Below are 66,655 nucleotides of genomic sequence, written 5' to 3' on the forward strand. Positions count from 1 at the left end.
AGCCGGGTGGGAAACTGTTGAGTAATCCACAGCCTTGTCTGGTGACTTAAACGTATCTGAGGTGGCTGCATGCAGGGTCAAAAGAGTTGCTTCTGCATCCTCTTTCCTAGAGGTAGGAACCCAAGGGGTGGGATGTACACAAGGGGTGGGTATGGAGACACCACGCAGCTACCAGATGAGGCATCTGCATGTCATGAGACTGGAAGGAGATGTGTTCCTCTAGTTTGTGTCCTGTGTAGTGTGGACTTTAAGGACTTCCTTGCACTAAATCCTTTTCTGGGCAATGGCATTAAAGACGTGTGTAGCCTCAGTCAAATGGGTGAGAGTCACAAGACAATTCTTGGCATTATCAAAGTCCTATGACTCTGATAGGCTTCAGTGGGAAATAGAGACCTGCCACAGTGTTTGGGATAAAGCTCTTTTTGTGTCATGTCTCTGTAGAAATACGAGGTACAGAGGTTTCTCATATCACTCTTGACACAAATCATCTAAGAACATGGGAGAAGAGGCAGCTTCAATGCAAATGGTTGAAAATTCTGTGTAAGATGTCACTGCTTCACATGATGTGGAAGTTACAAGAGTGATAATGATGGGGAGTGTGTATGTGTGAGGGTTAGAGGGGGACAGTGGATAGAGAGAGGCCCCATTCATCTCTCCACTAAACCCCTGCCTGGAACAGGAAAGATTCATGTACACAAGAGGCGTCTTCATTTCAAGCATGGCAGATTGTGACAGTTGCTTATTTGACTGATGCACAAAATCACCTGAAAGTAAAAGCTACAAGGTAGTGAAGACAAGATAATATTAGAAGAGGGGCAGATCCATATGCTTTCAGATGCCATTTGCAGGTTGGTACCCTTATAATGTGAATCCTTTGACACAAAGTGGGAAACGGCTTGCATTTGTATTTGTTCAGTGCCTGACACAATCACAGTACCTGGCAGTGTCCTTTACAGGGAACAATGGGATTTTTTATATATTTGCATCTCCTGGAGTTCATTCGGTGCAGGACTTAGCCTGGCACACAGTCTTTTGATGATTACAGTTCTCAATCCTCTCTCCCTTCAGGTAATGAGAATATATTTGGCGAGTGAACTGCAAGCACTTCCTGACAGGTGATACTTATCATCTGTGTCCTATCCCCTGCTGAAGGTATTTGCATTGAATGTCATAGGACATCTTTTGAGTCCTGCTATAGGGAGAGCAAGTGGAATGACTGGAGAAAAAGACGGTAGGTAGCAAGTTCACCAAGTACTTAGGCCAATCCCTGCCTGCATCAAGGAGTGCCTAGGAAAATGAGTGCTTTGGAGTTCATGGAACTTACACGCCTAAGTGGGGGACCGGGTTTGATCAAAGGCTGTCGGTTGGGAGTCCTGTTACCTAAAAGTAGGATGAAACTTTTTCAGCTGAAGGTTATGAAGTCTATAGTGGCAAGACACTGCTGTTTCTCATCCTTTTTTCCCTTTTTTGCCCCCAAACATGGTAGCATACCAGTCCATCTTTGCTATCACAGCTGCCAGTGTGGCCGGCCCGTACACTGTATTGGGGAATTAACCTGACCTTAAAAAAATACTTTATTTTTAAACTAGGTAATTTGTCAACCAGGTTGGTCCCCTAATGCAAGTCAAAAAGTGTGTCTGTGTGCTGTGTTTCTAGTTTGAGACTGTTAGGGCAGGAGGCAAGACAAGCATCTTGTAGAGAGAGGGAAATTTCATTTCCCTTGGGTACCTCCCAAGTTTTTGTGGTTTGATAGCACAACCTTGTATGTCCTTTAAACTCAGCCTGAATTCTCTAATCTGGGAAAAGTTGCAGCCGCAAGTGGAAATTGTGAGAAAGTTGTGGTTTCATGTGGTTTCCATCTTAGACCAGATTTTGGTTTAAAGGTTATCATCACTTGTGAAATAAATGAGGTTATGAGTGTGTTGTTTGATTTAATTGGTCGATTTCCAAGAGTAAGTTCTTGAAAACAGTAGATTTTGTTAAGAATAGGAGTGTTTAAAAGTTTGCTTTTCTATTCCCCCATGAAATACAGGAGCAAGACAAATCAAGATGATCAAAAAACCCCACCCAGCATATTGACAGCTGAGGTAAGATTAGAAGTACTTTGGTGAGTATTAATTTGAAAAAATGAATTTTAGTCATAACACCAGACTTAAAATCGATGATACTTGAATCAGTTATGATGAGAAAAGGAGGGGAGAATATATATATGAATATGTATTATATATATTCTAATATATAGGCTAATACAGATATTTTAATATTAGAATATACATACATATGAGAATATACTAATATAGTCAATATTTTCAATATATTAGAATATATATGTGTTAGTAATTATGTATATATATTATATAAATATAAAATTATGACTTTTTGAATTCTTTGAAAGATCTTTTCTTTAGAGGTCAGGTTGTGAAAAATGCCTTACAGTTTCATCCCTTGGCACACATGTTTCTTGTTACAAGTTAAATATACAATGTGATTTAAAAATACTATGAGGGTTCTCCTGTAATAGGTCTGTATACTATAAAAATAGAAATAAGTGTGTTTCACCAATAACCTAGACTGTGCTGCCGTTGAAGAATGCTTTTAAATTCATTTCCAGCTGCAATTCACAAAGCCAATAGAAATTTTGATAGATTGCTATGATAGAAAAAGAAAATAAATCCTTTGTGATAGGGCCTGCAAGCTGGTTGTTAACACATGCAGGGAACAACAGAAAGGAAGAAAAAATTAAAAATTCCCTTCCTGGGAGGGAAGGGGAGAGGGAGAGATAATGTGAGGGAAAACACTTCTAGGAAGCAAACTTGGGCTGTGGGAGTTATATTCCTACTTTCCTTGTGACGCTTTTAGTGGCTTTTTTTAAATGGGTCCACTTGTTTTATTCATTCTTTTCTTTTGTGCTTGCTTCCCTGGTTGGTTGTGTCTGTTCCTTTTTCTCCCTTTCCAGTTTCTTTGAATTGACATGGATCAGGAAGAATGCAAATTCATGTTTCTTGCAAGTTTAGGGAAGTCAGTGGAGTTGTGCTGTCTGTAAAATAGGTGTGAGTGATTGTGTTGAATGGATGTGTTGTGTTTCAGCTGCCTCTTTTATAAGGACATATAAACTGAACGATGGTCTTGTTTACTTTAAAGAGGTATATGGTGTAATTTAATTAAATAGAACTTCAAGCAAGAACAGAGGTCTGTATGCACAGATCCAATTATAGCATGAGGGCCTGGGTGCACAATAATTAGCCTATTCAGCATACAAATATGATTAGACAGACACAGTCAGTCAACGTGATCTATTCTAAACAAACTGTGTTTATCTGTTTCCAGCAGCACAGCTTTTTATTGAAAATGACTTGTTTTTGAGGTTATTCATATCAGGTTTAAAGAAACTAACACCGACCGTATTTTTCTCATTCATATCGTATTGATATTCCTATTGTCCATATTACTAATACTTTCTTACACTATGAAAAAAAAACTGGCCTATTTTTCTGTTTTGTAATTTTGTTCTGTCAAACTTACTGCACAAATCCATATTGGAATTTAGCTGATCCGTTTATCACAGAAGAAAACTTTTTATAGATTCTCAACAATGAAGACTCTTTTTTCTGATTCAGTCAGTTTTTAATGCTGGCCACAAAATCGATATGTAATCTTCAAGTCATATTGTTCCCACGTGCTGTAACCAGGAATGCAACATTCCATGCACGCTGATTCAGTACCGAAAGGAGATGTAGAACCCTCAGTTCTAAACCTCTCTGTTTCTTCACTGGGTCTGATCTGGCATGACTACCTACCATTCTGCGTTTTAGTTTACACATCCATAAGACAGAAACTGTACTTATTAAGAAAGTCAGAGAAATGACTTTGTCTGAGAATAAGTTCAGTGTTTTCAGTGAGTAATTTAGCACCACCTTTGTGCTTTCCTTGCCAGGTTAACAATTAAAAAAATATGACTTTCCATCTTTTTCCCAACATCTACTGTTAACTCATTTTAAACAATAGACATAATTACTGCAAATTGTCAGCTTTCATTATTATCTTTCAAATTGTATAGTCATCATAGTAAATCAATACTTTAGACATCTTTTTACATTTGCTTCTTATTTTTGCCATCTGGATATATCAAGTAATTGCTCTGTGTGTGCTAACTCATTGGAACAAACTCATTACCATATGGTTTTAAGAATTTTTTTTTACATTAGTTAGTAGTTGGCAGCTAAAAGGTCTTCTAAACTGCTTTTTATGTGATGGGACGATATCCTGTTCTGCATTTTATTTAGCTCCTATTTACTCAGACTACTTTGATACATTGTTGTCTTTCATGTAATTTTCCTATTAAAACTTCTTCTTCCTCTGTAAAATGTTACATGGACATAGTCATGTGTGCTATGTTTCTGGGAATACAACACAATACAACTTCTAGTAGGAACTCCTTTGTTTAGTTTCCTGGAAAAAACCCAAGAGATTTCTTACCAGGGTAGTTGTTGACTAGGTCATGCAACTTCGCTCTTACGCGACAACCTTCACTAGCAATTGTAGCTCAAGAAATAACACTCCCAATTAAACCTGACAATTCACTGCAACTTGCCAGCTCCTCAGCTGTTCTGACCCAACTACTTGTAAAGTCATTGCACAAACTGGATTTAAGAAAGTAACCTGCTCCTCCACCTTTTTGTTGGGGTCAGTCCAGTTGGACAAAGTAGGGATAGCAATCTCCAGTAGTGGGGCAGAGCAGATGTCTGGAGAGAGCAGCCATGGACTTCCATGGGCCAACCCTTATCTGACTTAACCATGAACGTCTGCCAGCCCCTGGTAGGGTATGGCCTCTCCACTAGACTGCCCACTGCACCGTGGCTTGGCAGTACAAGTTGCATCTTTGACTCTACTGGTTGCTTCTGGAGAGAAAGTGAACAAGACACTTCCTCTGACACTTCCAGAGGCAGAAGCTACTGCTCAAGTTGTGAGGACAAGTGGGACTCTCTTAGGAAGCAAAGTCTCATTTTCCATGGGATGGTCAGGTAGCAGCAAGAGGAAGGCTGCTCCCCAAGGGAAGGTAGAGGCTCTGGGAGAGGCTTGTCATGGCAACCAATTCCTTTGAATGAAGCACTTGAAGTGACAATTAGATATTGTGATTTACCATTCCCTGTCTTGCACAAAGGGGCCTAATGCATTGCAGAAACTGGGTGCAGAATCTTAGCAGAATTTTACTGACAGTGAAGAAAAGGGAAAAAAATGTTTTGCTAGGCTACTGAAAGCTGTGTTTATCAAAATGCTAATGCCAGACTGAAATCACTGTGTGGCCACAGTTCAAGAGCAGCTTTTTTTTTTTTTTTTCCCTGAAAGATAGACTTGACAAATTTCTGTTTAGCTGGTAAGTGTGAGAATGTGTTAAAATATATGTGCTATTGCAATAGTCATACATTAGGTTACTACTAAGGAATTTAGTTATAGCTCCTTCACTATAAAGTCTGAAATATCCTTACATGGGGAAAATGTTCTTGTAGTTAGGACTCGGCTACTATTCAAGGTTATGGTCCATCTCCTGATTTCAATGCAGAATCATTCTAAGACCACAGTAAACCTGAACAGCATTTCTTGACATATGGCAACAAATTAACATTTGTCTATCTCATGGAATTTCTCAGAGAACGAACTAACTAAATCATCAGTGATGGAAACAACATAGCCAACTTGTTAATTATAGCGCTAAGTGGAGTGCATCGCACTAATTTAGTCTAGCGCTGCCAAGATCTATGGATACTTGGCAGAGATCCAAGTCGCAGAAGGTGGCAAAAGATCAGGTGAAGACAGTAAAAGGCTTTGGCAGAGTTTGGATGTAAAGAGTGTTAGGGAATGGTGTGTGGTATTTAGGAATAGCAGAGATTGAAAGGTATTTTATTTGTGCCTGATGATACCAAAGTTTAATTTGTTACCAGAGCTTAAAGTAAAGTTTAAAGCAAGATCTAGCAAACTTGGGATGTAAAATTATGCTCCAAAATCAGTATTTGTGCATGTAAATATAACTGCCAGAATGTGTAAAATTGTGAATATACCGCTCCCCAGTGGGGTGAAAAAATTCTGTTTTTAAAGTAAATATTGGGCATTGGACAGTTCAGAGGAAACTCAGAATGTCACCCCAAATCCAGGTTTAAGCTCAGAGGTAGCCATTTGAATCACAGAGCAGAGGGTCAGGAGACAAAAGACAGGCACAGAGTAAGAGCAGAACTTGGCTGTTTCACTTCCCTAGGTAACCATTTTTTATTGCTGATAAGACAGTACCAAACACTTCCTGTTGTGTCTGACTGTTCTGAGACTCTCTTTATCCTGTGAGAAAAAAAATAAAATTGACTAGGGTCCATCCAGTGAGTGTGGCAGCAAAGATCTAATTCTTAGTCCTTTTCATTGCCCTTCTCCCAGGATCCATCAATATGAATCTTGGGTATGTATGTAATACATCGCTAATCTGGTGGCTCTTTTGGGGGGTGCATGTAAAATTGTGGCATGTTCTCATTCTAATTCATAATACATGCCTGGAAATAGTCAGTAAATATTATCCATTGTTTCTCATTGCATTTTTATTATGCTGAAGTGAGTTACTCACTGCCACCATTTACAAACCTATTTAAAGTTACTGGATGTGGCAGAGGGGAGAAGCATTCAAGGACTTTTATTAAGGAGGGTTTCCAGAGGCAGAAGCTACTGCTCAAGTTGTGAGGACAAGTGGGACTCTCTTAGGAAGCAAAGTCTCATTTTTCCATGGGATGGTCAGGTAGCAGCAAGAGGAGGGCTGCCCCCTCCAAGGGAAGGTAGAGGCTCTGGGAGAGGCTTGTCATGGCAACCAAGGCCTATTTGTCACCTAGGTTCCTGACATGGACTTACTGGATGTGGGCTTTCCTGTTGACTCTGTGTAGGTCAGAGGCAGAAAGAAAATGGGATATCAAGATGAAAAGAAGCCAGCAGAAAGGTGAAGAACTGATGAATGGCTGTTTGGAAGAAAGCTAATGGTCAGCTTCCTTTGAGCAGAATGTCTGTTGGAAAAGCAGACATTGCTTTTGGATGAAGAAATATTCCTACTTTTTTTTCTTCCTAGTGGGATACAGAGTGGTGTGAGCATCTTTTACTCAGAAATATCCCCCCAAGCCATCTGGATAATGATGAAACATTCTGACTCATTTAGTCCATTTTTTCCCTAGATGGAAGTGATTTGACTTCGTGATTTGCTTTGTATTTGGACAGTGCTTCCTGTCATGACGTAACTAATGAGAATATCTCGATGCTGTAATAATTCTGGTAATATTAATGAAACTCTGAATGCTGGAGATCATTTGGCTTAGGGTTTCTTAGTTGATTTGGTTGTTGACTGAAGAGAAACATTTTTTTTTTCTATCTTGCCTGTTTTGGCTATCCACTTTTCAGGACAGAGATTAATTTATTGTACTTACATCTTGACATTCAGTGACCTGGATTTCTGGTAGAGCATCTATTCAGTTCAATAAAGTTACAAACAAATTGTATGAAGATTTGTCATTCAGTGTTCAGAGAGCTGCCCTCTCTCTTTTGAGTACTCTTTTTCTCAAAGTCGTGACGTCTAGGTTTTCTCAATTTTTCTTCAACTGAGGCCACTGCTGTGCCTAATAATGGAGAAATGATCACATCTTTTCTATAGAGAAGCCTTTGTACTACAATGTGGCAACAGCGCCGCATGGGTATAATAGATTTGTTAGCACCTCCAGGTGCCTTCCTGGTACAGCTTGACATGACAGGTGTATAATAGATTTGTTAGCACCTCCAGATGCCTTTCTGTTACAGATTGACATAACAGTACCCTCTAGTGGTAAACTTTATTTATTTATAGTGTATTTGGAAGTGCCAGGGAAACAGCAGAACTTCCAAGATGGCCAATTAGCTGATAACTGTTATAGTGGCATATCATTATGACACAACACCTTTTTTCTCCATGAAAAATTTCCTTGACTTTCTCCCAATGTTATAGATGAGTTTATGGTGGTAAGTTTAATTAGTGGAGCAAATTTCCCATCAGTACATCTCTCTAGTAAATTGAAACACATCTTTATTTTACAGCTCTAGCATACTTACTCATGTTCCTTTTTTTCTTTCCAAATATTCAAAGAATCTATTTTTGGTAGGTAACCACCAATTTCACTTTTCTTAGTACAAGATTCTTTTATATCCATGTTGTGCCCTTACAGACTTTGATTAATCTTGCATAGCATCATGTTTTTGACTTATTTTACACATTTTTCAGTACTTAGTTGTTCTTTAGGATGCTCCAGTGTGATTTTAGAGTTCAGTCCCACATTATACTTTGCAAATTACTATTCCCAGCTCCACAGGATGTGTTTCAGAACAGATACATAAACACTATCTCACCTGAACTTTGTAAGTAACTAGATGTACCAACACGCATTACTGGGTGAGGAGTAATACCAGGGAAACATCTGCTATATGTTTGATTTATGGACATCTGGAATAAGGATCATTTGTAACTGCACAGTAGTGCTTGTTATTGCAATATCTATATGTATTGCTTGACTACAGTTAACAACTCTATTCCACAACTTTTTGGAATTACTTGGAACCAAACAGTTCACAGAGTTGCAGAGTTTGCACTGACATTTGCTCATGTGTCTTGATCATGTGTGGCCACAAACAGCTCCCAGTTGGCATATAGTGTTTCTGAGATTGCTCTGATGAAGACGCAGCTTTCTACTTGCATTTCTGTGGGTCTAAATAGTTTTTAGATTCTAGCCTAAGCCATCTACCCCAAAACTGGTTAGACTCCTGCATAGCACAACTTTTGGGTGTTTGTGTCTTTTATCAGGTCATGGTCTAAATGCCTAGAAAAGTGCTCAAGCACTGACACCACAACTGGTAATTTTGTGCTCAGTCTTATGCCTCTTCCATTGGAAGATCTTTTCATTACTGCTGGTAACAGTTTGTACCTTGGAGTTAAACCTAGGCTTTCTGCTGTACACCGAATTGTTCATAGGCTTTCCTGAATGACCTGTTCCCTCTGCTCAGCAAACCATCTATATTCCTGTCAGACTTACCAGGCTACATCTGCCTACATGAAGATGTAGTTCCATTCATAGTTCTTTTCTGCCTTTTTTTTTTTTTAGTAACTGTCAGGTGAACAAGAAAATTACAAAATGAACATGAGAAGTGGAGTTCTTTTGCCCAACTAGAAAATAATATGAAAAAAGTGCCCCCAGTTTTATTTAAGAAGATTGCTTCTGCCAGCTCAGATGAAGTCCAGTCTTACAAACACTTGACCTAGTAGAGCTAAAGAGAAGGTGACAGTTTGGCAGAGGATGAAGTGAGTATGGGGAGTAAGAACTGTCCAATACACATTTGGCACAGCTTTTAGGAGAATGCCTTTCCACTCTCTTTTTTTCTTAATCACTCCTTATTCCCCCGTAGTTGTAAGGAATGACAAATAAACTCTGTGTTTGACTGTGCTTCAACAAAGGTGGGAGAAGGTGCTCACTGAGGGAAGTTAGGTATCTCTGAAAATGCTATCAAAAGGTGATCACCATTTGTCAAAATCATAATCTGTAAAGCAGTTACCATTAAGCAGCCCTATTGTTAATGCCTGCATTGTTGCTCTGCTCTTTCATGTACCCACCCTCTTGCTTGCCTTCTCTTTGGGATGCCCATTCTTCAGGGCAGAGCTAGTCATGCACTCTGTGTTTGCTCAGCAACTGGCCCAGTGGGACTCAGCCTTTAGCATGTTAGAGAAGCAATATGAGCGACTAGACTAGACTAGACTATTTCAGTTGGAAGGAACCTACAACAATCATCTAGTCCAACTGCCTGACCCCTTCAGGGCTGACCAAAAGCTACAGCATGTTAAGGGCATTGTCCAAATGCTTCTTGAACACTGACAGGCATGGGGCATCGACCACCTCTCTAGGAAGCCTGTTCCAGTGTTTGACCACCCTCTCGGTAAAGAAATGCTTCCTAATGTCCAGTCTAAACCTCCCCTGGCGCAGCTTTGAACCATTCCCATGCGTCCTATCTCTGGATACCAACTACTTAAAAGACAGGCTAGTGAAACAATCTGACATTCTCCTTGAAGACATATATTTCTGCTTCTTCCAGAGAACTGTATGAAGACTGAGAAACTTTGTCAAGCAATTGCAGTAAGCAGTCTCTTTTCTATGTTTCTTGTAGCATTTCTTGGGGTTCTTTCTTACTGACAGATCAGAGTAGGAATATCAGGTGAGTATGTATTCCCCATTGTTTTCAAGTACAGATATAATTTGATTGTGGTATGAAGGCTTCACATTAGGAGGATGATCTGTACCTCATTTCAGTTATAATACATGGTGGAATACCAAGAGCCCTTTACAGTCTGAAGGAAGAAAATATGTAGTATAAAACAGTGGCTTACTGTATTATGCTATAGATAGAGCTTGAATTTATATAATGCACTGGATGGCAGTCATTTTAGTCTGACTTCTTGTAAGGGTAGTGCTTTAAGCACCAGAGCCCAGTTCTGCAAGACTTTTGCACAGAGACCCAAGGATTTAATTCAGGCTCTATAAGGTACTGGGTCAAAGTTACAAAGAGTTCATTTCTGAGCTGGGGACACTGGACTAGATCTTCAAATGTGTTTATGTACCTACTTCTGGTTTCAAACTGTATTTTCAGAGCTTGTCTAATATAAGATATGGTCAGTTGTAGCCATGATGAATTCCCCTGTTTTTGAGAAGGCTTTAAGGGGCATTGTGTCAGAACCAAGTTAATTAACCGTAAGTTCTCCTTGTATTATTGTTGTAAAAGTGGCCAAGAAATACTTGGCATGTTAGGAAAAAAAACAAAGGAAGGCTAAAGCAAAGGTAGCCTACAGTTGTAAACTAAGAGAGACAGGGACAAATGGTCACCTTAATTTCTCATGTTCAGGAGAGAACACCTGGCAGCCATACAATATTGTTTCAGCTGGTTACTTATGTCTTTGGTTCTTTGCTGTCAAGAACAGTGCCTCTGTGATGTATTAGACATGCTCATTGCTGTTAAATGGAAATGAAACATATGTGTTGAAAGCATAAATGGAAAGGAATTAAGCAGTGGTTGCTGCTACTAATAATTTTTTAAGGCATTTCATCCATTTTACTCGCTGTGCGAGTTCCCTCAAGCACACCCTGCAAAACTGCCTTCACAAATTGCATGGAAACGTGTCTTCAAATTTCACCATTCCAGTTGTTGCACAGGATAATAATATTTGTCTAAATCTAACCACACTGGGGGAAAAAAAAGGCAATTAGTGACTGTTCTAATCATTCTAAATCAACACAGAAATGCCACTTTTCAAGGGAATAATGTAAGAGAACATGCCTCTTGAAAAACTCCGGCCAGAGGTCATAAGATGAAAGAAACTATTAAAAACTTTAAAAACTATTAAAAACTTTTCTAACAGAAATACTATTTTGAAAAATATTAAATACTAATTCAGATTTTTTTGAGAGAATCCTTACTGCTGTCATTCACTCAGCTCATATTTGTGGGTATTCTAAAATTTAAATCCAGTTAGTCCACATATTCAGAAGCAGGACCTTTGTGCATGAAAGAATAGTCATAGATACAGTCAGGGCAAATCCTACAAACCTAGAGCAGATTCACTGTTTATCCAAAGTCAATTTCTTGCCACCCACCCACTCATTTAGAACCCCAGAAGAGTGATGTGCACACATGGTCACAAAAAAATCTGATCTAAAAAGTTAGTATTTTCAAGCCACACGCTCTTAGGGTAAAATACGGTTTTCCATGTATTCAAGCAGTATTACTGAACTCAGTGGGACCTCCAGCACACGATACATGCACAGAACTGAACATGTAGCTGGCCTGTTTTTTACCTATGAAATGGAATCATTTCAAGAAGATGGACTGTCACAACAGTCTGTGCTTCACCTCCCCCAAGAAGACTTCTGAGCAAAGTCAGACCTTATGTGTAGTGAGCACCCTTGTTAATTCCTACTAATATAACCTTGAGTGGGAACAAAACCCGGAGTGTGCCATCACAAATAGTTACTTGTACTGTTTTGTCTAACTCTTGCCAAGTTCCCAGAAGGGAACTGGACCAGTCTCAACAGTGCCTTGAGGCAGACCACCCTAGATAGGTGTGTCTGCCTTTGCCAGGGTTGTGTACAAAGAAATTGTTCAGGGTGTTTCCAATACTGGTACAGTTTTGGAGTTCTTTTACAGAGATTGTAAGAACACTGTGAATAAAACTCCTGGAGCTCAGTTATCTGTATGAAAAGTGAAAGGACATACAAATGTGCTGCTGCTTTTGGTAGTGGCGCTCTGCAGTGATCCTGCAGCATGATACTGAAGGGATGGTCAGGCATTCTTATCCCTATAAAAGTCACACTGGTTGAAGGGTGGAAGGCAGGGAATTTCTGCTTCTCAACTGCCATTCAGCCATCTCTCTTCCTTTCCTTTCAATATAAAGCTGAATGCCTATATCTCATGGGCAAAGAGATAATGAGAGTAGAGAGAAACTGGGGATTTATTTGGATGGCAGACCTCTGTAAGTTCAAAACCTAAGCTGGGCTCCACTGCACAAGTTTTAAACACAGTAACATTTGGGGACAGAAGTTGTTGAGGGTATCACTGCAACTCAGGGAGGATCCTTACTAAACCTTGACATGTTAAAATAAAACCTAAGCATGCGAAATATTAATTTTGTAAAGGTCTGTAGTGTATTTCACCTACTCAAGTGAAATGTATTCCATCTTTAATGCCCTGCAAAACAGTAAACCATGGACAGATATGCTGAATGACACTCCCTCCTTCTTAGATGTCAGAATTACAAGATAAAAGTTACCGAAAGTAAGTTATGAAATGGAAGAGCCTTATCCTGGTTACGGCAAAACACAGGAGGGTACACACTTTTAAGTTTCTGAAGTATTTCTCAGGTGGTTGGAGACATATTCAACCTCTAGCATGCTCCCTAACGGTGCACTGGATGTGGGCACCAATAACTGCCTAATGCATACCCTGCTGTGGCTTATTTCTGTAATCAGTTGTATGGAGCAGCAGGCACAAGACAGCAGCGGCAGACCTGCTGGCTGTTATTAATTATTAAGCATGTTTCCTTGGCGGTACATGTTATTTGAAGCTGCAAGCCTTCTTTTAAAGCTTTGGAAAACTTGGGTTTGTAATATATGGAACCTTGATTTTTTGTTTAAACTTCCTTTTTCCAAAGAGACACTATTTCTCAAACTTTAAGTTGATCATTCACTCTGTTCGAAGATTTAGGTCCTTCTCCTGGATGTATTAAAGCTGGTGTAATAGATGATCATTACTCCTTTAAAATCTTCCTACCCTTTGCTAGAAATATGGCCCATTTGCACAGATACCTTTCCTAAAACCAGTGGGGAAAGAGGTCTGTCCTGAAGAGTTCACAACATAGATAGATAGATAGATAGATAGATAGATAGATAGATAAAATAGGGTACAGGAATGTGCATAGCAATAATTGCCCAAGGTCACACAGCTGAGCTGGAACTGAAACCTCACAGTGTCCTCTCCACCTCATAGGCTGTCTTGGATGCCAACTTTGCTTAGTTTCACTGAAATGGAGGTACCCATTTGTAGCTGCTTTGAAATAGCTTTTCTGATATACCCTTAATCAAGAAATGCGTGGTTATATCACAGCCCTACTTCTCCCCACTGCTGACAGCATGACAAATGCTGAAATCTGGCCCCCTTTTCTGTACTGTTTTTTCACCCCATCTGAATGCTTCTTCTGTCTTGTTCCTTGCCCATCCTGTTGTCATAGCCACACTTATGACAACACCAACTAAATGGAACTTTCTGAAGAAAATGACAAGGAGAGCCACACTAGGATTCATCACAAGGTGTTTAAAGAGTGTATAATTTGTTCTGTGTAAACAGCCACCTGTAATCTCATGATTCAGACTGCATTAAAATAAGTTACAGTAATTAAGAGCCTGCACAATCCAAAGTTGTAAAGAACAATTTTTGGTAGAAGTAAGACTGCCTCATTTTTAAAGGCATTGGGAAACGGAAACAGCATGTTTTGTACTTGGCACAGGTGATCTGTCCCTGTCTGGAGTTAGCCTCAGCATATCAAATTAAGGAAGAATGTAGCAGAAGGAGTCTTTTTAATTAATCTTCATGTTTACATTGGCCCTCCAGTTCTTTGTATGCCTGTCTATGTGAATATAAAAAGGGGAGGTTGCACCTTAGTTAATATGTTATGTAGTGAGATCTTGCTTTTTTTGTCAGCATAGCTTTTATGGTATTTGTACTCACTGGTAATTTATTACAGACCTACTAAAAAGCTTCACTTACCTTCATTACAGCTTTTTGGTTTGGTTTGCTATGGGCTTGTTGGCTTTCTTAAAAACAAAAACTCTAAGATCTGCATCAGTGAGCTATCAAACAGAAATAAGAAATTACACTCGGACATTTGGCTTAGTCACACATTTTTCTAGCCATCTGCATTTAGGTGTGCTGTTACAATCAGTGTTCTCCATTTAGCATCTTATTTTGAGATATGGTACTATGAAGACTATAGGCTAGCAATTGCTTTTATCTTTTTTCCGTGGTTTTCTGTATGATACATACATATGCTGAAGTATGCAGAATCCACAAACTGAATACAATACACAGTCCTCACCACTGCTTCAATATGGAAATGTAGTTGAAATAGAAACAGCCCCATAATGAGACTGCCTGTTATTTGGGTGTGATCAACACTGAAAAAGTTTTGCTGACATGAATGATGTAGATTAAGAAGGAGCCTGGAAAGATTGCTTACCCCTATAGCTGAACATAGCTCAGTTGAACGTGGCTGTACTGGCAAAAAAATAAATCCTTTTGCCAGTGTACGAAACTAGCTAACTGAGACTAACAAAAGGATCATCATTGACATGTCTTGCTTACAAGCAGGAGAGGATGCTTGCTTTTCGCTGCGTCAGTAGAGGCCTGCATTGCTTTTACAAAGAGAGACACAGCAGACTATAAAGTACCAGTTACTTTTTAGCTGCAGTTGTAAAAATAGTAAAGCAGAGGATGGGGCGCGGGTTCACACTTTGTGTATTTGTTTAAGGGCAGCTTCCTGTCCAGCCACAGGTCAGCAATTCAGGAGGAGGCCTAAGGTGGATCTAGGAGTCTGCAGGCCGTGTGGATTTCTGACTCTGGTGGGGGCCTCCAGAGGTAGCTGTCAGGTTGCTGGTCCTGTTTCAGCTGCTTTGCCTTCTTGCTGTGATTTTACAGTAAAACTCCACAGAGTTGTTGGTGTGAGACTTGTGGTAAAGACCTGCTGACTCCTGTTCTCTATCACAAAATACGAGCTGGAAAAAAACAAGTTAACTGCTTCTGAAGAAAACTTGTTTGCTTGCAGAAAATTGTGGAAGAGGTCTGTAAGCTCCCTGTATCAATCACGGGAGGAGAAGGGAAGTGCAGAGTTATAAAAAGAAAGGAGCCAAACTATTTGTTTTCTTTGACAATTTTTAGCATCTCTGGCTGGGTGGAGAGAAGGGAATTCTGCTGCTTAGAAGAAAGGAATTCAGCTTCCAGTGAGCTGGAAAGATGCTGCACTACAAAGAAGTTTGGGGTTATTCTAATGGTTTTGGCTTTCTTTCTTGAAGTGAAAGTAACAACGTGTCTAGAAACACTAAGCAAATTGACTACCAGCTTGTTTGCCCATGTAGGCCCAAAGTGTTCTGAAGGGTTTAGGTGTGAACCTGAGGGTTTCAGTCTTCTGGGATTCTTGGAAACAGCTTGTTTCCACCAGCAGTGGGAACTGGAGAAGCTTGGACAGAGCCAAACTGTGTGGACAGACAGCTGAACTTCAGAATCCAAATCTCAAGAAAAGATTTTGTAAAAAACTAAAGGGTAGCCCAGGGAGGATGTAAAGAAACCTGAAGTCCGAGAGGTCCTGGATTAGAGCCTGGAAGGTGATACTGGCCGAGAGTTCAGGAGTGTAGTGCCTTACTAGCAAAACGGCGCATGGCTGATTCAGGGTGCTGCCAGGCGCTATGGCAGGCGGTACTTGTCAAGTCCCAGCTCACAGCTAGGTCCCTGTGGGCAGACCTTTGTGCCTGCACAGTGTCTGACTGAAATCGTTGCATAGCCTGAGGCAACTTTTTGTTATAATAGCCACTGGAGCCAATGGATACAGGCTCCCTTTGGTTTAATGAGGAGTAATATTTTATAATCCTGCAGTGTCGGCTAGGTAACAAAGAAAACTGTTTTACCAGCTTCTCCTGGGTTTGGGGGTTTGTTGTGTTTTTTTCCCTTGTTTTAGATTAGTTTTAACACCCATTTTATTACCTCTGTTTGCAGACTGATTTTTTCCATCCCAAGCATGCGCAGAAACCCCATGCTAGCATTTGAAAGCATCAGTTTTGTAACATCCTTATGTATAAGGTTTTGGTTTTATTTTAATGACAGTAATTACTAATATTTGTGTAAAGTTGTCCTGCTCAGTTCTGATCCTGTGCATCTATCAGTGCTTGTCTTTTAAATTTATTTCTCATGCTCCAATAAAAATTTCTCCATAAAGAATATTCATAAACTTAAATCGTTGCTCCAAGTATTAGCATCACAGCTTTCTTCTTTTATTGTGTTTCATTGTGACTTACTACTAACTGACTTCCTTTTCCAGAAATAAATTATTTTGGTTTATATTTAACACAGTCCTGCTGGTACTTGTGCTAGGGCTGCCCTTATGTTTATTCTAACAAACAAGGTTTCTTACTTTCCCTTGAATTTCTCTTCTTCTGAATTTCTGATTAGGTCTTCTTTCAACTTGCTTGGCTTCTATTCTTGTTTTGGAAAGCTTTATTTTGGGGGGGTTTGTTGGTTTGGGTTTTTTTGGTTTTTGTTTGTTGTTGTTTTTTTTTTTAAATAATGTTCAGATAACCATTGCAGTCAGCTTAGGACCTATTCGCACAATTTTTCTTTGACCTGTTTATTAGAATACCACATAACTCAGAAGATAGTAATTCTGATTGTTGGCACATTTCCCTTCTTTTCCCTTTGATCTATAAAATAACTGCTCTCTAAACTGACCTCTCAGGCAATTCCTTGTAAATAAAATGTGCCTTTCCCCAGAGAGGTTCCTGCACGGATCAGAAGGCTGAAGCTGTTGGCCTTGCCTTGAGGAAGTGTTCCTACCCTGAGTTTTCTCTGGAACTGTTGTTGGAAGAGGTGACAGCTATGTGGATGTGTAGCAGGAGGAAACATTTGGCTGATCAAGCAGTGTTTTGCCTACCACTTTGGAGAAGTATGTCTACTATTAACAAGATGCATCTCTTAGTTTGGAAACTCCCACTTCTGGTGACCCATTGTTCAGCTTCTGCAGGAGTGCTGCGCAGTCCTTTAATGGCTGTGGGCACTTCACACACAGCAGTGTGTCTCCCTGTGTGTGGAGGGGGGTGTTTTCCTTTGCAGTTGCTTGTTCTCACTCGCTTCTAGGAAAAAATGTAACTAGTACAGCCACTGCTTCCACTTCTCTGCCAGGTGTCTTACCATGCTAAGATGATTAGCTTTATTTGCTTCAGCTTTGCATGCTCAGAATGAAATTAGGCAAGTTATTTCAGTGACAAATGTCAGGATAAATCCTATACTGACCTGTACTTTGTTGTTTGCAGTTACTAATGGAGTCACTGGGTGATTTACACAACAATAGGACTACTTAGGATGCCTTTTCAGCATGGAGTATTGCCCCAAATTTTTACAGAATGAGTAGGAATGAAACATTTGTTGATGCATCAAAGTAAGAAAGATCTGATACTCAGAATCTGCAGGAGTGCTACAAAGAAGTGCTACCATTTGGAAAAAAAATTATGTTAAAGATTGACTAGTTTACTGATCCTGCAGCCTTTACTTGTGCCTTTATTTTTATTCTCATTCTCATGATTGGAAGACTAAGATTAATGTGTATATATATACATATAGCATGCACAGCAGCAAGCCAAAGTTTACTTTTTTCCTCCCTGAGTTTGATGGGTTGCTGAAGTCTGTGGTGAACTTTGTCCTGCAAAATTCTGATTTTCACTTTCAATAAGGGACTCTCAACAGCTTCCAGGACTGGATCTGAACAGGGCTGAACGGTTTGGAAGCTGGCAAAGAGGAGCTTTCCTTTTGCAATGTTCCCTTTGAAGCAGTATAAGCAACACTGAAACTCCAGTAATGTAATGGTTACCTGATCCCTGCTGTTGTATGCTAGAGTGATAAGGCTTTGAAAAATGGATCAGCTGAACCAAGACATGCAGAATGAAAGCCTTTGCAACAGCATCCTGAGGGAAATGGAAGAAAGAACCTGCATTTTGCTATTTGTACAGTGAGTCTGGTATTATCAGTGTAAATCAGCAGAAGTACAAGGAGACACGAGAAAGGCCAAAATGATAAAGACTGGGTAACTGTAGAAGCTAAGCCTCTAGCAACAAGTGTTCTCATTCACAGATGACTGCCTTACAGTTACTATGAACATTTGTGTTTAGAGAGTCACTCAGTATCTACTGGTAAATTGTAAACGATTGGTCTTCCTTCTGCTGCTCAAGGACTTAAGAGCTACATGGGAAACTTCCAGCCCACTTGATGCCTGTGGCAACTTGTTCAGTCACAGACTGAAGCATAATCCTTACATGTCTGTTTTCACTGGGTATTAATTCAAGTGACTGGCACACAGACAGAGACAGGCAGGAGTAGCCCGAATGCAAAGTTGCTGAACAGTGCTATATTTATCTCTGTGTATTGCTTTAACGTATGGAATCATGGTTCCCATTCATGGTTCACAGAGATGCCCAGCTGAGATGAGTCATGTATGGTATTTTCACAGTTAACTGTAGAGGCTGTTTTTGAAGGGCTGTGTCTGTCATTTAGAAAACATGGTGATAGAGTGATAGAGCAGTTCAGCCTGCAGGTCACCTGCCTGAACAAAAGACTCACTATGACTTTAAATTCCCAGTAGTGTAAGGGCCAAAAGTCACAGTGATATTCAGAAAGCAAAATGGAACATGGGCTGTGGGCAGCTCCCAAATAAGAGCTGTAGTTCAGCTGAAACATTGCATGCAGTCATTTGCATCCGTGTTGGAAGGAAGTTGTGTCAGCTAATGTGCAACCACTGCAGTAGGGAGCCCAGCATACTGAAGGTAAACTGGATGGGTTCAGCAGCTGCTAGGCAAGCAGCAAAAAGAAAGTCCCTGACCTCCTTGCAGAAAGGGTGGGGCAGGTAACTTGGAGTGGGAACCCTCTCAACCATCCAGGCAGAACTTACAGGTTGCTAGTAAATATTTGAATACATTTGAACACTGAGATCATTTAACTTATTTCCTGTCAGAGAGAAGTGATTACAAAGAAGATTTTTTAAATAAATCATCAGTGTTCGAATGCAGGTAACTGAGCACAGGTCTTGGAAGCATCCTCCTTGAGGTGATGGCTGCCTTCGCCCTCAGCAGAGTGTGTGTAGGTTGTCTTTACGTAAACTCTCATGACCTTTTTTGGTATTTCAGTGGAAACAACCCCTTGGTACACCTCTGGCAGTAGTGCGTATTCTTTGCTCTCTCTTGCCCCTTAAGGCAATTTGTTGCCTTCCTTGCTTTCTCAGTTAGGGTGTTCATGGCAGAGATCCTAGACTCTGCTGCCGTCTGAACATGTGGAGGTGCCCATGTCTCCAGCCACAAACCTGTGCTGATGTGGCAACAAAGGGAGAGAGTTCTTCCTACGCTAAGAGCAAGGTTGATGAGAGGGTGCCTGTCTGAGCTCGAGAGGTCTGTGGTTTCAGATCAGATGAAATGGACTGATTGTGAGAGACCCTTCAACCCCATTGTTGTCTTTTGCGAACACCTGCAGTAACAAATCTGCTACAGAGGAGACATCCAGTCAGTCAAGGATGGTGACCCCAATGGCAGGCATACTTGGAGAGACTGGAAAAGCAGCTCTCCTGTCCAGAGGCCTCTTAAAGGGACACTTTAGGGTCTCCCTCCTTTTCTGAAACACAGCAATGAGATTATCTGTGGGTTTTTAAAAAAAGTGTGACAGACTAATGTTTTGATTCAGTGCATGGTCTGTGTGGCAATAAATCTCTCCTAGTACCATCAATATTTTTTTCCCCAGAAGGGCAGTGTCCTGGCAGACAACAGCATGGCACATTTTCCTGTTTGTTAGTTGCCTCTTTTTAAAAAAAATCTTTCTTCTGGCCCTTAGGAACATACTTCATGGTAGTAACTGCCAAAAGAATAACAGCCTGCAAAGTGTCTTTGCTGCACTCTCTTTCGAAGTCTCTCCCTCACTGCAAACCACTCAGCATTTATTAACCCTTTCCTGCATTGAAAACCCATTAACCTCTGAATGACCTTTTCTCACCCTCACCCTTTAGCCAAGTGCACAGAGACTAATTAAGCCACACACGTTTCCTTTAGCACGCTTATCAAGGTTGAATAAACGCTACAGAAGTAGAATTCCAAAATTAAGAAGAAATGGTGCATTTTATCATGGATGGCAAAGATACTGCATTTTCATCTTCTCCACTGGGGCCAAAGATCTCTGCTGACAGAAGGTCTAGCTGGGGCTGAGCTACAAGTTTCCTTGCCGTAGCTCAGCTTTTAGCTGAAGCATTAGCTTAATTTCTGACTCTTCATATAAAGTTACCTAAGTTTCATTTCAGGGCTATAGTGAGTGCAACCAGAATGTAATTCTCAGTCAACTTTCAAAGACAGTGTAACATAGGATGTTAGTGAGACAAATATTGCATACAGTCAGAAAACACCATAAATAGTAGCATTATTGAAAGTTAGATAGTTTTAAAAGCAATTGCTAAATCCAGCAGTGTTTCTTATACCTGACATTTTACAGATTATTTGCATTGCTCCTTCTTTTCTAGTCCATGACTAAAACTGTCTGCTAACTGTAAAATCTGAATTAGTTTTCTTAAGGAGATGAGCTAAAGCTTTAAGGCAGCAATTAGGTAGGTATCTCTGGGTTTGATGCTGGAAATCCTGCACAGACAGGATTCTGATTTCAGTATCCCTGCTTAATAGCTTGTAACTTGCCACAGCATCACTGCAGAAATAAACCACCTGCTAGCAAAAGAAACTGTGGGTAACGTATAAAGTTTCTCTTTGGTTCTAGCTTTTAATCTGACTTTGTCTTATTTTAAGTAAAATAATTCATAGTATCTTCCTTTTGAAACCTTTGTGCTTCATAATACATGCTCTAATTGTGGTTCTTACCCATACTTGGGCTATATTAGCCCCATATAATGGCTAATTGATTCTGTACTCTGATACCTATCTTCTCTACTGCTGTGAAATGTACACAGTTGAATTTTTGTTGTTGTCAGTTCCTAAGAAATGAGAAGCTTTGGTTTTGGAGTTATCAAAGAGAAAACCACACATGGAAACTTTAATGAATCAAATATGTATTTGCTGCCTGTGATTAGGATGCATAGTAAGAGTCCATTATAACTTGCCTCTCTAAATTTTCACACAGAGGCCAGATAGTCTTAATCCTTTTGCCAAGGAATGAGGGAGGAAAGCGTTGTACCCCCCTCCCTGCATACCTGCCTGAAGGCCAAGGATGCAGCAACCTTGATAGCATTACACTGACAGTCCATTCGAAGATGTCAACAAAGGAGTTTTTTTAAAATAGACTCTAATTTTAAAATGTAAGCGTAATTTTTTTAAGAGAGAAAGTAGCCTTCCCTCACCCTTTCACTTCCCTCACTTGGATTTTCTCTCTGACTTACTTGACAGCTATGCTTTTGCATGAAAGCCAAGGAACAGACGAGGTAAAGTAGGAAACTGGAACTCTGTACCCAAGTATCAGCGATTTGCTGCGGCACTACACATGTAAGATTCACCTTTTTATAACAAGTATGAATGACAGAAAAGATCTGCAGCATGAACCTGAGATCAGGCTGTATATTCTGTACCTGTACCAGAGGCTCCTGGGGACAGCAGTGGGACAAGTTTTACTCTGCCTGTTTTCATGAGTAAATGGCCCTGCAGGTGATACTTGTTGCAGCAACCAGAACAAAGTCAATTGTGGTCAAGTGCCAGCTTTGTTAATGCAGTTCTTATTTCACAGAAATTTCTTGCTATACGTTTAAATCGAAACCGTTCTGCTGTGCAGCACATTTTTACAATCCATTTGCCTGATGGAACTGCAATGCTGTTATGAAATAGCCTGATGGAGTTGCATAGGAAATGGCAACTGTTAATACTTTTTCAAAATGTAACTGAAGAATATCATACCTGTGAATTCGTAAAACCTATAAGAGATATAGTTGTCAAGTTGCTAAGTTTTAAGTCTGATGGTAGTTTATCCCAGTACAATTCCTAAGAACCAAACAGTTTTGTCGTATTTGTAAAGTGTTTCTTTACTCATATCATTCAAAACCTAAACGCTTAACTTTATGAATCCTTCCAGTGTCTGTGAGATGTTTGAAAACATTGGAAGCAAAGATGTACTTAAGTGTGTGCAGGATTAGACACCATGGATGTGGTCTTCAGCAATTTGTACAACTTGGACTTTCCTTATTTACTCTTTCAAAATAGAAAATACTTATTTAAATTTTTTAATCCAAAATAGTCTTGTATTATTCTTTCCCTACAGGTTTCATGGTTTTAGTCTCTTAAAACAAGAGGCAAAATCGAAACACTTACCAGTGTATCTTGCTTAAAATTTTCTCTTGGCTTCAAACCCATCTCTAATACATGCTGAATGAATACAACAAGAGGTAACCAAAAAGAATACACATCTTACATATTCACCACTGCTTCAGTATCAAAGTCATACCCTGCAGCTCTTGAATGTAATACTCATCTCCTGGATTCAAGTTAATAATAATTAACTCTCCCACTAATTTTGAAATAATGGAAGTCTTTCCTTTATCTACTGATTAGTAAGAAACAAGGAGGAGACTTTGATGTCCTCGCCTTGGAATTGTTGTAATATTTTAGCTTAAGCCTCGTGACCTGATTTGTAAGGGTTCAAGTCAAGAAGGATTAAAATTTTCTTATAACTGAAAAACAGTTCTCTACTGCTAGCTCCTTTTGAGATTCTTCTCTTATCTCCAAGGTCAGGTAAAAACATCAAGGGATTAGAAATATGTTCTGTCTGTGAGATAGCTCAAGACGACCTTGTAGTGTTCTCCCACATAAAAAAGTTCATTTATTTCTTCTTAATTTAAGCAATGTGCTCAGGCTCAGAAGAAAACAGCACAAACAGCCTGCAGCAGCTTTAAAACTGATAGACCTTACCTAATTTTCAAGCTGTTTCAAGCTGTTTCACTTCTTTCTTTGATAAGTTTTAACAACTAATATTTTCGCAGGATGCTATTGCTCCAGCGTGGCTTTCTCTGCCTGTTACAGATTTTTTAGATTTTCATGCCTAGTGAGCTATTTGCAAGATGCACTTTCTGTTTTCCTTAAGAAATCAAGGACGATATCTTCTGCAGATTAATTCTCTGCCACTGTGGTGTTGTCATTATACTAGCTATTAAGGGAACATTTCCTTTTTGCAGCAGTACACACATGAAAGTAAGGTCTTTGGGGTGTCTTTCTGTGTATCATGGACTGGCATCCCTAAGCTAGCTCCTAATGAAATCAGGCTGTGCACTCTGTTCCTTTTGCACTGTCCTCTTTTTTTAATTTTTTTTTTTTTTTTTTAATCCAAGTGATCTCTCATCTTCCTGTCGTAGGTAAAAATCCTTTTGGTCTGACATAGTGCTTTAAGTGACTACTTTTTGAGCATGAAGTTATTATGTCCGTGCTGTTTAGAATACACGTAGAGAAATACAGTATGGTGTTTATTTCCACCGAATGCTGGGTGAAGTCCGTGGAAAAACCTTCGAAACACTTCGGCGACCGCCTCATCCTTGCTACTCACACGCACCCCCGCGTGGGCAAGTTCTGTATCGTTCCCTCCTCCTCCTCCTGGTTTTCTAGAGTAAATCACCGAGAACAGAGGCGTCTTGCTGTCCCATGGTGGCATCGTCTAAAACATGGAGAGGATCTTTGACAAAGGAAAAAAATATTTAAATAGTGTGAATCTCTCAGTACACGTGCTTCATTTCTCCAGGCTGGTGCTGAAGTTCAAAGGTTTTGTAAGTCCATGTAACTTGACTTGCACAGCATGACCAAATTAGAGAGGAATATGAGAAAAAGGGTCTTGCCTGTAAACACTACAGTCGTGCTTTAAACAGGAAAATCGGAGCAGTAGGCTTTAAAGAGACACTGATTTCAAAAGTCCCTAGAGAAGAGACAAAACTCTTTGGAAAGGTCTATTACCAACACACAGTCTCATTTGGTGAGGGAAACTATTTCATGCCAGGTCAGGCTTGTGCATTTTACTTGCGAGCATGATGGTCTTCACATACCATACCATACCATGCCATGCCATGCCATGCCATGCCATACCATACCATACCATGCCATACCACACACCACACCACACCACACCACACCACACCACACCACACCACACCACATATTCTTTGTTCACGCCATTAGGGAGAAAACTCTGGAATGATAGCAAAAGCTGTAATGAAGTTCACTGCAGTTCCCATTTTACAGCTCTTCGGTCTTCTATCAGTTTCTGAAGCTCTCATACATGGCTATGAAACTTCATTTCTCTCAGTCATCAATTTCTTTTGACAGACTCAGACTTTAGAGTATGGAATGCGTAGAAAGATATTTCCATTGTAATAAAATTATTGCAGTCCTTTTTTAAGGATTTAAAAATTGTTTATAGTTGGGAGTGAAGTATCTTGCAGTGGAAAATGTGGTCCCTAACTAGATAATGAATTCTGACAGAATTCTGTATTTCAGCTGTACTAATCCTAACTCGGGATATTTGCTATTCCACATTTTTGTTTGCACAGTAATAATCAGAGGACACCTGCAATTAAGCCAACTGTTTCTGAGGAAGAAATATCTGACCTTGATACTCATCATCCCAGTGTAACAATATGTGAGTCAGCTGTGCAATTAAGTGAGGCATCATGGGCAGTGCTGTAGGTTAGAGGTCTTCAGGACAAACATACTCAGCTGAACTGTGAATCAGAGGGAGACACTCAAGTGCAGTGGGTGGTAAGAATGTTCCTCTAGAAAGACACAGCAGATCCTACAGAGTTAAATGTTTCACCCAATAGTTTCATTCGTCCATTGGAGCCAAATCTTATATGACTAGGAAAAAGTAAGGACTTCTTTGCTGACTTCAGCTAAATCAGAACCACAAATTGAAGGAATAACTTAAAATACTGTAGCAGTGTTAGTATTAAAGGGGTGTGAATTCACAGTAAGCTCTCTGTTCTGCACAGGGATCCATGTATGACCAGCTTTACATATCCATCTTCCACTGTTTATTTCCTACTGTTATGGAACAAAATTTAACTGTGTTTCTCTACTGTTTTGGTTTTGTTTATTTGTTTAGCTTTTGTTGTGTGGGTTTTTTTCTGTGAACAAAGTTGCAGAATTCATATGGCCTAACTTTGAAGAGAAAAAGAGATAATTTTGCTGGTTGGATCTCCCATTCTGGTTCATAGCAGGACCACACAGTTTTATACCAGCACAGCTGAGCCATAGGCACCCTGCAAGACAGAGAAGAAAATGTGGGAGGGGGCTGGAACAGCTTCAGCTGGCAATGGAGAGTTTTTTCTGCTTGTAATTTGCCTGTTCACCTTAAACAAGGAAGAGACGGAGCTCAGCTAACAAAATCCCAGAGTGCAGCCCTGGCACATGAGAACATCAACCCTATCTCTACGTGCCCCGGTCTTTTGTTTCATTTGCTCTGTGTAGATCAGAGCATCCCAGATCATGTTCTCCTGGAGGATCTTCAGAACTCCACAGGTCTCTCTGAGCCCATAAATACACTTTCCATGGTGGAAAGGTCCTCATAATGCCCCGAGTACCACCACAAGAGCACCTGACAGTGGTACTTTGTGCCTTCTTCTCTAAGCCTCCTCGCATCTTCACGAGGACGCACCACAAAGAGCTGCCAAAGGCTGTGTTTGCCTGTGTGTAAAGTAGGTTACTCCACTTCATGAGAGCATTAAACTTTTGTGTTGTGGATGTGCACACAGAGCAATGGTGGTCACAGATAGTGAGGAGTAGCTGATAATGATATAAACTGGGAGTAGTTTGGCTATGCTTTGACATGCTTAATCAGACCTAAGTTAATTTAGGGGCTGGAGACACATTGTAGCTCTATGCAAAATATGCAAAGGTTCCCTTCCACACAGAAACATTAATTTTGAAAAGCCAAAACTGAAGCTGCATTAAATGAAGAAACAACTAATACAGATTTTTCATTGAGGAAGGCTGGGTGATCTTATTTGAGACACCTGATAAAATTCAACTTCAGGAAACCAGTTTCACCTGAAGTGTTTGTGGAGATATACATTACAGCTGTCTTCCCATGGACCTGATCTATGTTATTTATTATCTGCATTGTAAGAGTGCTTTGTTGTATTAGACATAAAAATGCATAATACAGTGCTCTTCCCTCTGCTCCAAAGAAACTGAGAGTCATTACGTTTTCCAGCAAATGTAATTGCATGAAGTATTCCTAACACTACTCAAAATTAATGTTTCCAAAAGAACAGCTAAACTATACGAGGAGAGCTGATGTTAATATACATTGGATTAAATCTAATCAGTGACTGTAAAGGATGCTCCCCATATAACGGAGCTTAAAACATACTTGAGCTGACAGATTTTTCCTTCCTCCTTTATTCTGAAAGAACACTTGGATCAGTCAAGGATATTCAAATACCCTGGGCTTTTCCAGGAAATGTTGGAGTATGGTGCATAGGCAACAGAGAGAGAAAGGAGAATCTTACAACGCACACAGTTGACTAATGCTGGTGCAAGATGTGAAAAAAATATAAGGCCACAAGCAAGGGAATAGAGATCAGTTATTTGAGTCATCAGTAGAGCAAGATTTCAAACATTCATTTTTAAGTAAATGCAATTGTGATTAAATAGGACCTTCATTTTAGGAGTTTCTCTAAGGTAAAACAGTCGGAAAATATGCAAATGCTTGATGTGGTAACTAGTCTCCTGCCTGTACTTATATCACTGCCCAAAAGAAAGCCTAAAAAGAAATACTAAAATGAATCTTGATAAACTCTTTGGTGATAAATTGAATGTGCTAGTAGATAACTTACTGTAACTTACTCATGAAACTGCCTTGTTTTTTCCCCTTTTGGTAACAGACATAAAACTTTACAATATGTGGTACACGTCTTTAACATTTTAGTCATTACAAGCTGAAAATGCAATCTTGCTGTATTAAACAGACTGTGTTTGTTAGGCGATGGTAGCAAATAATGCTGGCTATAGAAATAGCTGTTCCACAGAAGATGCTCCAGAGGTAGCTGCTTGGCTGTTTAAAACACTGATGGAAGAAATGTATTGCCTATTGCAAATTTCAGTTCTAAAAAAACCTGCAATCTTCTATAATACAGTTAAAAGTCCCAAGACTGAACTAACAAGAGTTGTGCGAGTCACTTGATCTCTTCGTTGTCTGCTGCTGAATCGTCTCTGCTAGAACCACTATGGAGGGGCTGGCGGCGCTTGCTGAAATGCATGTGTACCACCTCTGGAATGGCTGTTGTAGTGCTGAAGGGATTGAATACCCTTCCACATCCTCCAGAGTAGCTGGAAGCCTGTACTATACACTTGTTGTGGTTGGTGTAATGTCTCTTATACAGAGCAGAAATATTTCCAATTAAATGAGCTTATATAAGTTTACACCATTGAGGAAAACAAATCTCTTATATGGAAAAGAAATAAAGTAGCTGAAATCCTTCTTCCTTCCTGAAAACAAGTACGCTCCAGAGACAGTTGGTTCAATGGCAAGATGAGAGGAAGATTTCTCTGGGAGCAACTGTGTCCAAAATATAGCCAAAACCTACTACTCCACAAAGATGCATTCCTAAACAGTGCGAGACAATAGCAAAGAAATTTTCCCCTTAAGAGTTAACAGAACTGGGGGGGGGGGGTGAAGCATGTGGAGCTGAGCATGCGGGGACTTATGAAACACACTACTCAAATACACAGGACAGGGCCAGTGACACAGAGACTGGAAGGGCAGAAGCAGGTTTGCTGGGATGGTCAGCTGGAGGAGACACTGTTTTCAGAGCCCATCACTGGCCTGAAAGATCTTCTCACTGTCTTGAGGACACTCAGCGCCCAGCTGACATCGCTCACTAGGACCATTCTTGCCGCCTCCTTCTGAACGGCTGCATTTTCCTCATCACCTTCCTCAGGGGAAGCCAGCTCAGCCACGGGTGAAGGCTGGGGAATGAGAAACAGTTGGCAGAGCAGGGCACCAGCAGAGACAGCGGTCCACAATAGCAGGGGCAGCCAGGGAGGTCTTGCTGCAATGCCACGGCAGCGGTTGCATAAATTAAAAGGCTGATGGGCAAAACACCTGACCCCGTAAAGTTAAAGAAGTAGTTTTCGAGAGAGATGGGCGTACCACGTTCTCCTGCGAGTAGCCGTGGGGGTCAGGGGCTGGCTCTGCTCCAGGGTGAATGCTGCGCCGACGGAGGGAAGGGCAGTTTGGAGGGGGGAGCCTCCCCCACCGCAGGACCGCGGGCGCTGACGCAGGGGTGCTCCGCCCATGGTAAACCTGTGCTCCCCTGCTGCTCGTCACCTGGAGCGAGGGGGGTGAGCTGCGGGGCCAACGCGCAGGCACCAGCAAAACTGCAGAAAGCCAACGCGCGAGCCTTCCAGCTTCTGTAGCGCCCTTCCGCATGCTCTCTGCTTCTCGTGCTAAAAAGCCTCCCGGGAGGTAAACTGACCCTCCCGGTGTAGAAAAAAGCCCCATCACTCCATTTCCCCTGTTAAATGCTGGAGAGAAAAGAGCCCCCCACTTGAGGAGAAGAAGGCTGCACGTGATGCCTAGGGGCTTCTCCTGCAGGTCCTTCTGTGCATGGCTGAAACCAGCAGCTCTCTACACAGGCACCACGGCTCACTTGCACCGAGCTCACTGCAGGCATGAGGCTTACGCTCCTGGCACGGAGCTGTCGCAGCCAAGCCCTGCATCCCCCCTTACTTGGGCCGAGTGGCTGGAGAGAGGCTGAAGGAGAGTCGTGCCTGAGGAAGATCTTCTCAGCAACGCGGTTTTGCTTCCATCTGCGCAGGATGCCAACCTTTGGAAAGCAAGCGGCGTGAAAGACGTTCCAGTTGCGAAGCATTCCGACAGCCCGCGGCCCCTTCGGCTTGGTCATGCGTCGTTCCTACAGGAGTCTACAGCTCTGTGACAATGGGAACTGCAGTGACAGTAACACAACAACTGTCATTACGTCAACACACAAGGACCAGCGCATCTGCTTATGGCTTAACTTGACATCTCTTTAAGTCACTAAAAGCGTCCCTCTCAGTTCTTACAGTGGGTTCAGACCCGCCGGGTGATTTCGCCTTCCGGCATCAGCTCACTGTGAAACCCAAATCCCTCTCGGGATGTCGCACAGGATCTCTGCATGAAAGCTGAAGGGGGAAAGGCAAGCCAAAGGTGGACGCTGGTGGAAGACCTGCCAACCGCGGCGACAGGCGGGCAGCACGGCAAGGGCGGGAGGAGGTCAGAGCCTCCACCGGGCCACAGAGGGAGGAGGAGATGATGTGGGAAGAGTTATGTGCGGATGTGGCGGGGCAGGATTTGGAGGCGAGGGCCGACCTCGCAGTTACTGTGAAATAAGAGAGGGGCTAGGGGAGGAGGTGAAGGAGGGGACAGGTATGGTTGGGCGAGCAGAAGACAGACGATCCTGCCGCAGGCATTTTGATGAACTGGGGAGGCAGAAGGTGAGATGGAGGCAAAGGCTCCAGTGATCTGAGCGGGACTGGAATAGAGTTCAGTTCAAAGCGAAATTTTGCCCATCCAGCAGAGATCGGAAGGATGCTGGAAACCACTCGATTCCACTCTTTCATTCCATGTAGGTCCCTATCTAACCTCAGCTTGTCTTAAGTCCCCCGACCCAGCCACCCCTGCTCTCCTCAGCCTCGCTCGCACAGCCGGGCACCCTCCTCCCCGGCCGCCCCTGCCCAGACTCACGGGGCCGCCTCCCGCGGCCTGCAGCGCCCCTGGGGCCGCGGCTCAGCCCCCGCCTCGCCGGCAGCCGCACCCCGGCCCCGGCAGCCCCACTCCTCGCTCCTCATACGTGCCCGGGCGCGCCAGGAAGCGCGGCACCCTCGGCGCTGCCTTTCCCCTTCGCCCGACCGCTCCGCCCCTCGCCGCCGCGGCGGCTGCGCGAAGCGGGGCGGCTCCAGCGGCCTTCCCGGGCCTGCTCCCCGCCCCGGGGGCCGCTACCCGCGCCGCCATGCTGCCCAACACGGGGTAAGCCGCCCCAGACCTCCCCTCTCTTTCCGCGCCCCCCGCCGGCGCAGACACCCCCAACCCTCGCCCCAGGCCGCCGCTTCCCGCTCCTCAGGCGGCGGCAGCGGCGGACAGGGCCGCGGGGGCCGGGGCGAGGCTGAGGTAAAAGCCGCGGCTTTTCAGCCACCGCAGGCCTCTCGGGGCGGGGAGCGAGGTGCGCTTCGGCCGTGGTCCGTCGTGGTGCCGGGGTGGTTTGCTGGGCGCTCACCTCGGCGCTGGTTTGCTTTCCCCTCCGAGCGGGTTACGCACGAGAGCGCTTACAAGCCCCTGAAAGTGAGTTGTTACACCGGAGGATAGGCATGCCCCTGTAATGGTGGGCTTTTCCAGTCAGGGGTAGCGCTGCCTTGCCCCACAGGGCGCAGCCCGCCGTCCCCGCTCGTCTCTGGCGGGTTTGTGAGGGGGCTTTGCTCGCAGCGCGGGTCGCGCCGTCCTCCGGTCGCCTGCCTTGCTTGTGCAACGTGCGGTGACATCGGAGGTCCGGGTCGAGGAGTTTCTCCACGGCAGAGAGCGTGGAAGCAAGTCCAGGAGATAAGGGGGCAGGTGGGGACTGGCAGAGGTCCTGGAAATCTTCGTGAGGATCGTTAGTCACTGTCCTTGAGCGGAGCGTTTTGCAATGGAAATAGTTACTGGAGGACTTTCCTCTAAATTGGATAGTGTATCTGTAATTTTATATATATTAAACTATTTCTCTCTCTCGCTCTTATTCCAAGCCAGTACCTTCTTACCTGGCAATCAAATTTTCTTCCAGTATAGGATCTTAATTTAGAGGCATTTTCTGCCTTTCTTCAGAGCTAGCACTGCTAACAGCCAGGAAAATAAGTTGGTATTATTTGTTCCTGTATGTTATAAACAGGATTATTCATTAAATTCCTAAGGTATCTCTAAGCAAGCTGTAAAAAGTGTCCCTGATGTGGCCTGCAGGTTTCTGTAATAGCAGTCATGCCTGGTGAGAAAGGAAAAATTTCATTTTTTCAAGATCCCTAAGACTGCAGAGCACAGAGGTAAATTTGACATTTTCTGTCTTATTACCAGAATTCAACTGCAGTGGAAGCAATAAAGATGCAACCTTCACAACACAGGTCATAAGCAATTTTAGATGAGCACATGCTTTACAAGCTTGTCAACTGTTGGACTGCTAAGTGAATTAAGAAATAAATCCGAAGTCTTGCAAGCTTCTCAGCTTGCTTAGGAGAGTAAGATGCTCTAAATTCTGGGCAGTTCTTTTGGGGACGCTGAATAAATATTTTAAGAGGTTGGTGCATCTGGCTTTGTGGGTGCTGTCACACCAGCTTGCAGAGGGTAAATGAAACTTCTTAAGTGAGACCCGATTAAATGTAAAATTAAGGAAGAAGCAAGAATGTTTTAAAAAAAATACAGGGAGTGTGAGAGAAAGTATCAAGTCAGCTCAATGTTTCAGAGGGGGTGAAGTGAAAATGATTTTTTTCTGTTATTAGGGCTTTGCTTATTTTGGTGAACACTATTTCTGTGGGCTGTAGGAACAGAACTGGAGATTGTGGAGCTAGAATTGAAGGAAAGGGGCGCCAGAGAGTGAATGTACTCCGTGGTGATTGCAAGCCTAGGGAGAAAAAGGAGTTTTATGTAGGCTAGCAATGCAGTTGTGCTGAGAAAAAAGACAACTGGAAGGTGATGGCCAGTGTAGGAAAGGTTGGAGGGGAAAACTAGGGAGAGTGTAACTGGAATGAATAGAATATGTTCCCTGACATTTTGAATAGCATAATAATTTGGGGAAAGGAATTGAGTCTGCAGCTGGACTCTTCTAGATTGGATCATTGGATAATTCAGGTTGGAAGGGACCTTGAGAGGTCTCCAGTCCAACCTCTTGTGGAAAGCCAGGTCAGCTGGGAGATCAGACAGGGTTGCTTTGTCCATTTGGGTCTTGAAAACCTCCAAGGCTGGAAACAGTTCCGTCCCCTGCTCTGTTGCCTGACTGTCATCATGGGGAGGACAGTCTGAACATCTCCAGTTCGAACCTTTATTCTTTCAGTATGAAAGGGCCTGTTGTGTCTGTCCTCCTGCAGTGCACCACAGCATGTATGCTTGGCTCCATCTCATCAATCACTGCGTAGGTATTGGGGGGCTGCTGCTAGGTCCCCCCCAAAAGCTGTTCTCCAGGCTGAACTGGTCCTCTCACACGAGTGCTGAGCCTCCAGCCATCTCTATCTCCCTTCGCGAAACTTGTTCCCATTTGTCAATACATACCTTGTATTGAGGGACCCACAACTTGTCACAGGATGTAAGTGTGGTCTTATGAGTGCCAAATAAGAGGGGCATAATCCCTTCCCTCGATCTTCTGTTTATGGTGTTCTTACAGCCCAGGGTGCTGCTGGCCTCTGTTGCCAAGCACGCTGCTGGCTCATGCTCAGCTTGCTCTCTGCCAAGTCCCCCAAGGCCTTTTCAGGAGAGTGCTCCCTGGCCATTCAGTTCCCAGCCTGTGTTGTTCCAGGGACTCTTTCTTTGCAGGTGCAGGACTGTGCATCTGTCCTTGCTGAATTTCACGAGGCTTCTGTTCATTTAGCCTGTTGGGGACCCTCTGGGTAGCAGCCCTGCCCTCAAGCTTGTGAACCAGTTGTCATCCACCGCCAGGGCATTTTGTCACCTTCTTCATGTTGTTGATAAAGATATTAAACAGGACAGGTCCAGGAATAGAGGTGGTACCCCACTTGTTACCGGTCTCTGGGCAGAGTATGACTTACTAACCACCACCCTCTGAGACTGACCAGCCAACTAGTTTTTTACCTGTCAGGTTGTGCACCAATCCAGACCACAGTACCTTAAATTGGATGCAAAAGTATTGTGAGAGGTGGCATTGAAAGCCTTGCTTTCACCCACCCCATTGAGCAAAAGGCCTGCTTTTACTACCAGTGTAGCAGCAGAAGCCCCTGTGCCTTTGATGTCCTTCACAAGCCTCAGCTGCAGGTGGACTTTGGTTTTTCTAACACCACCCCGACAAACCTGGGTGATATTTCTAATTCCTCCTTCGTGGCCTGTCCTTGCTCCTGCTCCCTGTATGACACCTTTGTACGTGGGAGTTGAGTCATGAGTTCCCTGCTTAACCATGCCGGTGTCCTGATAGATCTACTTGTCTTCCTGAATGGACCACTCTTGCTCCTGAAGGGGGTTAAAGCCCTGTCAGCGTTCCTTAGCTTTGTTCTCCTTCAGAGCTGCCTCTTGCTGGGCCCCATTTACCTCTTGCCTGACTAAGGTGGAGTCTGCTGACCTCGTATTGGTTGGTTGAAGGTAGAAGCCACATTCTGGCCTTATTTGACTGAGTTTTACAGTCTGACTATGTATTGCAGAGGTGAACTTTCCTCACTATGCATGTGACTTGACTCTCAGCAGCAGTTTTTTGTGATTCACTGTGCTGTTTTGAGATTTTTGTTCCTATGCCTCTCTAGGACCCAATTTTGCAGAGGAAAGCTGTTTGAAATGGCACCTGCAGGGCTTCACTGACTTTCTGGGACCCTGCAGATGCCTAACTGTGCCACTGCAGGGGAAGATCCCTCCCCTTCCCTGCCCCATCTTAGTTTTCTGCCTTCTGAAAGCGAACACTTACCCTCCTAGAGAGTGTTTGAGAGTGGGATGTTCTCGGATTGGAGGGGAAAAACAGACCTGGAGAAAGAGGAGTAAGTCGAGTCTGGCCCAGACTGAAAGGAAAACTAATGCAAGCTTGGAGGCTGGTGTATAACATTTGTGATGCAAGTGAAAAGTGAAGGTGCTGTAGCACATAGTTTATATGCATTCTTTAACTGGGGTTGAAAACTTGGACCTCTTGGTTTTTTCCACTGAGTTACAGAAAGCAACATAAGCATTATGCAGAACACAAATGCACATTCCTTCGTGTGGAAAACCTGTGGTCCAAGAGGCTTTATTGTTGAATATACTTTAAACTGGAGTTGATCTTTTGCTTTTCAGAAATTCAGTGACATCGTTTGTGTCAGCCAGACATCTTTCTGACACTCTAAAACTTGTTAGTTTCTCCAGAGGTTTTTATTGGACCAATTTTTTGGGGGGATCCATTGGATTAAATGTAGTTAAAAACTGTTGAGTTTAGTGTAAAACCTTTAAGAGAAATAATTGCCATTTCTGATTTTAAGTTTTTTATTTGATTTTAAGTTTTTTATTTGATTTTAACGTGATTTTAAGTTTTTGGCACTTGTGTGTGGCACCCTGCATTGGCATTGTGGTTCTGGACTGGAACTTTGCATCACATTGAGACAGCAGTTTTTTGTGTTTAGAGGACTTTGACTAGTAAATTACAGAGACCTGCGTAGGTGTGTTGTTTCATTAGAAACTGGCATTTTGTTTTTACAACTTACGCCTTTTCCATTGTTGGAGAACGTAGCAGCTCTGTTGTAAACAGTGTGTTGGATTGTTTTACAAAAAGGTAGAAATGCAATTGGGTGACCTGTGTAACCTTCTTGCTTTATAGTGTTTGCAAGCTTGGAGAGGGGTCTTACCTTCAGTGGTACTGTACTTTGCTGTAGCTGTAGCCATTCCTTTTGTATTTAGGGGCTGCTTTCTTAGTAAAATGATGAAGGCGTTTGTCTGGTTGGAAGACTGCTCTAGTTACTTTTGCCCTTAAAGAGTGCTAAAAGTCAATGATTTACAGATTTTGCTTTGTTCTCCCTCTTCTTTACCCTCCACTTCCCCCTTCACCTTTAGGAAACTAGCAGGATGCACTCTCTTCATCACGGGCGCAAGCCGGGGCATTGGCAAAGCCATTGCTTTGAAAGCTGCCAAGGATGGTGCAAACATTGTGATAGCTGCCAAGACAGCTGAGCCCCATCCTACTCTTCCAGGGACTATCTACACTGCTGCAGCAGAGAGTAAGTTGTAATAAATGAGGGTGGGCTTCAGGTGCTGGGCTGGTTGTATGCCCTAGGTTAATTGTAATACCTGAGTGGAAAACTGCATAGGTTCTCTTAGCTCCAATTCACCTTTAATAAAATAAGCTTAGTGCTTCTCTTGCCTCCCAGGAATGCTGGGAGGTATCAAAATATTACTGTAATGAAGATGTATGTGTATAGATGTGAAAATGCTATGTTAATTGCTATGTGTGTACCGTACACATTCTCAGAGTTAAGATTTGGTTTTGGCTTCTCTGTTCTTTACACAACATGTAAAAAGGTCGCAATTTGAGAGTGCGATTTTCAATGCCTTCTTGAAGCATGTCATTGAATGAGAGATTCTCAGTAGGTTCATGCTATTTGTTCCATCTGAGAGGAAATTTTTAAATGTTTAATTTTTTAATTGTGCAGTTGAAGCGGCTGGAGGAAAGGCTTTGCCATGCGTCGTTAATGTGAGGGAAGAACAGCAAATTATTAAGGCTGTGGAGAAAGCTGTGAAGACTTTTGGAGGTATGTTAAGGTGTGGAGATGTTAACAGGCAGATTGTTCAAAAAAAAAAAGAGAAAAGAACAGCCTGCCTTACCCGTGCTTTTTGTCTTTAAATGCTAATGTGAAATGGCTTATTTTAAAACCAGGGATTGATATTTTGGTGAACAATGCAAGCGCCATCTCTTTGACTGGCACTTTGGAAACAGAAACGAAGAAGGTCAATCTTATGATGGATGTCAATGTACGAGGAACCTACCTTACGTAAGTGTTGAGAGAGGGAAGCAAAGTAATTGTAACAAAATGTATGATGTTACCTCAGTTTTTCTGAGAAATTGCACAGCTGTCTTGCTACCCTAGAGTTGGAGTGCAAGTATTCAACATATGCTGACAGGAAATTGCTCAGTTACTGGCCAACTGATTTGAAATTAATATTTGCAAGGATTAATTGCAAGTTGGAGTAAACAAAACCTTATTACTGTAGTCATTAAGTGTTCACAAGCCCCTTCCATGGAGGTAGGAAGCAGAAACTAGTTTATTTCAAATGGAGCTCCAGCTTGGCTTTGCTAAATGCTGTCTGCTTTTTCATTTCAAGCAAAATTACTAACTCTTTGTATACATCAAGTGCAACATCTTGTTTTTCAGCTTTCTTCTCTTAAGCTTCTTTCTCATCTTTAGAGACAGTATATTAACTTAGCATAGTTAAAAGAGAAATGTTAACGATGTAACTTCACGATCTAAAGTGTTCTCTGCCTACTTTCAGCTTATCAATTCTATCATTTATTTAAATTACCATACCAAGATTTGGTTTCACAATTCCTCTGGTCCTTATTTTGCTCATTTTTGGAAATGGATTCAGTAGGTGGGATCAATTTTATATTTACAGGCTGTCATTTAGAGTTGCTGTGTTTTAAAATGAAAACTTTGATTTTTGACGGGGTTGTGTTTAAAAAAAAAAAAACAACCAACAAACACAAACCCTTAGGATGATGCAGATTCTCTAAATTCAGTTGTTGCTTGATGTGATCAGGAGCTTTTGTATCAAAGTTTTAACTAGAATAGTGTCTGTCATTCTCCTTTGTGCAGATGAATCTGGTTATCAGATATTATGATTATATCCCTTAATGTTCTTTTGCTAAGAATCAGTGAAGGGATTTGCCATTAGAATAGTGTAAAAACACACATGAATAGCAGCTTTCTGAATTAGAGAGACACGTGCACAGCATGCAGATAGCATGGAGAGAGAAGGAGGGTGGAAGAAAGACTCTGCTTGCAGAGTGGGATTTCTGTGCTTCCACCCCGTGATGTCTGCTTTTGAAAGGCTGTAAGTGTAAGCGGTTCTGCACTCAGAAGGGAAAATTGGGTTTGGAGCTTGGCATTCTCTGGATATCCAGCGCTCTGGCTCTGTGGATGTCTCTTGCTAAATCTCTGAATGGGTTCCACTGTATTGCCAGTGGCAAGCTCTGTTTACCTCTCAGCACCCAACAGTGACAATCACTTTCGTGATGGTGCCTCGAGCTATTCCAAATTAATGGAGAATTCTTGAAGTCATCTTTCCTTTGGGTGCTACTCTGCCTTAAAAACATTAAAAAGCAGGTTCTGTGTTGCTGCAAATGGAAGAGTATATGAAAGATTAATGCATCTCAAGGGAAGTTACAAATGATCTTTGTCATTGCTTTTATAGCTGTCAATTGGGAAGACCTAGTCAAACATTTCAGCCTTTTCTTCCCCTTGCTTTGTGTGTTGCTTCTGCTTGTAATTTGTAGAGATCTGTTTGCAGTTTGATGTTGAGAAAGTTATCATAGCTAAAAAAATGGTGTCGATTTTTTGGTCTGTGTGGAGGAGGTAGGGAGGATGTGTCCCATCTTACGGCATGTTCTTGGTTCCTGTGCATGAAGAAATTGAGACATCTGTTAGTGAACCTCATACACTGCCACTGGAAAAAGTTGAGATCCCAGGACATTTAAGCAGGTGGTAAATGATTTACTTCAGTACCTTAATGATATTCCAGTTGAAGGTGTCCCTTCTGTGGCTGATAGTATGGGTGGGTCCTGTTGAAATGTGTGAATAGGTCAGTAGTGTAGTTCACTGTGGTGCTGTTCTCCCTATGAGGCTTGATTAAAAATTCTCCAGGAGAGATCAAATGCGAACATATACCCTAGTGCTAGAAGTCAAATGACAGTTTCTATAAAGTAAAAGTTGTGATTTACAGATATGTGTAAATTCTAAGTTGAATGAAATAGTGATGCTTCCAGTCAGCAGAGAATATGTTTTCAGTTTTGCTTGGAATACTTGTAATAGCCTTTCACTATACAGTATTATTGCTTTAATGTGGTTTTAAAGAAGAAATAGGTATGTGACCAGAAGAGAATATATTTATGACTAAATGATGCTCTGCACTATTAATTTCGCTTGTTGCTTCATAGTGTTTTGTTGCCCCTACCAGAACTATCACAAGGAGATTACGGCTTCTGAGCATCTGGAAAATGAGCTTTAGTAGATGCTGCTGCACTGTTTGGGGAATGTGGTCCAGTTAGCAGGAATGAATACTAGGCCTGAGATAAGTGAGCTACAACAGATTTTTTTTGTTGTTGTTCTTTATATCAGTTAAATAATTGATACAGGGACAGGGCCTCAGCTTAGTGTTGGACTTTCATGAAAATGAAAATACTGATCTGCTAGTATGGTTTTTCCTGTAATTATAGGTGTTCCATAAAAAAGAGGTGACTGATTTGTCTGAATCTATCTTTCAGATCTAAAACATGCCTTCCCCACTTGAGGAAAAGTAGGAACCCCCATATCCTGAACCTCAGCCCGCCTATGAATCTGAATCCCATGTGGTTCAAAAATCATTGTGGTGAGTAGCATTCAGTGCCTTTGTTGTTATTTTTTGAGAAAAAGGTAAATACCTGGGGAAATGTGCAGGAATGCCAGCCCAGAATGCTAGGTCTTGTATCTTTAGCGTTATAAACAGACTGGCACTAATGGTTCCCCGGAGTGTTTTGTACCTAACCTAAAATCATTTGTTTTGTGGGAAAACATAGTGCAGCTTTCATGGCCTAATACGTCCTTTATGTTTTCAAGAATGTTTTCAAGGTAAGAGTCTGTGCTTTTTCATGGGAATTCTTAAGACTACAAAATATTTTCTGTTCCAAATAGAGATTGAAACCCAAAATCTGTTTTATTACTGATTCAGCTTCACGTTTTATTTAATAGAGAGAAATTTCAATGTTGTTTTTTAAAATGGAAATTAATTTTGAGGTGGGAAAGGGACCCCATTTTGTCTTGAGGTTAATATTATTAATTTTAAAACTGTAAAAATACCTTTCATATTTGGACACTTGTCATGTTAAACTCCTCCAGCAAGTCCCAGTTCTTTCCCACAAAAAAATTCCCTTCTCAAAATAGATAAATGACAAGGATTTAGAATTCCCCTCCTCCCCCGCCCACCTTTTTGTTTTCTACAGAATACTAGTTTGGTTGTTAGCAGCTAGTATGCCTTAGGCCTCTTGAAAAAATTGAGCACTCTTGTCAGTGTGCTGTGTATAAAAAGCACAACAAAACCACCATACAGCTAGGCTTCAGTTGTCATTTTTTGTCAAAACATGCATAGCTCTCATTTGACTTGTAGTGAAAAGATGGCAGACTGCAGTTTGTGTCTGCTGGGGGTGGTGGGGAGAAGGGAGAGATTTTGACTCTAGGAAGATACTAGTTTGTCCCCAAAAACTTAATTCTCCTTATGAACAAATAATTTGATTTTTCTTCATAATTAAAGTTCTGTTGATAGAGTGTAAATTACTATCTTTTTTATACTTCTTGTCTTAGCTTATACCATTTCTAAATATGGGATGTCCATGTGTGTCTTGGGAATGGCAGAAGAATTTAGAGGAGAAGTTGCTGTCAATGCTTTATGGCCTAAAACAGGTGATCTTTTTTTTTTTTTAATGGTAGTAAAATCATGATTTCCTGTATTTTGTCTTCTACAGCTTGTTTTATTTGACTTTGATAATACTTAAAACTTCTTCAGGAATTGATTCAGGAGACTGAGCAGTTCTTTTGCATATTCTTTGTTCATCCTGCATGGCTGCTGGTTTTCATTCCTAGTTCTCACCAGACCATTGCCACTTTGATCCAAATTAATCTTCAGCTAGCTTGCAACCCATTCAACCCTGTCAGTTGGCTGAAGCATCTGTGTAGTCTTTGGCTTGTCTCTACTCTTTCTCATGCACCCAGAGTTTTGGTTTGGCCAGAATCACAAAAGTATTAGCATGCTTTCATTAGTAGGTATGAAACATCTGTGTGTGTAGTACTATTTATAATTCCTTGCTAGTTAAATTGCCAGAGTGTAGATGGAACTGACGAGATACATACCTCTGTAAATGCAGAAATTATTAAAAAAACCCCTGTTCCTAGAAGTTTTGGTGCAGTGGGCCAGCAACCATCTGCTTGCAAGTCACAGGAAATTAGAGTTCTATGGAAGAAAAACAACTTGATGCTCCCATGTTGTATTAACTTCAATTTGTTGTCTGGGTCAGTGAGGATCAGGGCTGCTGTTCGAGGTTTAGTCAGCTCTTTGCCAAAGAGGCCAGTCTCTTCATCCCAAATACATCTATGTGCAGAAATGATACTGATGTTAAAATCAGTAAAGACAGAGGGTAATCCTGCCCTTTAATGGTGTGAGCCCAGTCATTGTGTTATGAAACATCACAACAGCAGAGTTTATTCCCTTAACTAGTGGAGGGAGGGAAGAAGGAAGAGGAAATAAAAATATGAATCAAGATCCTTTTCTGGGGCTAGTGCTCCAGTGTAAGAAGCGTTTGTACCCAGACACTTTTCAACATTTTCCTGTTAGGATTTGCAGGTCCCTTTTAACTTCTAGTGTGGAAGCTCTCTTGATTTGCTTCCTCTAAAGTGAGGAATATGAGCAAAACTTAATTATTTTAGACAAAATCACCTGAGTTTCTTTGCTTAAATACTCTAGGTGGTACTCAGTTGAACCCCTGGGTTAGTATGTCTGACAGACCTGGTCCTTTTTCATTGGTCTGGGTGCTTGCATCCTAAATTCTCCCAGTAAATGGATGCCTCAGAATTCTGCTCACATGCTGAGTTTTGCCCATATAAATATTTTGGTAAGGGATTGACTTTTTGAATGATAATTATATAACCCGTGATAATTATATCATCACAAAACCTGTACTGTCTCTTTTGAAGAGGATAAGCTCTTCGTCTCTGGTGTACTGAAGGCAACTGCATGTATAACTTCAGGGTCTGGATTGCCTTCCTGGCAGTGGAGTGAAAGCCCACCTTTCAGGTTTTGGGTCTCTGTTGTATTTTTTTATTTCTGAAGGAGTTAGAAGAAACATGCACTTGTTTCCACATACTTGCTTCTTGAGTGCTCCAGGGAAACCTCAGAAAAGTTTCAGTGGAGATTTCCCAGGAGTTATCTTTGTCATCTGGAATAGAGCCATGAACCTTGGTTCCTAAAGCCTTTAGCTCCCTAGGCCGTATGCCCATCGTGCTTCGCTTGTCCCTAAAATGCACTGCTAAATGGGTTTTATATCTCCTCAGAATCCTATATGTAGGAGTAATTTAGTTTTCCACTAGCAGAGGTGACCTTTTATCTACCATTTTGTGGTTTTTGGTCACTGACTGATTAAGCAATGTAAATTGTGTATGGGAGTTAGTGACAGTGAAGGAGTTAATTCAGAGTATCTTACTCAGAGAGACGTGGCATCAAGCTGCGGACAACATTACAAATTTAACTTATTTTCTCAGGCAAAAGATGTTACAAGATTACCCGTGTCTTGTAAACGCACGTATTTACATGCTGCATAGGGACATTATGTGCACCCTCCACAGCATTCTCATTCTTCAACACCTTCTCTCTATGATTCTGGATACGCTGGAGAAAACATCCACTGCTATTGTGGAAATGAGTTGGTGGTTTTGTGGGTCGCAATGTATTGTTGAAAGCTAAAGAATTCTTCCTGCAGAGACCAGCTGGTTATACTAGGTCTTTATTTTGCAATGTAGGTGTTCCCCCCGCCCTGCATCTGAATAATTTGGCCTCCTGTTTTTCATGGCAAGGGAAAACAGAACCTGGGAGAATTTGTCCACCCACTCATGAAGAAAAATTTTTCAGAGGGATGGCTAACTTTACAGGAAGAAGTTACATTAAGTCTTATGTTGCATAGTTGAATACATTATTTCTTCCCAGTGTTTGCACATGCTGTAGCACTCCAGATGTCAGTAATAGTACCAGTGTCCCAGATACAGTCTGGTATTAAAGGATGTCTATGATGGTATTAAACTTCTACAAAATCCGACATTCTTACTGGGGGGAAACCCAAACCAAAGTAAGTAGTATCTTTCTCTTGTGCATTAGAGTGCCACTGTGACCTTGGTAACATATTTGTACCTGCTAAAATAAGTAAGAGGGTAACACTGCAGAAGCTGGCACTTGAGTGCAGCTAATATCTGTTCCCTTCAGGAACCTGCAGAACATGAGACTTGGAAGTGCAGGAGGATGCAGTTTACAAATGACAATGGTATATTCTAATAAATACTTTTTTAATAAAGATTTGTCTCTGTGAGATGCTGCAAGGTAACTTAAAAAGTAATTAAGCTTTCTATAAAATCAAAGGTATGCAGACAGAGCGTTGTATTTGCTGAATCCATTCTTGCTCATTCAGTTTAAGACTGTTAGAAACATTAGATGAGCTCTCAAAGTTTGTATAAATCAGTGATGCCTCTGTGAAAACTGATGTGCCCTCAGGTATAAAAGAGGATAATAATGTGCAAATTCTCCAGTACAAAAAATGTTCTTTCGAAAGGTTTGTTTTCCAAAAGTGAGAAGGTTAACTACTTTCATGTGGTCACTAGAGAGAGAGCGAGTTAGACTTCCATGGTATCTAAAATACAGTTGCAAAGTTCTTAATTAAAAAGCACTATAATATACAAATGTGATTAGCCTCAGTGCTAGTACGGATGCCAGTAACTGTTGATTAATCTGACTTTAAACATGTGAAAGTATACTGGTAATAAGATGCCAGGAGCTCTCCATTTATCTGAAAGTGAAAGAGGAAGCCTAACAAAAGGGCAAGGGGCAATCCCATCACTCAGAGTGCGTGTGAATAATAGAGGTATCCTGGGACAGAACTGGAAGACTCTTCGTGTGCATTAGAGGAAAACCAGCAGCACTTTATATGAAATAGGTGGAACAATGTGTGGTCAGACTTAGGAGGCAGTACCTGTTTAAAACCTTTTTGCTTCAGTCTGTGAGCATAGGCTTACTGTGCTCAGAAGAATAACAGTTGACACTAACAGGGAAGTAGCAGAATCGTGGGCCAGGAAAAGCAAACGGGTTAATGAATCCTCGGAATAGGGGAATATATTCAGGTCAACAGAACCTGGTAAATTTCATCAGAGTATGTAAATTATCAGTATTTATTTAATCAGTAAATCTCATCATTTGACAGAAATATTCTCTGAACTGTTGGTAGTTATTTAAAAAAACCTAAAAGATCTTGCAGGACAGGTCACATTCCAGAGGATCAAAGAAGGCAAATTTATTTTCTATCCTTAAAAATGAGAAAAAGACCTAGGGAGACCTAGGTGTATGGACAGTATATCTATTTGCCAGTTTTTACTTAGGTGCGTATTTATAGCAGTTCAGTTGATTTGGAAAAAAGAAGCTGAGGTTGGTCAAAGGTAAGTGAAACCTAGGGGCTAATCCTCACCACAGAAGAGTAAAATACGGGAGTCAACAAGGACATCTACCCACTTTTGCACTTTCGTAGAAAACACCTTGACAGGATCTCCCTGGCCAGCATTGAAGACTGCTGTCCTTTTTCCCAGTACCTACTTTGGAAGGTGAATGATCCAGCTCAGATAGATGTGTCCTGCACAGTGCGTAATCTTTGCTTTTTAAGGGATGTTGGGATCATTTCTGCATCAAAGCTGCTGTTGCTTTGTGTGGAATGGAAGCACTGAATGGAGGACAAAAGTGATTTAAAATCAGGTTTATCCCTCTGCTTCCAGGATCTGTCAACCCCAGGTATAGGAGAGTAGAACTGTATGAGGGGAAAACAGTGACATGGCAAATGCCAAAAGCTACAACCAAACAGCCTCTCTGTGGAACAGGATGAAAGAAAAATGGAATGGGTACCTCAGCCTGGAAGAGCAAATTACAGACTTAGACTGGAACATGCCACAATGTTAGTAGCTCCCTTGGGGGAAGCATAAAGAAGACTAATGGAATAGTGCAGAAGTTAGTAGAATTGGTTAATAAAACAACCAGAAGCTTAGGAGATCTGCATTTTATTCTTGGGTCCTACACAGCCTTTCTGTGGAATATTGAACAAGTTATTTTGAGTTTTTGCTATTTGGTTTCTCATTAACTTAGGAGAGACACTTTGGTATCTCATGGGAGTTACTACAAGACTAAAATTAAGCATCAAGATTTGCAGTGTGATAATCACCGAAGGAAATACCTCTTAGTGACTGATGTATCATATATTCACTTTGAGAAAAATAATTCTCCTGTTAGTTTTTCATGTCCTGAATAACCTGGAGGAAATTGGGGGAGGGGGGAAGACTGATAAAGGGATAGAGGGATGTGAATGTCATAAGAAGTCCTGCCCATTATTCCACTTTTGGGTTCCTTTAATAGTTTTCTGTTTTTTACTGGTGCTTGTAGAGAATTATTTGTTAGTTGGTAGTATTTCATAGCTTTGTCTTCCTACAATTTCCTTTTGCGTGAAAGGAAAACAAAGTTTGTGTACTTGCCAGAGAAATGGGAATTTCATGTTGTCAGTGTTAAAGCTTTGTTTTCTTACCGTCCAAACTTTCTAGCCATACATACAGCTGCTATGGATATGCTGGGAGGATCTGGAATAGAAAAACAGTGCAGGAAAACGGACATACTTGCAGATGCTGCGTATTGCATTTTAACAAAACCAAAAAGTTTCACTGGAAACTTCATTATTGATGAAGTTCTGCTGAGAGAAGAAGGAGTTAAGGATTTTGATGTCTATGCAATTGCACCAGGTAAAACAGATCTTTAAGGTGAGAAGTCAGTTCGGGAAGGAGGAGATGGAGGCTGTATGGAGAATACTAAAACAGTTTTGTTTCTAGGGGCTCTTAAATTAGTCTGTAAAACGTTGCTTTGCTCAGCTTTCAGAACATGCCTTCCTAGAAAGCATATACGAGTTCACTGAGATTCTAATCATCAAGTGCCTATTAAATTAAAAAAAAATACTTTAATGAAAAGACAATGTACCTGCACTGTAGATGTATGTATTACTATTTACCAGCTAGTGAGACGGATTTTTTTTTTCTTCTTCAGATGTTTTTCATTGGAACTTTAAGAGGTTTCTAGGTCAGATTTTAAATGAACCAAACTTTAAACATGTTATTTCATGCTATGTCTTTTCTTCAAATCATAGTTTATTTACTTATAAACTTGGCTGTAGATTCATATGAAGCAGATTCCTGTTTGTGCTGTCCAACTTTACGTGGACTTACTGTTACATTTTTCCTCCCTTTTAGGTCACCCCCTGATGCCTGACTTCTTCTTGGATGTTGAAACTGACATGACAGCTGTGAAACAAGAAAAATATGGTAGGGAAAGCACTGTGTAAAAGTTGATAATTTCTGACAATAACGAATGCCCTCTTGATTTCAAGTTGTTTTTTCTTTTTTCTTTTCTCTCAAGAGCTTGGACTCCACTCAAGCTATTTGGCAAAAACCCTTTTCTCATTTGGAGGGTATGATTTATGGAAGTGACTCTGTACTTAAAGCTAGGGAAAGAATGTTACCTTCTGCAGGACTTTCATGGTATAAAATCAGTGCCTTATTTTGAAGAATCCTTTTTTAACCATTGAATTGTGGTAGTATGAAGGTCACAGGTAAATATGGCTGGAAAAAGAAATTACATCACAAACAGCACATTTTGGAGGAGTGTCTCATTTGCCTGACTAAATTTATACAAAAGAATACAATGTAGAGCCTTCATTACTTCTTAGATGAAACTTGCACAGTTTAAACAATTTAAATATCTCTCAGATGAAATGCAGAAATCTTTTTTTTAGAAAAACATCGGTTTTGCTTTTTCAGAATTGTAGTGTGTCAAGTTGGAGGGCAACTAAGAACACTGAACAGGTTTCACAGGAGTGCCAACACGGGGAAAAGAGAAGGGCAGAGAAGGCAAAGTTTGAACGGTCCCTTTCCCTTGAAAATGCTATTTGAGCAATCGCACCAGGACTGTTCTGCCAGGGACGGCTGGTGTTAGTTCCCTGGGCTTCAGAACACAGGTGATTCAGGCAGGACTCGGAGAATAGTCCTAACGATTTGTTGATAGCCAAGACACCTAAGAGACTTTTGACAACATTTTTGGAGGCTGTTGAACTGGATCAGCCTTGTCAGTTGCAAATGCTGTCCCTGATTGTTAATATATTGCAGAATTACTGTTAGCGCTCTACACCTGGTCAGATTCCCAGGTGCCAAAAACATCCTTTCTCAGCATTAATACCGAAATGGGACAACATTCATTTTCCCTACTGTGAAGCTTCGGTCTTTTCAAAAGGAGTTCTCTACGCATGTTTCTACGCGCAGTTTTAAAGTGTTTTGCATCTGAAAGAGGAAAACAATCTGTGTCTTGTAGGTGCTTCCCAGGCATTCAAAGAGGAGAAGAAAGTAAGCGGATCCCAGCATGAAGGCCCAGAGGGAGCTAAAGTTAACACAGAATCTGCTCCAGCCAAGCCACTGAGTCCTGTTGCAGAAACATTCAGAGTTATTCGGGGGGCAATCAGTGAAGAGTACGTGAGAGCTACTCAGGGTGTCTTTCAGTTTGAATTATCTGGTAAGACCATCACTTGTAAAAGCGTGACATGCTCAGGCTCCTAGCAAAGGGCACTCGGTGTTGCAAAGAGAAACGCCGCCTCTTCAAGCTGATGCCGAAACAGACCCCTTTTGTTCTGTTCTGTGCGATGCTCCTTCTCGGGACCAACTTCAGCAGGCACAGGAAGCTGCTGCCACTCATGGCGTATGCGGGCAGGCTTTGTCACGGTGCTGGCCCTGCGGCACAGGGTTAGCACGACGATAGGCAGGGCTGCTTGCAGAGTCGTGTGAAAAGCGCCAGCTGCCACCAGCTCTGTCAGCAAAGTGCTGCCTTGGGGCTCTTCTGCCCGCATCCCCGACGCGGGGTGCTGCGGGGCGTCTGCCAGAGGCCGGCTCTGCCTGCACGCAGAACGTGGGGCAAGCGGTACCTTCCTGCAGAGCCCCGCCAGCATACATAGAACCGTGTAACTGCTCCAAATGGACTCGGCAGCGGCCGTCTGACAAGGAGGAACAGGGAGGGCGCAGCGCTCTTGGCTGCCTTGTCACCTGTTTTCACTGTCTGTTCAGGTGATGAAGGAGGCACTTGGTATATTGACCTGAAAACCCAGGGTGGGAGCGCTGGTTCCGGAAAGCCTCCTGTGACGGCCGATGTGGTTATGAGCATGTCGAGTGCCGACTTTGTGAAAATGTTCACAGGTGAGTGACCAAGGCATTTGCCAGGGCGGGTGCAGGTACCGGTGCCCAGAAAACTCTCTGCTGACGGGCGAACAGACAGCCGCCTCGCTTTGTGATCCTGGGATGGAGGAGCTTTTGGCTTTTGGTGGCTGAAGCGAAAGTGTAGGATAGAAGTCCTCAGGTTTTTGTCAACTCTTCTGTTCTGTGAACAGGAAGAGCACAGAAGCTCATACTGCTTTGATTAACTAGGTGTTGAAATGTTAGCAGCGCGTGTAGCTTCTGAAAGAATCCAATCTGTTGGATTTCTGTTCTGCACATCTCTAGTCTGTGTTTACTAAATGTGCACTGCTTTTACAGCAGAACTTGGTAGCAATACAGCTGCTATGTCTTGCTGTAGTGGCATCATGTTTTTCCTGTGCACAGGCTGTCTCCAGTTCTTTTTCATTTTCTGATGGTTGTGTTTCTTCTTTTTAGGTAAACTAAAGCCAACACTGGCCTTCATGTCAGGAAAATTAAAGATTAAAGGTAACATGGCACTAGCAATAAAGCTGGAGAAGATGCTGACACAGCTTAACTCTAAACTGTGAGGGGAAAGCCGTACTAGCAGAACAGTGGCCTTTTCATTTATAACTGCAATGCTGTTTTAAAATGGTAGTCCTCATTTTTCTCTGATACAATATAATAAGTATGGATAAAATGTGAGATTTTTAGAGAAGAAATAACTATCTGATTAAGACAAGAAGGTCTTTGTGATTAAACTAATTCCTTCTGGAGAATACACATATTAGGTTGCAGGTGTTTTGTTTTCTTCTGCTGCTCTGGATCAATGCAGGACACCTGAAGTGAGTTTCTTCCCTGGGATAGTTGCTTGCACACCATAAAAAAGTTGGGGGGAGCAAATTTCACCCTGCAGATCTGTTTCTGTGATAGAAGTGCCATGCAGAGATTCCTGAGCTGGCTTAGAAGTGGAAGCAATATGGTCAGTTTAGCAGGGCCCTAATTACCCCTGGTAAATAAACATCTCATTAATTTTTTTTTTTTGCTTTCCTGAGTTTATTACCTACACAGACATACCAAGCTGTACAGACATACCAAGTGATATACAAGTTTTCTTTTTGTGCAAAGGTACCCACGCACACACAAACACGCTCCCCTGCCCCTGACTGCTGCAGAGAAGGTGCTGCCTGCCACAGCACCTTCATGTGGCATTATGAGGATTAACCTACATCACTGCAGCCAGCCACTTCCCCTTCCATCCCTTTGGCTGGTAAAGATTGAAGCTCACTAGTAAAGGCACGCGTGCCCCACTCTGTAAGCGTGTAAGTGCCCACATGGTCTGCAACTTTGTGTGACAGCATCTGCAAAGCCAGATGCACCAACCTCTTAAAATGTTTATTCAGCGTCCCCAAAAGAACTGCCCAGAATTTAGAGCATCTTACTCTCCTAAGCAAGCTGAGAAGCTTGCAAGACTTCGGATTTATTTCTTAATTCACTTAGCAGTCCAATAGTTGACAAGTTTTCAAAGCACGTGCTCATCTAAAATTGCTTATGACCTGTGTTGTGAAGGTTGTATCTTTATTGCTTCCACTGCAGTTGAATTCTGGTAGTAAGACAGAAAATGTCACATTTACCTCTGTGCCCTGCAGTCTCAGGGATCTTGAAAAAAATGATGATAGGTTCCTTTCTCACCAGGCATGAGGGGCTGGGGGTGTGGAAGGAGGGAGGGAGGGAGAGGCTTACCCCATGTTGGTCAGCATGGCAGCACAGTTGGGGGCCGCCCCAGTGGAAGGGGGCAGCACTGTTGGGCTGTGTGACTGTTCCCAGTCCAGCACCCAACTGGGCTGCGCTCAGCAGCGTGCTCATCCCTGCCAGGGAGTGAGATGTGCTCGGCTGAGCCACCAGCACGGCTGTCAGCCTGGGGCTCCCTGCAATGTCCATGTGTCCGCTGTGCAGCCCCAACTGCCTTCCCCTGCCCCTGCTGCCAGTGCTGCTGGTCCCGGGGGCCCTGCCCAAAGGTTTCAGTCTCCACCGGGCAGTATCTGCTTCCCACTCCATCCTGGTGTCTGGGTTGGTAACCACCCTGTCCCTGACCGCTGACCTGCTGACTCCAGAGCAGCGTTAGTCTTCGCAGTCCGGCCGGCTGAAGGAGAGCCGGAGCACTGGCATGCACCAGGACACGGAAGCAGAAGCTGCACGTGGAATGGGGAAAGAAGATCCAGCACTGGCAACCAGAGTCCTCTGGAGGAGACCGAACGTCTGAACTGATAGTGCAGTAATGCACCCATACTACTGGGTGCTGCAATACAATGAAGAAGTGTGTATGCTCTGCCTCTCTACGAAGTAGAAACCCCTACAGAAAAAAAAAAAAAAAAAAAAAAAGAGCAAATAATTCCTCAGGACTGCTTTGGGTGTTAGATCTGGAGAAAGCAACTATCAGCTGTGGCTTGTTCTTGCCTGGATTTGAGGTAGACTCTACTGCATGGAGAGTGCTAGAGACAGAACCTTAGGGAAGCTTTGCTGTGCAAACTGGAGGGAGAATGGTACCAAATCCCACAGCTAAGAACATGGGGAAAGTGTTTCACATTAATACCTACGGGCTGATGCATACGCTGCTGCTCTCCCAGGGGGATGGACAGCAGACTGAGGCAGCCCTGTGTACAGGTGGATATGGCGGGGGAGGAGGCCACCCCAGCTGTATGAACCACAGCTGTGAGGAGAGCAGGGGTGGCCAGGTCAGGGGACATAAGCCAACTTGAGATTAGGTAAGGGCCTACAAGAAATGAAAAGAGGATTTTGCTGCTGGCCTTCCTCAGAACTGCACGTGGGGAAGCTACTAATAGGAGCGAATTTGAATGTCTTGCCCTTGAGGATCTCTCAGGGGCGTTGAGGTGTTGGACTACAACATTTTCCCAAATACGCAGCCTTTTTATCTTGAAAAACTAGGTACTAAAATAACTATCAAGAACAACACTTGCCTGCAACACAGGATGGGTTTTGTTTTCCGTTATATGGTTCAAGCCTGTTGGCCTTTGAATGTGCCTAGATGCCCATTTGTCACCTTCTGTGGAGTCGAGTGGTTTCCAGCATCCTTCCGATCTCTGCTGGATGGGCAAAATTTCGCTTTGAACTGAACTCTATTCCAGTCCCGCTCAGATCACTGGAGCCTTTGCCTCCATCTCACCTTCTGCCTCCCCAGTTCATCAAAATGCCTGCGGCAGGATCGTCTGTCTTCTGCTCGCCCAACCATACCTGTCCCCTCCTTCACCTCCTCCCCTAGCCCCTCTCTTATTTCACAGTAACTGCGAGGTCGGCCCTCGCCTCCAAATCCTGCCCCGCCACATCCGCACATAACTCTTCCCACATCATCTCCTCCTCCCTCTGTGGCCCGGTGGAGGCTCTGACCTCCTCCCGCCCTTGCCGTGCTGCCCGCCTGTCGCCGCGGTTGGCAGGTCTTCCACCAGCGTCCACCTTTGGCTTGCCTTTCCCCCTTCAGCTTTCATGCAGAGATCCTGTGCGACATCCCGAGAGGGATTTGGGTTTCACAGTGAGCTGATGCCGGAAGGCGAAATCACCCGGCGGGTCTGAACCCACTGTAAGAACTGAGAGGGACGCTTTTAGTGACTTAAAGAGATGTCAAGTTAAGCCATAAGCAGATGCGCTGGTCCTTGTGTGTTGACGTAATGACAGTTGTTGTGTTACTGTCACTGCAGTTCCCATTGTCACAGAGCTGTAGACTCCTGTAGGAACGACGCATGACCAAGCCGAAGGGGCCGCGGGCTGTCGGAATGCTTCGCAACTGGAACGTCTTTCACGCCGCTTGCTTTCCAAAGGTTGGCATCCTGCGCAGATGGAAGCAAAACCGCGTTGCTGAGAAGATCTTCCTCAGGCACGACTCTCCTTCAGCCTCTCTCCAGCCACTCGGCCCAAGTAAGGGGGGATGCAGGGCTTGGCTGCGACAGCTCCGTGCCAGGAGCGTAAGCCTCATGCCTGCAGTGAGCTCGGTGCAAGTGAGCCGTGGTGCCTGTGTAGAGAGCTGCTGGTTTCAGCCATGCACAGAAGGACCTGCAGGAGAAGCCCCTAGGCATCACGTGCAGCCTTCTTCTCCTCAAGTGGGGGGCTCTTTTCTCTCCAGCATTTAACAGGGGAAATGGAGTGATGGGGCTTTTTTCTACACCGGGAGGGTCAGTTTACCTCCCGGGAGGCTTTTTAGCACGAGAAGCAGAGAGCATGCGGAAGGGCGCTACAGAAGCTGGAAGGCTCGCGCGTTGGCTTTCTGCAGTTTTGCTGGTGCCTGCGCGTTGGCCCCGCAGCTCACCCCCCTCGCTCCAGGTGACGAGCAGCAGGGGAGCACAGGTTTACCATGGGCGGAGCACCCCTGCGTCAGCGCCCGCGGTCCTGCGGTGGGGGAGGCTCCCCCCTCCAAACTGCCCTTCCCTCCGTCGGCGCAGCATTCACCCTGGAGCAGAGCCAGCCCCTGACCCCCACGGCTACTCGCAGGAGAACGTGGTACGCCCATCTCTCTCGAAAACTACTTCTTTAACTTTACGGGGTCAGGTGTTTTGCCCATCAGCCTTTTAATTTATGCAACCGCTGCCGTGGCATTGCAGCAAGACCTCCCTGGCTGCCCCTGCTATTGTGGACCGCTGTCTCTGCTGGTGCCCTGCTCTGCCAACTGTTTCTCATTCCCCAGCCTTCACCCGTGGCTGAGCTGGCTTCCCCTGAGGAAGGTGATGAGGAAAATGCAGCCGTTCAGAAGGAGGCGGCAAGAATGGTCCTAGTGAGCGATGTCAGCTGGGCGCTGAGTGTCCTCAAGACAGTGAGAAGATCTTTCAGGCCAGTGATGGGCTCTGAAAACAGTGTCTCCTCCAGCTGACCATCCCAGCAAACCTGCTTCTGCCCTTCCCGCCTTCTCTGCATTTGAGTGGCATTTGGCATTTTATCATCACTCAAGTCTTAAGCACTGTTTTCAATGAAGGTATCTCAAAATGAATATAGAAATAGGTAGAAACATCCAAATTTTCAGGTGGAAAGTGAGGCAAAGACAGGAAAACCACTTGTCCAAGATCACCCAGCACACCAGGGGTGTAGATCACTGATATTCCTGTCCCATGGCCTGTATGGTATTTCCTCCATCTCTTCACTGTTAACAAATGTGCACCCTAATAAGCTGTTATTTCAACATATTAAGAAGATAATTTTTAGCAGAAGAATTGTTATATTTAAAATATTCCCCTTAAACACACCACTATTTGAATGGAATATTAAATAACATTTGGATACCTAACAACTAAGGCTAAGAAAATTTCTGGGTACGCTGCTGCTAGAAGCGATTCCTGAATTTGGCTCAAACTTTAAGAATTTATTAGAAATAAATAAGGAGGGTGGAGGAGAGGTGTGCAGAAGGGAGTTGAGGTGGGTTTTTCTGAGTGTTTATTTGTTTTTATTTCTTAATAACAAAATAATTACATATTTATATTAATTGATAATAAATTAAATTGGTTGCCATTTCCCCAACTCAAAACTGGTTTCTTTTGTTGCCCAGAACAATGTGTATATTACTACTTACCAGCTAATGACACGGTTTCTCATCTTCAGATTTTTCCCATTGCAACTTTAAGAGGCTTCTAGTTTTGATGGTAGCAGTAAAGATAGAAAGATGTGGTATGGAAAGCACTGTTTATACAAGTCGATCATTTCTGGTGATAGTGAATGCTCTCTGGATTTCAAGTTGGTTGTGTTTTTTTTTTTAATCCCAAGAACTTGGACTCCATTCAAGATATTTGGCAAAAACACTTCTCTCATTTGGAGAGTATGATTTATGGAAGTGGCTGTGGAACCTCGGCACTTAAAGCTGGGGAAAGAATGTTACCTTCCATAGGACTTCAAAACTTTCATGGTTTATAATCAGTGCTGTATTTTGAAGAATCCTTTTTCATCCTGAAGGTCACAGGTAAATATGGCTGGAAAAAGAAATTACATCACAAACAGCACATTTTGGAGGATTGGGATCTGTCTTGATAAATTTATACGAAAAACAGTCTCTGTTGCTTCCTAGATGAAACTTGCATGATTTACAGTCTCTTAGATGAAGTGCAGAAATCTTTTTTTTAGAAAAGCATCGGTTTTGCTTTTTCAGAATTGTAGTGTGTCAAGTTGGAGGGCAACTAAGAACACTGAACAGGTTTCACAGGAGTGCCAACACGGGGAAAAGAGAAGGGCAGAGAAGGCAAAGTTTGAACGGTCCCTTTCCCTTGAAAATGCTATTTGAGCAATCGCACCAGGACTGTTCTGCCAGGGACGGCTGGTGTTAGTTCCCTGGGCTTCAGAACGCAGGTGATTCAGGCAGGACTCGGAGAATAGTCCTAACGATTTGTTGATAGCCAAGACACCTAAGAGACTTTTGACAACATTTTTGGAGGCTGTTGAACTGGATCAGCCTTGTCAGTTGCAAATGCTGTCCCTGATTGTTAATATATTGCAGAATTACTGTTAGCGCTCTACACCTGGTCAGATTCCCAGGTGCCAAAAACATCCTTTCTCAGCATTAATACCGAAATGGGACAACATTCATTTTCCCTACTGTGAAGCTTCGGTCTTTTCAAAAGGAGTTCTCTACGCATGTTTCTACGCGCAGTTTTAAAGTGTTTTGCATCTGAAAGAGGAAAACAATCTGTGTCTTGTAGGTGCTTCCCAGGCATTCAAAGAGGAGAAGAAAGTAAGCGGATCCCAGCATGAAGGCCCAGAGGGAGCTAAAGTTAACACAGAATCTGCTCCAGCCAAGCCACTGAGTCCTGTTGCAGAAACATTCAGAGTTATTCGGGGGGCAATCAGTGAAGAGTACGTGAGAGCTACTCAGGGTGTCTTTCAGTTTGAATTATCTGGTAAGACCATCACTTGTAAAAGCGTGACATGCTCAGGCTCCTAGCAAAGGGCACTCGGTGTTGCAAAGAGAAACGCTCGCCTCTTCAAGCTGATGCCGAAACAGACCCCCTTTTGTTCTGTTCTGTGCGATGCTCCTTCTCGGGACCAACTTCAGCAGGCACAGGAAGCTGCTGCCACTCATGGCGTATGCGGGCAGGCTTTGTCACGGTGCTGGCCCTGCGGCACAGGGTTAGCACGACGATAGGCAGGGCTGCTTGCAGAGTCGTGTGAAAAGCGCCAGCTGCCACCAGCTCTGTCAGCAAAGTGCTGCCTTGGGGCTCTTCTGCCCGCATCCCCGACGCGGGGTGCTGCGGGGCGTCTGCCAGAGGCCGGCTCTGCCTGCACGCAGAACGTGGGGCAAGCGGTACCTTCCTGCAGAGCCCCGCCAGCATACATAGAACCGTGTAACTGCTCCAAATGGACTCGGCAGCGGCCGTCTGACAAGGAGGAACAGGGAGGGCGCAGCGCTCTTGGCTGCCTTGTCACCTGTTTTCACTGTCTGTTCAGGTGATGAAGGAGGCACTTGGTATATTGACCTGAAAACCCAGGGTGGGAGCGCTGGTTCCGGAAAGCCTCCTGTGACGGCCGATGTGGTTATGAGCATGTCGAGTGCCGACTTTGTGAAAATGTTCACAGGTGAGTGACCAAGGCATTTGCCAGGGCGGGTGCAGGTACCGGTGCCCAGAAAACTCTCTGCTGACGGGCGAACAGACAGCCGCCTCGCTTTGTGATCCTGGGATGGAGGAGCTTTTGGCTTTTGGTGGCTGAAGCGAAAGTGTAGGATAGAAGTCCTCAGGTTTTTGTCAACTCTTCTGTTCTGTGAACAGGAAGAGCACAGAAGCTCATACTGCTTTGATTAACTAGGTGTTGAAATGTTAGCAGCGCGTGTAGCTTCTGAAAGAATCCAATCTGTTGGATTTCTGTTCTGCACATCTCTAGTCTGTGTTTACTAAATGTGCACTGCTTTTACAGCAGAACTTGGTAGGAAAGTAACCTGGTTTGTTTCTTCTCCCCTGAGAGACCTGAGTTATATGGTCTTGTCTCAGCTAAAATCAGTCATAATCTAATAATTTCATTAAGTAACAGCATACACTATCTGATGCAATTTGGCCCTCTTACTGAGTTTTTTCTGGCTCCAGAAAAGGTTTTTACTGGTGAAGTATCTGTTGGACAAGAGGCAGTGTCACAACTTTCATAATGTTAAATTGCTGCAGTGCTTTATAAGTGTGATTTCCACATTTATCGCTATTCAAAACAGTTCTGAGCCTTCTTTAGCAAAAGTTCAAAATGGAGTTAGAAGATAATAGATTAATCATGAAAAAAAGAAGTTATCCATTAAGTAAGTTAATCATTATAATTGAGTCCTCAAAAAATACCTTTAAAAATGGACTGGAAAAGCAAATTCTGTTTCAATTAATCAGCCTCCTCCTTTTCAGCACAGTACTTCAATATTGTGAGATGTAGATAGATATAAAGCTATAGATATATGGAAATACTTTGTTAGACTGAGATATTTGAAGGGTGTGAGATTTAATCGCACAGTGTGATTTAGCATTTTTACCATGTGGATGGTAAAAGTACGAAGTATATACCAAAGAGGAATTTCTAAAGAACTCAAAGATCTTACTCTAGGGATATTACGGTTTCCTGTGAACAGCCTGTATCCAGTTCCTTTTCATTTTCTGATGATTCTGTTTCTTCTTTTTAGGTAAGCCAAAGCCAGTCATGGCTTTCATGTCAGGAAAATTAAGCATTAAAGGTGACATGGTGCTAGCAATGAGTCTGGCAAAGATGCAGCCACAGTTCATTTTAGAACTGTGAGGGGAAAGGCCTACTGGCAGAACACTGGACTTTCATATAACACTACAATGTTATTTTAAAATGCCAGTCCTTATTTTTCTTTGATGCAGTGTAAGTATCAATAAAGTTTGTAATTGTTAGAGAAGACACAACTAAGTCTAATTGTAATGCCCAACAACGAACACGTGTTTGATAACTTGCTATGATTAAAAGAAAAAATGATTTCCCCAAATTCTGATGTTTCGAGGATAAATTTTCATTTTCACTTTTTCCTCTGATAGCAAACTGTCCTCTTTTACTGTGAGATATGGACCTAATAGACCTAATAGAACTTTATTTCTTATAATGTAATCTTGTCTTTGAATTACCTGATGTCTAATGAGTTGTGAGTTCTGAGCCCAGGATGAGGGGATGCACAACATGTTTCCAGCATACGGTAAAACCTGAACTTGGCACTAACTTTTCCTCTGACTGGGACACAAACAGCATTTTTCCTCTCCTGTACTGGTTTCATGAAACTTGTAGGAACTAACCATCTCTATCAGATGTTATTAAAAAGGGCTGATGATCTCAAGCTACCAGAAAACACAATGTATGTGCTTGTGTGCAAAATATGGTCACATAAATTTTGTTTCTTTAGGGATCCACCTTAAAATACAAAATATCTTTTGAAAGCTACAGATACTAGAAAATGTTTTTCAGGTGAACATACCTATTCAAACTACCTTTCTAAACACTGTCCTGTAACACTACAAGAACTGAAGCAGACCAGAGAACCTGGGTATCGGGAGCAAGGTTGTTTAATTTCATACCTATTTCATCATCAACCCCATGCCTTTGCAGTTTTCCCTTCTGTGCAACTTTTCTGCCAAAGCATTTTGGTTTTCAGGATTGCAGGTGTGGAGGGGAAAGGCATGCAGCATCCACTTCAATACTAACTGTGTCCTGGTACCTGAAGGCTGAATGTGCTTATTTGCTTCCCTGCCTGTGTCTATAGTTAATGGGGTGTGTGTTTCTTCTGTAGTCACTGCTCTTGCACGAAATGGTTGGTAGTTGTGAATGTCCTTTGGTGAGGGACTGTGATGCTTGCATAATCGTAGAGAAAGTTGTCATCTTTAGAAGAAAATTGCTTTTGTTGGAGATGGATCCAGAGCAGCACACCCTGTCTCCAACTGGCCACTGTCTTTTTTCTCTCTCTAGTACATCAGTGGTGTTGCTTGTGTGATGGAGGAGTGAGAGCCCGCCATACTGCTCTGGGGGATAGCGATTGCTGCTGGCAGCCAGATCAGGGCTGCGCCTGACCTGATGTGGTTGTATGAATTATTGCTCACGCCAGGGAGAGAAGGACAGGAACTACCACATCCAGCACTTTGATTGGTATAAGCAGTTAAGGATTCATGCCCAACAGGACAAGCAATTCATTAGCAAGAAAAAGGAAAACCAGAAAACTTGGACCTCTGTTTTTCAATGAAATGTATTTATACTATGCTACTTGACCCAGGATGAGTGTGTGTCCCGCAGGCAGCACCATGAGCGTGTGGGTAGGTATCCCACTGCCTTCCCCTCAGAGTCCTTAGGGTAAGTGGGGTGGTGGCCGTGCCATGGGATGGGTACTGTGGGACCTGGTGATGCCGAGTCTTAGGGACATTTGATCCTTGCATTACGAACGTTTGTATTGTGCCATTCCTGGAGTTTCCGCTGTAAACAGACATGTCTGAAAAACATGCCAGTCTGCTGTGCACTGTTAGGACGAGACCTACAATGGGTGCTGTAACAGAGGAATTACTGTGGGTACTTGCATTCTGCAGAGGATTTTTACACGAGGGCAGAAATGTGTTGCTTTTTCGTCTGTTGCTCAGTTCACAGCTTTTGAGGCCCGTAAAAATGAAGTGGCTAAACAAACTGTGACTGTTCTGTTACTGTGAATAACTGGAGAAAAAGCTATGGGTTCTTTGGGTGGCAGCTCCAACTAATACATGAAGAAAACGGCTCTAAGACCTGTGTAAAACACAGTCGCTCTCCGCACGCTGCTGACGGTCATGAGCAGGACCGACGGCTCATCATACCGCGAAGGAAATGTAAGCCCATGCCTCGTGTGCCCAAGGGCTCTGTTCCGATGTCTTCTCTCCCACCTCCGGAGCACAGCCTCAGCTCCTCCGCCTGCCCGCGTCTCCCCGTTCGGAGCGGGGCTGGGAACGGCCCAGCTGCCCGGTGCCAGCAGAGGGAGCAGACGGCACACGGAGCGCGGCTGGCCGGGCGCTGTCCCCGCGAAACCCGGGGACAGCTCCGCCCCGCAGCCCCCGGGCACTGCAGACTGCTGTTGTGCTGCCAGACTTGCAGCAGACTTGCTGAAGGGCAAGGCTTGCTAACGTGCATCAATACCTTCTGCTACTCTTAGTAGGGTTCAAGGATGGGATAAGCAGGTTTGCAGCAACGGCAAAAGCCGTATCTGTGCCTTGCAACCTCTCACCTCCCTTCCCTCGCTGCTGGTAGAAAGTGCCTGCTCCAGAGCAGGCGTGAGGGTGTACTTCGCAGTGACAGAGCACCAGGACTTGTCATACTTATTTGTCCCACCAACATAATCAGTGAGAGCGTAATGCTTTGTTGTCAGGGAGAGACTTGGTTTGGAAGAACGTTAGCCTGAATGCTTAAAACTGTGACAGAAATTAAAAGCACTGAATCTCAGTCCTCATAATGGAGTGCTGCTTAATCTCAGTTCTGTGTAGCATTCTATCCTAGAATAAGATGTTGCTTTATATAGCGAAGTTAAGCGATAACTAACTAAATATAACTAACTCAAGCAATAATACATAGAGTCAGTCTTTTTTACTGGGGTGTAGCTGTTCCTCTGTAGCTCTGCTTCCCACCATTCCAACCGGGGGGGATGCTGAAGGAAGGGGAGGGGACCTTGCCAACTGTATGGGGACAGTACCTTTACACCTCTTGAGACAGGTTTACCTGCACAGAGTTTTGTCAGTGGGGTCCACACATCAACTTGAAGTTACCACAGGGGAAAAAGAATGGAAGGAGAAGGAAGGGGGAAACTGCCTAGTGGCCAGCCAAGAACCAAAGCAATGGGGCCCCCAGAAGAGTGTCCTTCCCAGTGCCAGCAAGCAGTGAGGATGAGGAAGATGATTATAACTATTCTTGTCACACTTTTTTCCCCTGTTAACTCTGTGCTTGGCATTAGGACCCAGCCAAGCTCCCTCTTGGTTGTTCCTGCACGTGATGCTGCCAGTGCTGACAGGATCACATTTAATCAGTCACTGGTGGTGCATGTGGGTCACTTTGTGCATGTTCATGGCTGGTAATGCTTGCGGGATATTTACATGACTATTATCTACTTTTCTATTTGCTAACTCTTGTTTTTCCCCTAATGTAAACTAAAGTTACAAAACAGGTAGGCAACACAGGAGGAAGAAAGGGAGATTCTCAGAACATTGTAATACTGAGATTTGCAGGTGGAAGGCTGTGAGAATAACAGCACAAAGGCAACAGCATAGGAAGGAGAAGGGAAAAAGACTGTCAGAGCAGCTCTGGTGGAAGGCTGCAGAGCTGCAAGTGAAAGGCTGGCTGCAGAAGTGCGCACTGCAGGCCCTTGGCATTGCAAAGGTGAGGGCACTTGTGCATGTGTATGTGCAGCAGTTGACATCCCTGACATTGGCTGTTCAGTGCTAAAAGAGGGTTTATACAATTAAGCTGTGATCACAAGATTGGACTCGGAGGCCCGCACATTAGAACTTCACAACCAAGGAGGCAGGAAAGTGCACGTACCGTTTCTGCACGGCATGGTTAAGCTCAAGCTCTATGGTTAAGCTCAGTCTCTATGCAAGAAAGAAAAAGTGTGTCCTGTTACATTTCTTAAATGTGAAGCTTAATTTTAAGCTTGTTTCCCTGTTCTTACTTTCTCCCATTGATAGGAACCACATGGCATGAGCATCAACTCTCAGAACATAACTCTTCATCAATGGTTAAAGTTTTAGCGGGTTGGGGGATAACTGCCATATCATTATCTTCAGTTGTAATCTTTGTCCTAATGGTGTGTGAGCATGTGTGAGATATGGTATTGGCAGAATAAACAGCATAAAGCCAGTGTACAGGGCTCTGGATTTTTTTCCTAGAAATATAATTCATACTCCATAAAAAATATTTTGTCCAGAAGGATGTTGTAACCTATTTCTTTATAAGCTAAGAGCTTGCTATTTCTTTATAAGCTCAGAGCTTACTATTTCTGCTAAACAATTAAACGTGATACAGTGGAATTTTGTGATCCAGACTTTACTGTAAAAGCAGAGTGCCTGAGGTCACATCTATTCACTGAAACTTAGGGCTCTCAAACTTCTCAGTTTACCAGGCCAAAAATGGAGGGAATAAAAGAATTAATGCAGTTGCCTTACCCAAAGCTAGGAGGAAACAAGCCCAGCTGGTTCACTTGGTTATTTTCTTTGCCAGAGGAATAAATGCTCCTGTGACGGTGACAGTTGAACATATCCTAAGTAAATAATGCCCCGTCTTCATGTTTACCACCTTGGCTGCTGTCATTTTCTTTTCTTTGAAGAAAAGGAGAGCCCCCAAAGATGTGACATATGAGACACTGTTGTCAGCCTGCTGCAGGTGGGCAACTGCACCAAAGGCTGGAAATGGCCCCAGGATTTCTGTGGCGGAACCGAAAATCAGCCCCCGCACCAGTCCAGCTCTGTCATTGCAAAGCTCTTCACCACCCTCCATCGTGTTGTGGTTGCACTGTGAGCTCTGTAAGGCATCCTGTAAAAAAGCAGGTCTGCCCTCACAGACCAGCGTTAAGAGGTAAACAGAAATGGACACGCTGTGGGTCTGCTACAGCCCTCATATGTTGCTTGTAGAAAGCTACCCACCCCTCTTCCAAACCCACGAAGTCACAGCTAGCAATGCAAGGGGGTGAAGAGCAAGACCCAGTTACGTTTTAAAGCCACTCTCTGTGTTGTAAAACACATTAGGGAATAACTTGAGGCCACAGGTTGGAGACCGAAGTGTCATGGTTTCTTAGACATAGAAAACAGCCCATTGTCCTTATCCTATATACAGAAATTACACACTACGTTCTTACTAATGTCAGCCAAATCTCCATCCTATAATTAGCACATATTTACACTGCCAAGTCCCCTGCTTTCTTTCAAGTGGGTTTCTTGTTGACCTGTTATTATACATTTTTACCATACTCGTTATTCAGGCTTTTGTTTAAATTGCTCTGCTTTACCTGTGTATTTCTGTCATGCAACAGCTGACACTTGCCGGCTGTTCCCACAGATACATCTTGTTCCACCAAAACCCCAGGTGTCTCTACCATCATTATGGGTCTTCCCAAAACAAGCAAGGAGCTGTTATCAAGTTAAAGAGGAAACGGAGAACTGCAGTCCTGTCCTTTTCTGTCTCAACCCGTTCTTGCAGACGGCTGCTCTGGAGAAGCTGTACAATACTCCTTGTATGCAGTTCATCAAGGCTTTCTCTGACTGTTTTTTATTTTCCAGGTTAGTCTTTTTTTGCCTATTAGACATTTATGTTACTCAACTAAAGCAGAAGTAATTTTCAATGCTGAAAGAAGCTCATTCTTTATATTTTTAAAACATTTTTGTAAGAGGTCTGACTTCCAAGCTAACACTGAAGAAATCAGAAGCTTTTCTGTATTGCAGCAGTTACTATTCTGTCTGATTTACACACAGAGAGCACTGTCAACCTCATTTGTCCTTCCACAAGAAAAAGTGACTGAAACTGCTTCCTTTGTGTAGTAAAAGTGTCATGAGAGCTGAAAATGAGACTTCTTGGACTCTCTGAAGCCGTATCAGACAAGAGGAGCCTGGAAAGTAAACTAAATTAAAATCCATGGGAATTTCGTACAAAGCAGAGTCGTGTGGTGACAACTCTGAAAATGCACAGACTGGATTCTCAAGGGTATTCCAGGCCTCTGGTGAAGTAGCATAGGACTTTCAAAAGCACCTTGGGGGCTGATCTTCATATGCCTTTTTCTGCATTACTACTAATTGTTAGTTGCAGTGTAGTAACCAATCTAACAAAGGAAGGACCAGCAGGAAGTTAGTTCTGCTCTGATACGCTCGGGTCTGAATGCGAAGTAGCCTCGTGACGCCCACGATGACAGCATTTGTCTGTGGTGTTTCCTACAGCACCATGCACACATGAAGTAAAGGTGGCTGCTAACACGACAGTCTGAGGTCTCGGCCAGGAGGAAACTAACAGGTACCTCTGTCAGGTTATTAGCTGATGCGGCAAGAAGAAAATTTAGAGCTGACCCAAAGGCTGGGTGTTTGTCCTGGGCACTACTGTCTCTCTGAAGGCTTTTGTAAGCTGTTATCTGTTTTGCATTTCATCAATACACACTCTTACTGACTTTGATCTTGACTCTGACTTGAAGCTAGGCATTTTGCTTTTTTTTTTTTTTTTTTTAAAGTTGATGGCTAACTGCAATGCTAACAGATCCAGTCACTGTTAGTTGGGTGGTCTTCAGTGCTGGTACTTATTCCCCTGTGTTCTTTCAGGAAGTCCAAAGGAAAATGTGAGTGCCCACATATGTGCCATAGGCTGGGTTGTGAATCTCCAAATGGAGTCTGGGAAGGGCGTGAGTCTTCTGTTAATCAGTGATTACTACAAAAAGCCAAAGCTTTTGCAGTGCATTGTGATGGCTGAATCCCTGCTCCTCAGATTGTCCCACGTTGCCTTCTACTTAGGAAACAAGCTCAGGACACTCCTTGCCTGCTCACTCCTTTTAATTCAGCCTGGTGTTTCCTACGGGACCAGAAAGACGTCTGCTTGAGCACTTGCATAAGTCTGCCCTGCCCCAGTCAGGCAGAGCAGTGTTTGCAACGCCTAACCATAGCAATCTACTGCAGGCAGCTGGAGCAGACGACTGCTCTCCTCAAGCTTCCCTGTTCGAATCAGGCTCCTTGTGGGCTTCTGTCCCCTGTTACTGACCCAGGTCTCCTCTCCTGTGGATCCCTTTAGGTCTCTGTGCCCTGGTTTCTGGCCAGTGGAGCAGGTATGTAGGGTCAGCGTTAAAAGCAGCATGACAAGTGCTGACGTACTGTCGAGCAGGGTGCAACCAGATGCTGTGGTGAAGGACTGGCAGAGCACCACAGTCTACCAAAGGTGAATTTATTGTGAAATCATCTCCAGAAATGGCAGAAATCTTACGGCAACATGCAGTGCCCCCATAAGTAATTTTTGGACTGACAGGTAAGTGAAAGGTAAATCAACTGGCAGTACTTTGCTTTGAAATATTGTGTGTATTTAATTACAGATGTTCCAGGAATACAGATATGATGCTTCACAGAATCTGCTTTTAAAAACTTTCCTTACATAAAGAGAAGGTGTGGGGGCGTAAGGGAGAAGTTGCCTGGTTGCTCTTCCTCTTTAAGGATCACTCTTAAGCAAATGGATCATGTTGTGATGCTGCCTTGCCATGCCTTGCTAAATGAATTGACCTTTCAAACATTATATTTCCAATATTTTATATTGGGAACCTAAGAAAACACCAACAGACAAATGTCTTATTCACTGCTATATTCTGTTCTCTTTATTAGCAATTTTCCAAGGAGCTTCCCCAACAGCAGCATCCCTGTCCTGTCCTGTGCTTTACTCCCTGACAGTGCCAGCAGCTGGTGTCCACAGAGGTGCTCTCAGCCCACTTGATGGTTTTTATTCTGGTCCTGTCCTACACCAGTGTAGCTCTGCTACACTATTACCGAAAACAGGCCATGAGAGAAGGACTCTGCCTCCTTATTCTCTAACCCCCAGCATCGCAGGAGAGTGTTGTAATCCCCCACCTCCACTCGTCACACCAGTTGTCTGCAAGTCAGACCACTTGTCTTCCTGTGGTTAGGGAGGAAACTGCCACCCACCTTGCTGTCCTTGACTTCCAGTCCTCGTGGCTGGGTGTCTGGAGGCTGTACCTGCCCTGCAGACCCACCTCTTGCTCTGCCCTTCCAGAGCACTGATGTCCCACCAGGGAACCCACCCCTTGTCCAGCCCATTAATACTGACTTGCAGGCGCCTGTCTCTCACCAAGTCCTTTCATCCAGAGAGGTGTGTGAGCAAAGGCGGAGTGGGTCTACCTTGTGGTTAGTCCTCTGAGAGGGGACTGCAGGAGTGCTCCAGACTGACACACGGATGTTTGGGGTGGCAAGCTGGCTCCCCAGATTTTCTGTGCTCATATCTGTGACTCGGCTGGAGGCAGTCCTCAGTGAAGATCCAGCTGTCTGCCCGCATGCTGGAAGGCTGCCTAAAACAGGCTCCCCTCACAGGGGTACAGAGGAGGCAGTGTGGGACACCACAAGGCTCTGCCAAGCATTGCAGCTCTTCTGCGACCCTCTGGGACCTCCCAGATATTACTCTCTCCATGCTCTGGCTGATTGATGGGGTCAAATCTAGCTTGGGTCACAGCAAATGAAGTCTAAAAAGGAAGACGTTTATTTTAACTCACGCTGCTGTCTCAAGGGGCTGGCTTTTTCAGCAAGCTACTGGCTGTGCAAGGAATTTTTCCTGACTCAAAAGTGGTTCTAGCTTAACTTCTTCCACTGCAGGAGCTAGTTTGGTTGGGCACATGTTCTTCTGAGGAATGTACCTTTGAAAAACACAGCAGAGTATTCCTACTGTGATGAGAATGGTTCGTGATTCCACGAACCCACTGGTTCGTGATCTGCATTTGGCTGGTGCCAGCTGTGACCAGCAGGCCTCGGAGGAGACATGCCAATGGGAACCTGTGGTGAAGTGATGCAAAAGCCTGGTGTCGCAGTGGCCTGATCCTGCCCCCTCTTCCTGTCGTGCAGCCAGTCCTGATTAAAACCTACATGTGGTCAAAGGCATCATTCTCAGCCTTTCTTGTCTTTCACTCTCACCCCAGCTGCTCTTGTGGTAGGTCCTTAGTATATGGCCAAACTTCTGCTAAAAACAGAATTATCTTCTGATTGCCCCTGTCTCCCTCCCAGCCTGTTCAGCACCTCCCAGAGCAGCTTCCCTCGGGCTGGGAGAGCTGGGGGATTTCACAGGGGTGCTCTTTCGCCTTTGTGTTTCAGCTGGCAAAGCTTCTGGCACAGGGTCAGGCTCACGACCGCTGGTGGGGGCTGATGGAGAGTGTATGTGCGTGCTGGCACACCCTGCTCAACTGGGCAGGAGCAAGCAAGCACGGCAGGGGCACAAACTGTAGGGACGTGACTCATTTATTGCTTCCGTGCTGCCTGGGTCAAATGCGGGGCAGAGCTGGGCAGCAGAAGCAAACCTCTCAGCATGAATCCCAGCTCACCTGCCAGTCCTGCACAAACAGGTAACACACCCTAGCCCGTGCCACTGATGTGAGTCGGCACCCGCCTCTTCTCACAGAGGACGTCCCTGGGAAATGCCCAGCTCCGCTCCGTTACTGCTTGAACGATGCGGTGCTGGAGGGATGCTGGGGAAGCTGTGCGGGTTCATAACGAAGCCGTGTCCACCTGCTCACTGGGTGTCCGCCTGTTCTCCATGAGGTGGTGGCCCCTGTGCTCTGATGTAGCTGTAACTCGCTGTGACCGTTGGACCTCTCTTCAAGCAGACAGGCAGGTGTTTCCAAACAGGAGGGCAGCAATTTCTTTCCCTCCTGTTTGGCAACTTGTACATCCTATTTCACAGCCTACAGGTCTGGCCAGTCTTTCCCTGCAGAAGACTCAGTTCTTGTGGGATCTGGGATGCTTTGCCTTTGCCCACTGTTTTTGGCCTACTGGTGGCATTGGTGCTAATGGGATGGCAGGTAATCTGGGATTAATCTATGGTAGGTCTGGGATGAGGATGTGATATACCATCTTCCTCAGCCCACTGCATTAATGACAGGACCCTGCTGTCTCATCCAAGCATGCAGACCATCTATGAAGAGATGCTCAGCACCTCCAGCAAGTGTCCATGCCAACAGTCAGAGCTCTGCCTCGCTGTGTTCTATGCCAAGCGAGGAATAGGAGGAGAAACGACCAGCAATAACACCACCTCACCGTGGCAGTCCACTGGCTGTGCTGAGGCAGGGCAGTCTGTCTGTCCGCCTGCCCTGCAGTGGCCAGCACAGTCCTGTCGAGTCAACACCAGCAGCTCTCCTTCCCGGAGAAAACCTTGCTTTCGCAAGAACATCGGTGCACCCTGCTTGCTGCCCTTCCAGTGCAGTTCCTAACACAGGCAGTGAGCTAAAATGAGTTCTTCCAAAATTGCAATTCTGTGCTGAAGTGCTGGTGACATTACGAGGCTAGCTGAGCTCTTCGGCAGTGCTTATGATACGAACCAGAAACCTCTGATGCAACCTGTGTACAACTCTGTGATGATAATAGGGCATGATAACCAAGCAACCAAGTCAGAGGTTTGAGAAGCATTTTCAAACCCTCTTTTTAATTAACGAGTGCAGACACAGCATTGACCTGGGGCTGCTCCTAACAACGAAGTGAAGAAGGAGTAGAAAGAAGTGGGGAGAGAAGGGGGGAGGAGGGCAGGTTTTGAGGCTACTTTGTCCTGTTGCATGAGAGAAGAGCATGAGAGAAAAAGAGAAAAGCAAAGAAAAAATGCAAAGGAGTTGGGAGAAAGGGAGGAGGGATCAGAAAAGAGAATTAAGAAGCCATGTAAGTGAGACAGGTACTGGCTTTCAAACTGTGGCTTGCAGACTGCTTCCAAGTGCTCTGCAAAGTCGA

At 43.4% G+C, this 66,655-nt stretch overlaps 1 protein-coding gene and 1 long non-coding RNA gene across 2 annotated transcripts; one reads left to right on the forward strand and one right to left on the reverse strand.

Moving 5' to 3' along the window:
• Window positions 1-26,356: 26,356 nt before the first annotated feature.
• Window positions 26,357-30,217, reverse strand: LOC140651312 (uncharacterized). Its single transcript, XR_012042343.1, has 3 exons — window positions 30,064-30,217; window positions 29,403-29,501; window positions 26,357-29,284 (listed from the first exon to the last, which is right to left on the reverse strand). It is a non-coding gene; the product is annotated as an uncharacterized lncRNA (long non-coding RNA).
• HSDL2 (hydroxysteroid dehydrogenase like 2) lies at window positions 30,199-48,032 on the forward strand. Its single transcript, XM_072860613.1, has 11 exons — window positions 30,199-30,345; window positions 35,068-35,231; window positions 35,664-35,762; window positions 35,888-36,002; window positions 38,492-38,595; window positions 39,564-39,662; window positions 44,592-44,786; window positions 45,288-45,359; window positions 46,402-46,599; window positions 47,145-47,273; window positions 47,727-48,032. The coding sequence occupies exons 1-11, from the start codon at window positions 30,329-30,331 to the stop codon at window positions 47,837-47,839; spliced, it is 1,305 nt and encodes a 434-aa protein (XP_072716714.1). The 5' UTR covers window positions 30,199-30,328; the 3' UTR covers window positions 47,840-48,032.
• Window positions 48,033-66,655: the final 18,623 nt, after the last annotated feature.

Source organism: Ciconia boyciana, chromosome 4 (assembly GCF_034638445.1).
Source record: "Ciconia boyciana chromosome 4, ASM3463844v1, whole genome shotgun sequence".
Taxonomy (NCBI): Eukaryota; Metazoa; Chordata; class Aves; order Ciconiiformes; family Ciconiidae; genus Ciconia; species Ciconia boyciana.

Excerpts from the sequence above, each read along its gene's own strand:
- HSDL2 (XM_072860613.1), top strand. Across the intron at positions 44,787-45,287 it reads TGTCTATGCAATTGCACCAG|GTCACCCCCTGATGCCTGAC; the intron begins GTAAAACAGATC and ends CCTCCCTTTTAG. Across the intron at positions 45,360-46,401 it reads TGTGAAACAAGAAAAATATG|GTGCTTCCCAGGCATTCAAA; the intron begins GTAGGGAAAGCA and ends TGTGTCTTGTAG.